This window comes from Pan troglodytes, chromosome 1 (assembly GCF_028858775.2).
Source record: "Pan troglodytes isolate AG18354 chromosome 1, NHGRI_mPanTro3-v2.0_pri, whole genome shotgun sequence".
In the NCBI taxonomy this organism is placed as follows: domain Eukaryota; kingdom Metazoa; phylum Chordata; class Mammalia; order Primates; family Hominidae; genus Pan; species Pan troglodytes.
Window position 1 is genome coordinate 43192057 of NC_072398.2, and position 60948 is coordinate 43253004.

At 42.5% G+C, this 60948-nt stretch overlaps 1 protein-coding gene across 1 annotated transcript; it reads left to right on the top strand.

The window, feature by feature from the left end:
• The first annotated feature begins 38301 nt into the window (after nt 1–38301).
• Nucleotides 38302–60391, top strand: PM20D1 (peptidase M20 domain containing 1). Its single transcript, XM_514142.7, has 13 exons — nt 38302–38599; nt 40532–40618; nt 42932–43164; nt 43593–43679; nt 44273–44403; nt 44704–44823; nt 45755–45830; nt 46291–46352; nt 46617–46695; nt 48183–48254; nt 55719–55887; nt 58037–58136; nt 59673–60391. The coding sequence occupies exons 1-13, from the start codon at nt 38431–38433 to the stop codon at nt 59794–59796; spliced, it is 1509 nt and encodes a 502-aa protein (XP_514142.2). The 5' UTR covers nt 38302–38430; the 3' UTR covers nt 59797–60391.
• The last annotated feature ends 557 nt before the right edge of the window (nt 60392–60948 follow it).

Consider the following 60948-nt stretch of genomic DNA (forward strand, 5'->3'; position numbering starts at 1 on the left):
CACGGATGCTGAGTTTTGGGTAACTTACAGTGGAGGGTAAGTCTGTCCCCTTCTTAATCAATACAGAGGCTACCAACTCCACACTACCTTCTTTTCAAGGGCCTGTTCCCTTGCCTCCATAACTGTTGTGGGTATTGATGGCCAGGCTTCTAAACATCTTAAAACTCCCCAACTCTGGTGCCAACTTGGACAATATTCTTTAATGCACTCCTTTTTAGTTATCCCCACCTGCCCAGCTCCCTTATTAGGTCAAGACATTTTAACTAAATTGTCTGCTTCCCTGACTATTCCTAGGCTACAGCCACACCTCATTGCTGCCCTTTTCCCCAGTTCAAAACCTCCTTCACATCCTCCCTTGTTATCTCCCCACCTTAATCCACAAGTGTGGGATACCTCTACTCCCTCACTGGCAACTGTTCACACACCCATTACTATCCCATTAAACATAATCACCCTTATCATGCCAATATCCCATCCCACAGCACACTTAAAGGATTAAAGCCTGTTATCACTCACCTGTTACAGCATGGCCTTTTAAAGCCTATAAACTCTCCTTACAATTCCCTAATTTTACCTGTCCAAAAACCAGACAAGCCTTACAGGTTAGTTCAGGATCTGCACCTTATCAACCAAATTGTCTTGCCTATCCACTCCATGGTGCCAAAACCATATACTCTCCTATCCTCAATGCCCTCTCCACAACTCCTCCATAACCCATTATTCTGTTCTAGATCTCAAATATGCTTTCTTTACTATTCCTTTGCACCTTTCATTCCAGCCTCTCTTCACTTTCACTTGGACTGACCCTGACACCCATCAGCCTCAGCAACTTACCAGGGCTGTACTGCCACAAGGCTTCATGGACAGCCCCCATTACTTCAGTCAAGCCCAAATTTCTTCCTCATCCATTACCTATCTCAGCATAATTCTTCATGAAAACAACGTGCTCCCCCAGCTGATCATGTCCAGCCAATCTCCCAAACCCCAACCCCTTCTACAAAATAACAACTTCTTCCCTTCCTAGGCATGGTTAGGTACTTCCACCTTTGGATACCTAGTTTTACCATCCTGACTAAACCATTATATAAACTCACAAAAGGAAACCTAGCTGACCCCATAGATCCTAAATCCTTTTGTCACTTCTCTTTCCATTCCTTAAAAACAGCCCTAGAAGCTGCCCCCACACTAGCTCTCTCTAACTCATCCCAACCCTTTTCGTTACACACAGCCAAAGTACAGGACTTTGCGGTCAAAATTCTTACACAAGAGCTAGGACCACACCCTGTAGGCTTTTTGTCCAAACAACCTGACCTTACTGTTTTAGGCTGGCCATCATGTCTCCATGCAGCGGCTGCTGGTGCCCTAATACTTTTAGAGACCCTCAAAATCACAAACTATGCTCAACTCACCCTCTACAGTTCTCATAACTTCCAAAATCTATTTTCTTCCTCATACCTGACACATATACTTTCTGCTCCCTGGCCCCTTCAGCTGTACTCACTCTTTGTTGAGTCCCCAACAGTTACCATTGTTCCTGGCCTGGACTTCAGTCTGGCCTCCCACATTATTCCTAATACCACACCTGTCCCCCATGACTGTATCTCTCTGATCCACCTGACATTCACTGCATTTCCCTGTATTTCCTTCTTTCGTGTTCCTCACCCTGATCACACTTGGTTTATTGATGGCAGTTCCACCAGGCCTAATCTCCACTCACCAGCAAAGGCAGGCTATGCTAGAGTATCTTCCACATCTATCACTGAGGCTACCGCTCTGCACCCCTCCACTACCTCTCAGCAAGCTGAACTCATTGCCTTAACTTGAGCCCTCACTCTTGCAAAGGAATTTTGCGTCAATATTTATAGTGACTCTGAATATGCCTTCCATATCCTGCACCACCATGCTGTTATATGGGCTGAAAGAGGTTTCCTCACTATGCAAGGGTCCTCCGTCATTAACGCCTCTTTAATAAAAACTCTTCTCCAGGCCACTTTACTTCCAAAGGAAGCTGGAGTCATTCACTGCAAGCACCATCAAAAGGCATCAGATCCCATCATTCAGGGATTATGCTGATAAGGTAGCTAAAAAAGCAGCTAGCATTCCAACTTCTATCCCTCACAGCAGCTTTTCTCCTTCTTATCTGGTCACTCCCACCTACTCCCCCACTGAAACTTCCACCTATCAATCTGTTCCCACACAAGGCAAATGGTTCTTGGACCAAGGAAAATATCTCCTTCCAGCCTCACAGGCCCATTCTATTCTGTCGTCATTTCATAGCTTCTCCCATGTAGGTTACAAGCCACTAGCCTGACTCTTAGAACCTCTCATTTCCTTTCCACCATGGAAATCTATCCTTAAGGAAATCACTTCTCAGTGTTCCATCTGCTATTCTACTACTCCTCAGGGATTGTTCAGGCCCCCTCCTTTCCCTACACATCAATCTCAGGGATTTGCCCCCAACCAGGACTGGCAAATTGACTTTACTCACACGCCTTGAGTCAGGAAACTAAAATGCCTCTTTGTCTGGGTAGACACTTTCACTGGATGGGTAGAGGCCTTTCCCACAGGGTCTGAGGAGGCCACCATGGTCATTTCTTCCCTTCTGTCAGACATAATTCCTCGGTTTGGCCTTCCCACCTCTATACAGTCCGATAACGGACCGGCCTTTACTAGTCCAATCACCCAAGCAGTTTCTCAGGCTCTTGGTATTCAGTGGTGCCTGGTTTTACCTCAAACTGCCACCCTTAAGTCTCTGTTTAAGTGGATAGAAGATCTTCATTGACAAAGTACACTCCAATACTTTCACCCTGATGAAGTCCTATTCTTTACTTTTATACTCACTCTTATTCTGGTTCCTATTCTTATGCCACCCTCTACCTCTCCCCAGCTATCTCCACCACACTATCAAACTCACTCTCTACTAGCCATTTCTAATCCTTCTTTAACAAACAATTGCTGGCTTTGCATTTCTCTTTCCTCCAAAATCACCAAGGCCCTGACTTACTCACTGCTAAAAAAAAGGGGAAGGGGGACTCTGTATATTTTTAAATGAAGAGCGTTGTTTTAATCTAAATCAATCTGGCATGGTATAAAAAAACTCAAGGATAGAGCCAAAAAACTCACCAATCAAGAAAACAATAACATTGAATCCCCTTAGACACTCTAATTGGACATCCTGGGTACTCCCAATTCCTAGTCCTTCAATACCTATTTTTCTCCTTCTTTTCTTCAGACCTTGTGTCTTTCATTTAGTTTCTCAATTCCTACAAAACCGCATCCAGGATATTACCAATAATTCTATACAACAAATCCTCCTTCTAACAACTCCACAATATCACCCCTTACCAGAAAATCTTCCTTCAGCTTAATCTCTCCCACTCTAGGTTCCCACGTTGCCCCTAATCCCGCTTGAAGCAGCCCTGAGAAACATCGCCTATTATCTCTCCATGCCACCCCCAAAATTTTTCACCACTCCAACACTTCACTATTTTGTTTTGTTTTTCTTATTAATATAAGAAGACAGGAATGTCAGGCCTCTGAGCCCAAGCAAAGCCATCATATCCCCTGTGACCTGCGTGTATACATCCAGATGGCCTAAAGCAACTGAAGATCCACAAAAGAAGTGAAAACAGCCTTAACTGATGACATTCCATCATTGTGATTTGTTTCTGCCCCACCCTAACTGATCAATGTACTTTGTAATTTCCCCCACCCTTAAGAAGATTCTTTGTAATCTCCCCTACCCTTAAGAAGGTTCTTTGTAATTCTCCTCACCCTTGAGAATGTACTTTGTGAAATCCACCCCCTGCCTGCAAAACATTGCTCCTAACTCCACCGCCTATCCCCAAACCAATAAGAACTAATGATAATCCCACCACCCTTGCTGACTGTCTTTTTGGACTTAGCCTGCTTGCACCCAGGTGAAATAAACAGCCTTGTTGCTCACTATATATATATATATATACATATATATATATATGTATATATATATGTGTGTGTGTGTATATATATATATATACACACACACACATATATATATACATATATATATATATATGTATACACATACACTGGCTGAATGGATAAAAACACAAGACCCAGTCATATGCTGCTTACCTTTAAAGACACACATAGACTGAAAGAGGACAGATAGAAAAAGATACTCCATGCAAAAGGAAACCATATTTGAGCAGGAGTAGCTATACTTATATCAGACAAAACAGACTTCAAGTTAAAAGCTGTAAAGAGCTAAAGAAGGACATTATATAACAGCAAAGGTGTCAATTCAATGAGAGAATATAACTGTTGTAAATATATGGGCACCCAACACTGGAGCACTCAAATACAAATAAAGCAAATATTATTAGATCTAAGGGAAGAGACAGGTCCTAATATAATAACAGTTGGGGACTGCAACACCCTACTCTTGTCCCTGGACAGATCATCTAGACAGAAAATCAACAAAGAAACATCAGATTTAAACTCCACCATAGACCTAGTGGACCTAAGAGATATTTACAGAACCTTTCACCCAATTGCTACAGAATACACATTATTTTCATCAGAACACAGAACATTCTCCAGGATGGACCAAATATTAGGCCACAAAACAGTCTCAACAAGTTTTAAAGAATCAAAATTATATTAAGTGTCTTCTCAGACCACAGTGGAATAAAACTAGTTATCAACACCAACAGGAACTTTGGAAACTATACAAATGAATGGAAATTAAACAACATGCTCCTGAATGACCAATCAGTGAAGAAATAAATTAAGAGTAAAATTTTTAAATTCCTGGAAAAAATGAAAATACAAATACACATACCAAAACCTGTAGGATACAGCAAAAGCAGTATTAAGAAGCAAGTATATAGCAATAAATGCCTACATCAAAAAACTAAAAAGGTCTCAAACAACCTAACAATGTTCCTCAAAAAACTAAAAAAGCAGGAACAAACCATACCCAAAATTAATAGAAAGAAATAAATAATAAGGGCAAAAATAAATGAAACTGAGACTAGAAAAACAATAACAATACAAAGGATCAATGAAGCAAAAGTTGATTTTTTGAAAAGATAAACAAAACTAACAAATCATTTAATAGACTAAGGGAAAAGAGAGAGAACCCAAATAAATGAAATCAGAAACAAAAAAGAAGACATTACAATGTATACCATAGAAATACAAAAGATCATTACAGAATATTGTGAACAATCATATGCTGACAAACTGGAAAATCTGAAGGAAATGGATAAATTCCTAGAAACATACAACTTACCAAGATTGAACCAAGAAGAAACAGAAAACACAAACAGATCAGTGACAAGCAACAAAATCAAATAGTAATAAAAATCCTTCCAACAGAGAAAAGTCCAGGACCAATTGCTCCATTGCTTAATTCTACTGAACCTTTAAAGAATTATTACCAATTATTCTCAAACTATTCCAAAATATTAGATCAGAAGGAATTCTTCCTAACTCATTCTATGAGGCCAGCATAATCCTGATACCAACACCAGACAAGGACACAACAGGGCAATACCTCTAGTGAACATAAATGCAAAAATCCTCAGCAAATACTAGAAAACCAAATCTAACAGCACATCAGAAACATAATACCCCATGATTGAGTGGGATTTATACCAGGAATGCAAAGATGATTCAAAATATGCATATCAATAAATGTCACCCATCACATCAATAGAATGGAGGATAAAAGACTATGATAATCTCAATAGATGCAGAAAAAGCTTTTTATAAAATTCAACATTTCTTTATTATAAAAACCCTTAATAAATTAGGTATAAAAGGAAAGTACCTCAACCTAATAAAGGCCTTATATGATAAATCCACAACTAATATCTTACTGAACTGAGAAAAGCTTAAAGATTTTCCTCTAAGAAGTATAACTGGGTAAAGATACCTACCTTCACCATTTGTAGTCAACATAGTGCTGGAAGTGCTAGTCAGAGCAGTCAGGCAAGAAAAAGAAATAAAAGGTATTGAAATTGGAAAGGAGGAAATCAAATTATTCCTGTTTGCAGATGACATAATCTTATATATAGGAAAACCTAAAGGGTTTTTTTTTTCTTAGAACCGATAAATGAATTCAGTAAAATTGCAGGATACAAACTTAATATACAAAAATCAGTAGCAGCTCTATACACAAACAGCAAACTAGCTGAAAAAGAAATCAAGAGGGCAATCCCATTTACAATAGCAAAAAATATATAAAATACCTAGGAATAAATTTAACCAAGAAGGTGAAAGACCTCCTCAAGAAAACTACAAAACACTGATTTAAAATAAAGAAAATGAAGATGATACAAACAAATGGAAAAACATCCCATCCTCATGGAATGGAATAATTCATATAATTAAAATGACAATCCTAACCAATGCAATCTGCAGATTCAATCCAATCCCTATGAAAATACCAATGACATTTTTCAGAGAAATAGAAAAAAAAAATCCTAAAATTTGTGTGGAACCACAAAAGACTCCAAATGGCCAAAGCAACCCTGAGCAAAAAGAACAATGCTAGAGATATCACAATACCAGACCTCAACATATACTACAGAGCTATAGTAACCAAAACACATGGTATTGCATAAAAACAGACACATAGACCAATAGAACAGAGTAGAGAACTCAGAAATTAATCCACATATTTACAGCCAACTGATTTTTGACAAAGATGTCAAGAACACTCACTAGGACACCTCTTCAATAAATGATGCTGGGGGCTGGGTCCAATGGCTCACATCTATAATCCCAGCACTTTGGGAGGCTGAGGTGACCTCTCACCTCTTCCCTTGCTTGAGCCTGGGAAGTCAAGGCTGCAGTGTGCTGTGACTACACCACTGCTCTCCAGCCTGGGCAACAGAGTGAGATTCTGTCTCAAAAAAATAAACGTGATGCTAGGAAAACTGGATACCAACATGCAGAATGAAACTAGGCTCCCACCACTCACCCTATACAAAAATTAACTGAAAATGGATCTAAGACCTAAATGTAAGACACACAACAATTAAACTACTGGAAGAAAACATAGGGGAAACACTTCAGGACATTGGTCTGGAAAAAGATTTTATGGATAATACCTTATAAGCACAGGCAACAAAAGCAAAAACAAGCAAATGGGATTACCAAACCAAAAAGCTTTTGCACAAGAACAGAAACCATCAACAAAGGGAAAAAACAACTTACAGAATGGGTGAAAATATTTTCAAACTACTTATCCAACAGGAAATTTATATCCAGAATATATAAAGAACTCAAACTTCTTAACAGTCAAAAAACAATCTGATTAAAAAATGGGCAAGTGACCTGAACAGACACTTCTCAAGAGAAGACATATAAATGGCCAACAGGTATAATTTTAAAATGCTAAACATCACTAATCATCCAGGAAATGCAAATCAAAACCACAGTGAGGTATCATCTCACCCCAGTTAGGATGGCTATTATCAAAAAGACAAAAAATAACAAATGCTGACAAGGATGTGGAGAAAAGGGAATTCCTATACACTGCTGGTGGAAATATAAACTAGTACAGCCACTATGAAGAGCACTATGGAGTTTCCTCAAAAAAAAAAAAAAACTACAAATAGAATTCCCATATGATCCAGCAATCTCACTAATAGGAATTTATCCAATAGAAAGGATATAATCATATCAGAGAGACATCTGCACCCTGATGTTTATTACAGCACTATTCACAATAGCCAAGATATAAAATCAACCTGGGTGTCCAACAAGATATAATTGGATGAAGAAAATGTAGTGTGTATACACAATGGTTTACTATTCAGCTATATAAAAGAATGAAATCCTGTCATTTGCAGCAACATGGATGAAACTGGCAAACATTACATTAAGTGAAATAAGCCAGAAACAGAAAGTTAAACCCTGCATGTTCTCATTCATATATAGAAGCTAAAAAAAAGTTGATCTCATAGAAATAAAAAGTAGAACAGAGGATACTAGAGATTAGGAAGGGTAGGGGGAAGGAAGGGATAGAGAGATTTGTTAAATGATACAAAATTACAGCAAGCAAGGGTTCAATTTAGCTGACTAGATGCAGCTAGAACACACCTCTTCTTTGGAGATGAGCCAAAATAACAAGTAGATATTCATACTTCAAATAGATTATCTATGAGAGAACAATGTAATTCAAAAGAGAAGTGACAGGAAGCACCAAAAGCAAAGAAAGAGAGGGAAGCAAGACAGCCTGCTCAGCCAGGATCAGCTAGGAGCTGAGATAAGCTCCCACACACTAGAGAAAGGGTGAGAGGCCCTCAGGGCTCCACATTCCTCTGAGAACTAGAGAAATGTTCGCAGCCACCACTGCCCCTACCTGAGGATTCTGCTGGTGGCCTGGAGATCACCCCGCCCTGTCTATCACAGCTGGCCCCTGAATGCAATACTCAGGGACTTGAGGACAAGTCTACTAGCCCAATCCAGTCCCCCCAGTACTCGAGCATGCCATTCAGGGGCCTGGAGATCTTCTGGCCCAGTCTACCATCATTGGCACTTGAACACTCCTCCCAGGATCTGAAGTCAGGCCAACCCAATCTGTCAATACTACCAAAGACAGTACCTACCTGTACATGCCACCAATGGGCTATGGAACTGGCCCACTTAACCTGTCACAGCCACCACCAACACCAGCACAGACTACTTGGGTTTCAGTGAGTTGTTCCTCTACTGCTACTGCCACCACCCACATTAGCCTCTCTGCCCAGGGGCCCAAAAACCTGTCAACATGCCCAGCCCACCACTGTCTCTACTGGCATCACAGCAAGCCACCTGGAGGCCCAGTAATCAGCCTCCCTGGACCCACTAACACTAATGCTAGCATAAGCTGCCTTGGGAACCAATGACAGCATGCTCAGCACCCTGCTGCCAAAACTGGGGCCCAAAGGCTAGCCCACCTGGCATCCTAGTCCCTAGCAAAAACTTCACCACAGCCTCCACTAATAACTGCACCCTAAGTCACTGAGGAAATCACAGATACCACTGATTGTATTTACAACTGAAAAAACCATAGAAATATTATACCAGTGCACTCACCCAAAATCAAAGCCAAAGTGCCCTACCCACCGAAAACACATATACATCCTGAATAAGTACTCCTCTATGAAAGCAAATGCAAAAAATTGGAATAAGCAACTGTTACACTAGGTGCACAGATGTCAATGTAAAGGCACAGGAAACATGAAAAAGTAAAGGAATCTAAATGTTTTCTTGGACTGTTTGTTTTTACATTAAAAAAAGAAAAAGTAAAGGAATCTGATACTTCCAAAGGAACACAATAAATCTCCAACAGCAGATCCCATAAAAGAAATTATGAAATCCCAGATAAATAATTCAAAATACAGAGTTTAAGAGAGCTCAGAGAGATGTGAGATAATTCTGAAAAACAATACACAGAAATAAAAAAACAATTCAGGATATGAATGAGACTTTACTGAAGAGATAGTTTTTTTAATTCTGGAACTGAATAATTCATTGAATTAAATACAAAATGCATTTGAAAGCTTCAATAGTCTAGATCAAACAGAAAAAAGAATTTCAGAACTTGAAGACAAGTCTTTTGAAATAATCCAGGCAGATTAAAATAAAGAAAAAATTAGAAAGAATAAGCAGAGCTTTTGTAACCTTTGGTACAACATAAAGTGAACAAATATCCAAATTACCACTGTCCCTGAGAGTGAAGAGAAAACAAAGGGTTAGAAAACCTATTTAACAAAATACTAGTTGAAAACTTCCCAAATCTAGCAAGAGATCTAGATATCCAGATAGAGGAGGCCCAAAGATTCCCTAACAAATATAATGGGAAAAGATCTTCTCCATGGCATATTGCAATCAAACTGTCTAAAGTCAAAGCAAAGTATAGAATACTAAAAACAGCAAGAGAAAAGCATCTAGTCACCTATAAAGAAACCCATATCAAAACCTTGCAGGCCAGGAGAGAATGGGATAACATATTGAAAGTGCTGGGAGAAAAAACCTGCCACCCAAGGACACTACATCCAGCAAAATTCATAAATGAAGGAGAAACAGTTTTTCCCAGACAAGTAAATTCTGAGGGAACACACCACAAGACCAGCCCTACAAGAAATGCCCAAGGGAGTCCTGAACTTGGAAGTGAAAGGACATTTACCATAATAAAAACACACAAAAGTATAAAACTCACTGGTAAACCAAATACATAAATGAGGAAGAGAAAGGACTTAAGTGGTACCACTACAGTAAACCACCAAACCACAATTACTATCAACAAGAGGGAAGAAAAGAACAAAGAATATACAAAACAACCAGAAAATAATTAACAATATGACAGTAATAAAACCTCCATATCAATAATAACTTTGAATGTGAATGAATTAAATTCTCCACTTAAAAAATATAGACTGGCTGAATGGATAAAGAAACAAAATCCAACAAAATAGTGCCTACAAGAAAGAAACATCTACACTCAAAGGAATGGAAAAAGATATTCCATGCAAATGGAAACCAAAAGCAAGCAGAAGTAGCTATACTTATATCAGATAAAATAAACTTTAAGTCAAAAGAGTAAAAAGGGCTGGGTGTGGTGGCTCACACCTGTAATCCCAGCACTTTGGGAGGCTGAGGTGGGCAGATCACGTGAGGTGAGGAGTTCAAGACAAGCCTGGCCAACATGGCAAAACCCCATCTTTACTAAAAATACAAAAAAAAAAAAAAAATGTGCCGGGCATAATGGCAGGCATTTGTAATCCCAGCTGCTTGGGAGGTTGAGGCACTGGTATAAAAACAGACACATAGACCAATGGAACAGAATAGACAGTCCAGAAATAAATCCACACATTCACAGCTAACTGATTTTCAATAAAAGCTTCAAGAACATACACTGGGGGAAAGATACCCTCTTCAATAAATGATGCTGGGAAAATTGGATATCTGTATCCAGAAGAATGAAACTGGACCCTTTTCTCTCCCCATACACAAAAATCACTGAAGATGGATTAAAACTGTAAACATAGACCCAAAACTATAAAACTGCTAGGAAAAAACATAGAGAAAATATTTTAAGACATGAGTCTAGGCAAAGATTTTATGGCTAAGACCTCAAAAGCACAGAAAGTATAACAAAAATAGACAAATGGGACTATATTGAATTAAAAAGCTTCTACACATCAAAGGAAACAATCAACAGAGTGAAGAGACAACTTACTGAATGGGAGAAAATATTTGCAAACTATTCATCTGACAAGGGACTAATAGCCAGAATATACAGGAATATCAAACACTCAGCAATAATAAAAAAACAAATAATCTCATTTAAAAGTGGGCAAATGACATGAATACATATTTCTCAAAAGAAGACATACAGTCTGGGCATGGTGGCTCACATCTGTAATCCCAGCATTTTGGGATGCCAAGGCAGGAGGATTACTTGAGGTCAGGAGTTTGAGACCAGTCTGAGAAATATACTGAGACCCTGTCCCCACAAAAATTTAAAAAATTAGCCAGGCATGGTGGTGCGCACCTGTAGTCCCAGCTACTCAGGAGGCTGAGACAGGAGGATCACTTGAGCACAGGAGTTTGAGGTTACAGTGAGCTATGATCCTGCCACTGCACTCCAGCCTGGGTTACAGAAAGAAACTCTGTCTCAAAAAAAAATTAAATTAAATTAAATTAAAAAATAAAAAGACTACAAATGGACAGCAGGTATATGAAAAAATGCTCAACATCACTAAGCATCAGGGAAATGCCAATCAAAGCCACAATGAAATATCATCTTACCCCCATGAGAATGGCTATTAATAAAATTACAAAAAATAACAGATGCTGGTGAGGATGTGGAGAAAAGGGAAATCTTATACACTGTTAGTGGGAATGTAAATTAGTACAACCACAATGGAAAACAGTATCAGGATTTCTCACAAAACTAAAAGTAGAACTACCATATGATCTGGCAATCCCACTACTGGATATTTGTCCAAAGGAAGTCTGTATATCAAAGGAATGCCTGCACTTGCATGTTTATGACTGTGCTATTCACAATAGCAAAGATATAGAATCAATCTGTGTCATCGATAGATGAATGAATATAGAAAATGTGACATACATGTATGCATATATATATATATACACACACACACACATACACACATATACAAGTCAAATGTGATTTGGACATAAGGAAGAATGAAATTATGTCATTTGCAGCAACATGGATGGAGCTAGAGGTCATTACTTTAAATGAAATAACTTAGACACAGAAAGACAGATACCTCATGTTCTCACTCATATATGGGAGTTAAAAAAAATTGATCTCCTGGAGACAGAGAAAAGAATGATAGATAACAAAGGCTAAGAAGAATGTGTGGGTGGGAGGGAGGATAAAGAGAGATTTGTTAACTGGTACAAACATATAGTTAGATAGAACAAATAAGCCCCAGTATTCTCTTGCACAGTAGGGTGCCTATAGTTGGCAACAATGCATTGTACATTTCAAAGTAGCTAGAAGAGAGGATTTGAAATGTTACCAACACATAGAAATGATAAATACTCAAGGTGATAGGTACCCCAAATACCCTGACTTGATCATTACACATTCTATGCATGTAAAAAATACATGTGCAGAACAAAGACCCACCCGTAACATTTGGTGGCAACCATACAGGGATTCTCCAAAGCAGTGAGTAATATTGTACCACTTTTGCTTGCTATTCTGTCCTATCCTTCCTTAGAACTGGAGGAAAATACTGGGCACCTGTTGGCCAGTTAAAAATGATTAGCGTGGCTGCTGGACTTAAGACTCAAGTGTGAGGCTTCCTGGGAAAAGGCTTTCTAACAACCCCCAACCCTTCTGGGTTGGGAGCACTGGTCTGCCTGGAACCAGCTTCTGCTTTCACAATTTCCTGGGGGAAGCCAAGGGCCGACTAGAGGCAGAAAGCTGTCATCCTGAACTCCTGGCATTGGCCGGTCAAGATCATGGCACAGCCAGAAGTCTCTACTCAACAGTTGCCCATGCGTGTGCCCCTACCTCTCCTTCTGACCCATACCTCCTGGGTCCTGACCACGACTTTCTTGAAAGTGTAGCCCCAAAATTCTCCTTACCTCTGAATCTACTTCCTCCGATCCCTGCCTCCTAGGTACTAATGCTTCAGACTTTCATTTCCTCTCCAAGTATTAGAGCAAGTTATATCTCCAAAGGGATCTAAGGAAGCTCTACACTGCATCCTTAGGCATGTAGACTATGAACCCAGGGAGTCTTACCCCTGGTGTCCCTCCCAATTTAGGCATACAGCTCTAGACATGGGCAGTTACGTGGGAACCATTCCCCACCACCCTTGCCAGAGCCCCAAGTTTGTAAATGGCTAGTGTCTCACATGTCCGTGTAAAGAGACCACCAAACAGGCTTTGTGTGAGCAACAAGGCTGTTTATTTCACCTGGGTGCAGGCAGACTGAGTCCGAAAAAGGAGTCAGTAAATGGTGGTGGGATTATCATTAGTTCTTACTGGTTTGGGATAGGTGTACAAAGTACCTTCTTAAGGGCAGGGGGAGAATATTACAAAGTACCTTCTTAAGGGTGGGGAAGAATATTACAAAGTACCTTCTTAAGGGTGGGGGAGAATATATCTTTTCAGTTAGGGTAGGGCAGGAACAAATCACAATGGTGGAATGTCATCAGTTAAGGCTATTTTCACTTCTTTTGTGGATCTTCAGTTGCTTCAAGCCATCTGGATGTATACATGCAGGTCACAGGGGATATGATGGCTTAGCTTGTGCTCAGAGGCCTGACATTTCTGTCTTCATATATTAATAAGAAAAACAAAACAAAATAGTGGTGAAGTGTTGGGGCAGCAAAAATTTGGGGGGGTGGTATGGAGAGATAATAGGTGATGTTTCTCAGGGCTGCTTCAAGTGGGATTAGGGGTGGTGTGGGAACCTAGAGTAGGAGAGATTAAACTGAAGAAAGATTTTGGGGTAAGGAGTGATATTGTGGAGTTGTCAGAAGAAGCATTTGTTGTATAGAATTATTGGTGATGGCCTGGATGCGGTTTTGTATGAATTGAGAAACTAAACGAAAGACACAAGGTCTGAATAGGAGAAGAAGAAAAACAGGTATTAAAAGACTAAGAATTGGGAGGACCCAGGACATCCAATTAGAGAGTGCCCAAGGGTGTTCAGCATAATTATTTGCTTGGTTGGTGAGTTTTGGGGGGTTTTTTGGTGAGTTTTTATATCCTTGAGTTTTTTTATGTTGTCATATGCCAGGCCAGATTGATTTAGGTGAAAACAACATTCTTAATTTAAAAATACACAGAATCCTCCTTTTTCAGCAGTGAGTAAATTGAGGCCTCAGTGATTTTGGAGGAGAGAGAAATGCAAAGCCAGCAATTGTTTGTTAAAGAAGGATTCGAAATGGCTAGGAGAGAGTGAGTGAGATTGATAGTGTGGTGGAGATAGCTGAGGAGAGGTAGAGGGTGGCATAAGAATGGGAATGAGAATAAGAGTGAGTATAAAAGTAAAGAATAGGACTTCATCAGGGTGAAAGTGTTGGAGTGTGTCCTGTCAGCAAAGATCATCTATCCACTCCAAGAGGGAGTCAAGAGTGGGGGACTGGGGATAGATATTCATGATGGAAAGGAAATGAGAGGTTTTAAGAGGGGAGCTAACAGTGTGTAACCTACATGGAAGAGGTTATGAAATGATGACAGAATAGAATGGGCCTGTGAGGCTGGAAGGAGATATTTTCCTTGGTCCAAGAACCATTTGCCTTGTGCGGGAAGAGATTGATAGGTGGAAACTTCAGTAGGAGAGTAAATAGGAATGACCAATTAGAAGGAGAAAAACTGGCCATGAGGGATGGAAGTTGGAATGCTGGCTGCTTCTTTAGCTACCTTATCAGCATAAGTGTTGCCCTCAGTGATAGGATCTGATGCCTTTTGGTGGCCCTTGCAGTGTATGACTCCAACTTCCTTTGGAAGTAAAGTGGCCTTCAGAAGAGTTTTTATTAAAGAGGCATTAATGATGGAGGACCCTTGCATAGTGAGGAAACCTCTTTCAGCCCATATAACAGCAAGGTGGTGCAGGATATGGAAGGCATATTTAGAGTCACTATAAATATTGACACAAAATTCCTTTGCAAGAGTGAGGGCTCAAGTTAAGGCAATGAGTTCAGCTTGCTGAGAGGTAATGGAGGGGGGCAGAGTGGTAGCCTCAATGATAGATGTGGAAGATACTCCAGCATAGCCTGCCTTTGCTGGTGAGTGGAGATTAGGCCTGGTGGAACTGCCATCAATAAACCAAGTGTGATCAGGGTGAGGAACATGAAAGAAGGAACTACAGGGAAATGGAGTGAATGTCAGGTGGATCAGAGAGATATAGTCACTGGGGTGGGGGCCAGCCTAAAACAGTAAGGTCAAGTTGTATGAACAGAAAGCCTACAGGGCATGGTCCTGGCTCTTGTGTAAGAATTTTGACCGCACAGCCCTGTACCTTGCCTGTGTGTAACGAAAAAGGTTGGGATGAGTTAGGGAAAGCCAGCATGGGGGCAGCTTCTGGGGCTGTTTTTAAGGAACAGAAAGAGGAGCGGCAAAAGGATTTAGGATCTATGGGGTCAGCTAGGTTTGCTTTTGTGAGTTTACATAATGGTTTAGTCAGGATGGTAAAACTAGGTATCCAACGGCGGAAGTACCTAACCATGCCTAGGAAGGAAAAGAGTTGTTGTTTTGTAGAAGGGGTTGGGTTTGGGAGATTAGCCAGACACAATCAACAGGGAGAGCACATGTGTTTTCATGAGGAATTATGCTGAGATAGGTAACAGATGAGGGAGAAATTTGGGTTTGACTGAAGTAATGGGGGCTGTCCGCGAAGCCTTGCAGCAGTACAGCCCAGGTAAGTTGCTGAGGCTGATGGGTGTCAGGGTCAGTGCAAGTGAAAGCAAAGAGAGGCTGGGATAAAAGGTGCAATGGAATAATAAAGAAAGCATGTTTGAGATCCAGAACAGAATAATGGGTTATGGAGGGGTTGTGGAAGGAGGCATTGAGGATAGGAGAGTATATGGTTTTGGCACCATGGAGTGGACAGGCAAGACAATTTGGTTGATAAGGCACAGATCCTGAACTAACCTATAAGGCTTGTCTGGTTTTTGGACAGGTAAAATGAGGGAATTGTAAGGAGAGTTTATTGGCTTTAAAAGGCCATGCTGTAACAGGCAAGTGCTTTAATACTTTTAAAGCATGCTGTGGGATGGGATGTTGGCATTGAGTGGGGTAAGAGTGATTAGGTTTTAATGGGATGGTAACGGGTGCATCATCCATTGCCAAGGAGGGAGTAGAGATATCCTATACTTGTGGATTAAGGTGGGGAGATACAAGGAGAGGATGTGAAGAAGGCTTTGAACTGGGACAAAAGGCAGCAATGAGTTGTGGCTATAGCCCAGGAATAGTCAGGGCAGCAGATAATTTAGTTAAAATGTCTCCACCTGATAAGGGAGCTGGGCAGGTGGGGATAACTAAAAAGGAGTGCATTAAAGAATGTAGTCCAAGTTGGCACCAGAGTTGGGGAGTTTTAAGAGATTTAGAAGCCTGGCCATCAATACCCACAACAGTTATGGAGGCAAGGGAAACAGGCCCTTGAAAAGAAGGTAATATGGAGTTGGTAGCCTCTGTATTGATTAAGAAGGGGATGGACTTACCCTCCATTGTAAGTTACCCAAAGCTATGAGTAACTTAGCTTTGAGTCACTATGTCACTATCAGAGGGGTCTTAGAACAGGCAATCTCCAGGCCTTGGCTCCTTGTCCAGGGCCTTAGAACTGATGACCCAGTACTTTAACAACTGGAACTGGGTCTATGACAACAGATCAGGATGAAAGCAAATGGAGTAAATAAAAGGGAGGCACATATTCCTATAGTGGCAAATGGGGGTAATGAGTGAACGTTCTTCTGCTGTGTTCCCAAAATCCATCTATAAAAAGAGAAAGAGAGAGAGAGGAAGAGACAGAGAGACAAAGAGGGAGTCAAAGAGAGGAGACAGAGAGAGACAGAGAGACAGAGACAAAGAGGGAGTCAGAGAGAGAAAGAGAGAGACAGAAAGTCAAAGAGAGAGAGAAAGAGATATACAAGTAAAGAAAAAACAGTGTACCCTATTGCTTTAAAAGCCAGGGTAAATTTAAAACCTATAATTGATCATTGAAGGTCTTCTCCAGGACCCTATAACACTCCAATACCAACTTGTCAGTGTAAACAAGGGTGTAGCCCGAAAACACTGAGACCACTGACAACCTGTAGTCTTCCTATCAAAAATCCTTTAACCCAGTAACCTGCGGATGGCCCAAATGCATTCAATCAGTAGCCGCTACTGCTTTGCTAACAGAAGAAAGCAGAAAAATGCTTTTAGAGGAAACCTCACTGTGAGCACACCTCACCAGTTCAGAACTATCCTAAGTAAAAAAAGCAGAAAGGTAGCTTACTAACTCAAAAATCTTAAAGTATGGGGCTATTCTGTTAGAAAAAGATGACTTAACATTAACCACTGAAAATTTCCTTAACCCAGCGGGTTTCCTAACGGGGGATTTAAATCTTAATTACCATACAAAGGTCCGACCAGACCTAGGAGGAACTCCCTTCAGGACAAGAGGATAGATGGTTCCTCCCGGGTGATTGAAAAAAAAATACACACGCACAGTGGGTATTCAGTAATTGATAGGGAAACTCTTGTAGAAGCAGAGTTAGGAAAATTGCCTAATAATTGGTCTGCTCAAACATGCGAGCTGTTTGAACTCAGCCAAGCCTTAAAGTACTTACAGAATCAAAAAATTCTATCTCAATCCTGACTCAAAAGGTTACCTACACCCGCTCTGAAACAAATTTGCATAAGAACTGTTGTTTATGGGAATGCCTCTTGATGGGGCAGCTGGGTTGTTAGGAAATAGGAACCCAGCCCAGCTCTAGAACTCACCCCTGAGCATAAAGGCAATGTTGGGCACACTGGTAAAGGGCCACTAGAATCCAGCAGCCCAGACCTCTTTCTTTGCGGTCAAGAAAGGCAGGAAAACAGGTGTAGGACTGCTACATCAGTGAGCATAACTAATCTGATAAGCAGAGGTCCACGGGTGGTTATGCACCCTGGAAAGGAATAAGCATTAGGGCCTTAGAGGATGCTCTCAGACTAATGCTCATTGGAAAATGACTAGGGGTGCTGGCATCCCTATGTTCTTTTTTCAGGTGGGAAATGTTCCCTACAAGGCAAAAATGCCCCTAAGATGTATTCTGGAGAATTTGGCCCAGTCAGAGTGTATGTACCTTTTTCCCTCTCAGACTTGAAGCAAATTAAAATAGACCTAGGTAAATTCTCAGATAACCCTGATGGCTATATTGATGTTTCACAAGGATTAAGACAACCCTTTGATCTGACATGGAGAGATATATATATAATGTTACTGCTAGATCAGACACTAGCCCCAAATGAGGGAATTGCCACCATAACTGCAACCCCAGAGTTTGGCAATCTCTGGTATCTCAGTCAGGTCAATAATAGGATGACAACAGAAGAAAGAGAACAATTCCCTACAGGCCAGCAGGCAGTTCCCAGTGTAGACCCTCATTGGAACGCAGAATCAGAACATGGAGATTGGTGCTGCAGACATTTGCTAACTTGTGTGCTAGAAAGACTAAGGAAAACTAGGAAGAAGACTATAAATTATTCAGTGATGTCCACTATAACACTGGGAAAGGAAGAAAATCCTACCGCCTTTCTGGAGAGACTCAGGAAGGTATTGAGGAATCATACCCTCTGTCACCTGACTCTATTGAAGGCCAGCTAATCTTAAAAGATAAGTTTATCACTCAGTCAGTTGCAGACATTAGAAAAAACTTCAAAAGTCCACTTTAGGCCTGGAGCAAAACTTAAAAACCCTAATGAACTTGGCAAACTCGGTTTTTTATAATAGAGATCAGGAGGAGCAGGTGGAATGGGACAAATGGGACAAAAAAAAAAAGGCCATGGCTTTAGTCAGGGCCCTCAGGCAAGCAGACTTTGGAGGCTCTGAAAAAGGGAAAGTCTGGGCAAATTGAATGCCTAATAGGGCTTGCTTCCAGTGCGGTCTACAAGGACACTTTTAAATAGATTGTCTGAATAGAAATAAGCCACCCATTTGTCCATGCCCCTTATGTCAAGGGAATCACTGGAAGACCCACTGCCCCAGGGGACCAAGGTCCTCTGAGTCAGAAGCCACTCACCAGATGATCCAGCAGCAGGACCGAGGGTGCCCAGGGCAAGCACCAGCCCATGCTATCACCATCACAGAGCCCTGGGTATACTTGAACATTGAGGGCCAGGGGGTTAACTGTCTCTTGGACACTGGTGCAGCCTTCTCAGTCTTACTCTTCTGTCCCAGACAACTGTCCTCCAGATCTGTCACTATCTGAGGGGTCCTAGAACAGGCAGTCACTAAATACTTCTCCCAGACACCAAGTCGTGACTGGGGAACTTTACTTTTTTCTTATGCCTTTCTAATTTTGCCTGAAAGCCCCACTCCTTTGTTAGGGAGAGATATCCTAGCAAAAGCAGTGGCCATTATACACTAGAATTAAGAGAAGGAAAAGGGGTAAATATATACATAGAGTCTAAGTATGCTTACCTAGTCCTCCATGCCCATGCAGCAATATGGAGACAAAGGGAATTCCTAACTTCCGAGGGAACACCCATCAAACACCAGGAAGTCATTAGGAGATTAGTATTGGCTGTACAGAAACCTAAAGAGGTGGCAGTCTTACACTGCCGGGGTCATCAGAAAGGAAAGGAAAGGGAAACAGAAGGGAACTGCCAAGCGGATATTGAAGCCAAAAGAGCCACAAGGTGGGATCCTCCATTAGAAATGCTTATAGAAGGACCCCTAGTATAGGGTAATCCCCTCCAGGAAACCAAGCCCCAGTACTCAGCAGAAGAAATAGAATGGGGAAACTCACGAAAACATAGTTTCCTCCCCTCAGGATGGCTAGCCACCGAAGAAGGAAAAATACTTTTGCCTGCAGCTAACCAATGGAAATTACTTAAAATGCTTCATGAGACCTTTCACTTAGGCATTGATAGCACCCATCAGATGGCCAAATCATTATTTACTGGACCAGGCCTTTTCAAAACTATCAAGCAGATAGTCAGGGCCTGTGAAGTGTTCCCTGCCTTATCACCAAGCTCCTTCAGGAGAGCAAATAGCAGGCCATTACCCAAGAGAAGACTGGCAACTAGATTTTACCCACATGCCCAAATCTCAGGGATTTCAGTATCTACTAGTCTGGGTAGACACTTTCACTGGTTGGGTGGACGCTTTTCCTTGTAGAACAGAAAAGACCCAAGAGGTAATGAAGGCACTAGTTCATGAAATAATTCCCAGATTCAGACTTCCCCGAGGCTTACAGAGTGACAATGGCCCTGCTTTCAAGGCTACAGTAACCCAGGGAGTATCCCAGGCGTTAGGCATACAATATCACTTACACTGTGACTGGAGGCCACGATCCTCAGGAAAAGTTGAGAAAATGAATGAAACCTAATGCTAAATGATGAGTTAATGGGTGCAGCACACCAGCATGGCACATGTATACATATGTAACTAACCTGCACATTATGCACATGTACCCTAAAACTTAAAGTATAATAATAATAAAATTTAAAAAAATAAAAATAAAACAAAAAAAATTAAAAAAAACAAACAGAAAAAAAAGAAAATGAATGAAACACTCAAATGACATCTAAAAACGCTAACCCAAGAAACCCACCTTGCATGGCCTGCTGTGTTGCCTATAGCCTTACTAAGAATCCGAAACTTTCCCCAGAAAGCAGGACTTAGCCCATACGAGATGCTGTATGGACAGCCCTTCCTAACCAATGACCTTGTGCTTTACCGAGAGACTGCCAACTTAGTTGCAGACATCACCTCCTTAGCCAAATATCAACAAGTTCTTAAAACACTACAGGGAACCTGTCCCCGAGAGGAGGGAAAGGAATTATTCCACCCCGGTGACATGGTATTAGTCAAGTCCCTTCCTTCTAATTCCCCATCCCTAGACACATCCTGGGATGGACACTACCCAGTCATTTTATCTACCCCAACTGCAGTTAAAGTGGTTGGAGTGGAGTCTTGGATACATCACACTTGAGTCAAACCCTGGATACTGCCAAAGGAACCTGAAAATCCAGGAGACAATGCTAGCTATTCTAGTGAACCTCTAGAGGATCTGCGTCTGCTCTTCAAGCAACAACCGTGAGGAAAGTAACTAGAATCATAGATCCCCATGACCCTCCCTTTTCATATTTTTCTTTTTACTGTTCTCTTACCCTCTTTCACACTCACTGCACCTCCTCTATGCCGCTGTACTACCAGTAGTTCCCCTTACCAAGAGCTTCTATGGAGAATGCGGCTTCCCGGAAATATTGATGCCCCATTGTATAGGAGTTTTTCTAAAGGAAACCCCACTTTCACCACCCACACCCATATGCCCCTGCACTTCGGGCCATACATTTCAATCCGTGTATCTTTAACCTCCTTGTTAAGTTTGTCTCTTCCAGAATCGAAGCTGTAAAACTACAAATGGTTCTTCAAATGGAGCCCCAGATACAGTCCATGACTAAGATCTACTGCAGACCCCTGGACAAGCCTGCTAGCCCATGCTCCGATGTTGACATCAAAGGCACCCCTCCTGAGGAACTCTCAACTGCACGACCCCTACTACACCCAAATTCAGCAGGAAGCAGAGCAGTCGTCAGCCAACCTCCCCAACAGCACTTGGGTTTTCCTGTTGAGAGGGGGACTGAGAGACAGGACTAGCTGGACTTCCTAGGCCAACTAAGAATTCCTAAGCCTAGCTGGAGAAGGTGATCGCACCCACCTTTAAGCACTGGGCTTGTAACTCAGCTCACACCTGACCAATCAGGTAGTAAAGAGGGCTCACTAAAATACAAATTAGACTAAAAGCAGGAGGTAAAGAAATAGTCAAATCATCTATCATCTGAGAGCACAGGGGGAGCAAAAATGATTTGGATATAAACCCCAGGTATTCGAGCCAGGAGTGGGCAACCCCCTTTGGGTCCCCTCCCTTTGTATGGGAGCTCTGTTTTCACTCTATTAAATCTTGCAACTGCAAAATAAAAAATTTTAAAAAGTGCACCAAAAATATGTAAAATATCATATCAATAAAAAATAAAATAAAATAAAAATTTTTGGAAAGCAAAATTATGGCTAGATAAGAGGAAAAAGTACTAGTATTCGATACCAAGGATCCCCAACCCCTGGGCCACAGACTGGTACTGGTATGTGGCCTGTTAGGAACCAGACCACACAGCAGGAAGTGAGCAGCAGGTGAGTGAGCAGCCCCCTGTCAGATCAGTGGGGTCATGAGATTCTCGTAGGAGTGCGAACCCTATAGTGAACTGTGCGTGCAAGAGATCTAGGTTGCATGCTGCTTGTAAGAATCTAACTGATGATCTAAGGTGAAACCGTTTCACCCTGAAACCATTCCCCCTCCCCCACCCATTTTTGTCTTCCACCAGACTGGTCCCTGGTGCCAACAAGGTTGGAGACCACTGTTCTATAGCACTGTAGGAAGACTATAGTTAACAATAACGCGTTATATAGTTTCAAGTAACTAAAAGGAAGCTATTGAACGTTCCCAACACTAAGAAATGACACATGTTTGAGATTATTGATATGCTAATATCCCTGATCTGATCACTATATATTATATGTATCAAAACATCACTATGTGGCCGGGCACGGTGGCTCACGCCTATAAACCCAGCACTTTGGGAGGCCAAGGCAGGCAGATCACTTGAGGTCAGGAGTTCAAGGCCAGCCTGGGCAACTTTGTGAAAATCTCTGCTGAAAACACAAAAGTTAGCCAGGTGTGGTGGTGTGTGCCTGTAGTCCCAGCCACTTGGGAGAATGAGGCAGGAGAATCGCTTGAACCTGGGAGGCAGAGGTTGCAGTGAGCTGAGATTGCACCACTGCACTCCAGCCTGGGTGACAGAGGGAGACTCTGTCTCAAAAAAAAAAAAAAAGAATAATACTCTCCAACTCCATCCAGGTTGCTGTTAATGCCATTATTTTGTTCCTTTTTATGCCTAAGTAGTATTCCATGGTGTGTGTGTGTGGGTACTATATATATATATATATATATATATATATATATATATATATATATTATATATATCATTTTCTTTATCCACTCATTGCTTGATGGGCATTTAGACTGGTTCCATATTTTTGCAATTGCGAATTGTGCCACTATAAACATGCGTGTGAAAATGCCTTTTTCATATAATGACTTATTTTCCTCTGGGTAGATACCCAGGAGTGGGATTGCTGGATAGAATGGTAGATCTACTTTTCATTCTTTAAGTAATCTCCATACTGATTTCCATAGTGGTTGAACTAGTTTACATTCCTACCAGCCATATAAAAGTGATCCCTTTTCACCACATCCATGCCAACATCTGTGTTTTTAAATTATGGCCATTCTTGCAAAAGTAAAATAGTATCTCCTTGTGGTTTAGATTTGCATTTCCCTAATAATTAGTGATGTTGAGCATTTTCTCATATGTTTGTTGGCCATTTGTATATCTTCTTATGAATTGTCTGTTCATGTCCTTTACTCACTTTTTAATGAAATTATGTGATTTTTTTCTTGCTGATTTACAGAACAAACACAATACAAGTGTTTTTTCTTGTTAATTTTTGAATTCCTTGTAGATTCTGGATATTAGTCCATTGTCAGATACATAGCTTGCAAATATTTTCTCCCACTCTGTGGGTTGTCTGTTTGCTCTGCTGATTATTTCTTTTGCTATGCAGAAGCTTTTCAGTTTAATTAGGTCCCATCTATTTATCTTCCTTTTTATTGCATTTGCTTTTGGGTTCTTGGTCATGAACTTTTTGCCTAAACCAATGTCTAGAAGAGTTTTTCCAATGTTATTTTCTAGAATTGTTATGGTTTCAGGTCTTAGAGTTAAGACTTTGACCCATTTTGAGTTGATTTTTGTATAAAGTGAGAGACGAGGATCCAGCTTCATTTTTCTACATGTGGCTTGCCAATTATCCCTGCACTATTTGTGGAATAGGGTGTCCTTTCCCCACTTTATGTTTTTGTTTGCTTTGTCAGAGATCAGTTGGCTGTAAATATTTGGCTTTGTTTCTGGGTTCTCTATTCTGTTCCATTGGAACAGAACACATGCCTATTTTAATACCAGTACCATGCTTTATTGGTAACTATAGCTGGGCGCTTGTCTCCCTTTTCTTTTTTGCAAAACTGCCACAGCTATCATTGCTTGCTCTCAGTGGTGGCTTTCTCTCCAGAGGTGGCTTCCGCATCTACGGACTATGTTTGTCTAAAGACAAACAACACAGATTAAAAGCACAATCATTGAAATCACAGAACCTCCAAGTGTCTTGATCCATTTTAGCAGGTTAATAGCTGCTAATCCGTCTGTAGCTCCTTCAAGCACTTCAGTTCCTGGCATTAGTGTCAGATGTATCTGAGAGGCTTGAAATACTTGTTCCTTTAGCTTTGCAATATCCAAAGATAAATTTCTAGTATGACCTTTTAAATATCTCTTAACTTTTTCCCACTCATGCTCTGTTTCATTACACAGATAAGGAGTAATGCAAAAATCAGAGGTATTTCAATCACATTGTAACTGCATTCTATATTCTAAACTAACTATACGATCTCCTAGCCACATTACAGTTTGTTGGAGATCATTAATTTGATCAGCTAGTTTCTGGTCTATATTATTTTGGTAATTCCACAGCAGAGTAGAATTTTTCTACCAATTATTTACATAGTCTGCTGTTTGTACTGCGGAATGCAAAGCAACTCCAGCTACTGCAGCAGTAGCTGTGACAGCAATCAATCCCATAATAATGAAAATTAAAGTAGCAATGAAATGCCGTGACTGCCTCAAAATCTTTTGAAGAATTTCAGTAATAATATGCACAGAAGGAGAGGCTTCCCAGGGATGGGAAAGCTTCTCAGGTATCCATACTCCTTCTTGGGCTCTTACCACTAAAATAGAATGATCAGTGTTATATAAGGAAGAATTCACACAAGAAGACAATCCACATTATTGACAAGTCACATGATGATTAAAGAGATCAAGTTTTAAATCACCCACTACAAACAGGAAAGGTGATGGACACAACTCTGTATCCAGACTGAATCATTGTGAGCCAATTCTAACATGTAATTAGGATTATATTGGGTCGGCTTAGTATATTTCCCTTTCCAAATCTTTATCATTTTTTAGTGCTGTTAATATTTTCCATAATTCCTTATGTTTTGCCCCTACAGCAGGCCATATCATTTGGGGCTGAGGTACCACTATACCACCACATGCCCAAATAATAGGATCTCTTGCTGTACTTCTTATAGCGTCCACCATCTGATTATTTTGTTTAGATGCAGGGTGACCATTACTTACAGATTGAGAGGTGAGCCTCATAAATGCCCCTTTAGGGGACCAATCAATAATGACTCCATATGAATCATTATGCAACACCTCTGCTTTCCATGTGACACAATCTTCCCAAGCAAATGCCTTCATTTTTTCTGACCATGTCCAGTCCACTTTACAGATAGGTTTTTGAGGGTGGCAAACTTCAGTTACAGAAGCATAATCATGGTGATAAATACTAAGACCAGAAAGCATATGTAATTGTGCTATGGAGATGTTACGTTCAGGCACTATTGCCAGCCAAGATTGATGACTGGGAGGTGAACACCCATTAGCTTTTCCTAAGCAAATAGGTAAATGCTTAAATCCCAATGAGACGTTCATAATTGTTCCTTCCTCTTGGGGGTGAGATGGGCCTCTATCATCAGTAGAACCAGGCATCCAAAAACTATCATTAGTGTATACCTCCACTGGTCTTCTCCTTTGTCTCTGAGATGTTCATTTGTACCATCACTCATATCAGGAGCTCTGGCTCTTCCCAGAGTCCTCTCTTCCTGGTGTGGCTCATGATAGATCTCCAGATGTTTGGTGGGCACCCACACAGGTGCCTGATTGTTACCTGGAGAGACACAAGCAAATCCTCTTCCCCATATAATTATCCACCCTTTGATTAAATTTAGTTAAAGGGCCAGGGAAGTTAGTATGTGCTCTCATATGAGTGCATAGAAAGGGGAATGCCTTTGTTGTACTGCTTGCTGTAAAGAATGAAATAAAACATTAAGTTGGTCTTTAGTCACATTTTGAATTAAGGCATGTTCAATATTTTGTGTGGCTTGCACTACATAGGCTGAATCAGATACAATGTTTACTGGCTATTTAAAAGTTTTTAACACTGTTATCACAGCCATAAGTTCAGCCCTTTGAGCAGAAGCAAAGTCAGTTTGAAAAACTTGTTGTTGAGGTCCCACAAATGAGGCCTTTCCATTACTAGATCCATCAGTAATAACAGTAATGGCCCTTTCAATAGGGGTTTTTTGAGTAATGGAAAGCAATATCCATGATGTCAATTTAAGAAATTGGAATATTTTGGATTTAGGATAATGATTATCAAGAACACCAGTAAAACCTGCCATATTAATTTGCCATTCCTGGGAATTAATATAAGCCTGCTGAATTTGTTGTTTGTCTAATGGAACTATAATTTTATTTGGATTATATCCCATTAACTTTGTTGTGCGCAGCCTTGCTTGTCCTACTAGTACAGCAATTTAAGTACAGAGTGAGCATTTTAGTTGTATTGTGAGGTAGAAAAAGCCACTCAACCAAAGCATCCTGTTGAACAATAACACCTGTTGGTGAATGTTTAGTAGGAAAAACTAAAAACTGTAATGGCTGCATAGGGTTAATTAGAGTCACTTATGCCTATTGAATTTTTTCTTCAATTAATTGAAGTTCTTCTAATGCCTCTTTGGACAGGGACCATTTGCTGTTAAGATCAGAATCACCTCGTAAGGTAGAAAAGAGGTGAGACATAGCATAAGTAGGAATGCCTAAAGTGGGATGAATCCAATTAATGTCTTCTAATAATTTTTGAAAAGCATTTAGAGTTTTTAAATTATCTCTTCTAATTTGAACTTTTTGAGGCTTAATAGTACTTTATTCTACTTTCATTCCTAAATATTGAAAGGGAGTAGAAGTTTGGATTTTATCGGGGGCTATGATTAACCCTGCTGCAGTCACAGCCTTTTCTAACTGTTTGTAACATAGCATTAACTCCTCTCTAGTTTCAGCTGCACATAAAATATTATCCATGTAATGTATGATATAACATTTTTTAAATTGTTCTCTAACTGGCTTAATAGCTTTTCCAACATAAGTTTGACAAATAGTCGGGCTATTTAACATGCCTTGTGGCAGTACTTTCCAATGGTATCTGTCCACTGGTTCTTTGTTATTTATAGCAGGAACAGTAAAAGCAAATTTTTCATAATCTTGGGCAACTAAAGGAATGGTAAAGAAGTGATCTTTTAAATCTGTCACTGTGAGAGGCCAGTATTTTGGGATCATTGTTGGAGAAGGCAGCCCTGGTTGCAGTGCACCCATGGGTTGAATTACAGCATTGACAGTCCTCAAATCTATCAACATTCTCCATTCCCCTGATTTTTTCTTAATAACAAACACAGGAGAATTCCAAGGGGAGAGAGCAGGCTCTATGTGTCCCTTTTGCAATTGTTCCTGTATCAATTCTTTTAAAGCCTCCAGTTTTTCCTGTTTCAGCAGCCATTGCTCCACCCAAACCAGTTTGGCAGTTAACCAAACAAGAGGAATGGGAGCTGGAGGCTCAGCAATGGCCACCCCTAAAAATGATACCCTAATCCAGTTGTATCTGTTTGCCCTTTTAGTTCTAAAGGTTCTGTTTGGCCATTTTCATTTTTTCCCAGTCCCTTCCCTGGGAGATATCCCATTTTTCTCATCATTTGATTACTGTTATTACTATACTGATCCATAGGAATAGATATTTCAGCACCCCATTGTTGTAATGTTTCTACCCCATAGATTGACAGGAATAGGTGTAATAATAGGTTGAATTGTCCCTTCTTGGCCATCTGGCCCCTGGCATGGCAAAATTAAAGAACTTTGAAAAATTTCTGAGGCAGCCCCTACTCCAACAATACCAATGGATGCCTTTTGTTTTGGTCAATGTTGGGGCCATTGATTTAAACCAATAATAGAAACATCAGCTCCAGTATGTACTAGCCCCTCAAAATCTTTTCCTTGAATGGTTACTGTACAAATAGGTCTTTTGTCAGACACTTGATTAACCCAATATATAGCTTTTCCTGCTGGGTTAGTACTACCAAAGCCTCCTGTTCCTTTTACTGTACTACTTCCTAGCTTTGTATAAGGTAACAGTAACAACTGAGCAATTCTTTCCCCTGGGGAAGCAGACCATGGAATTGAGGAACTAATAACTAACTGAATCTCTCAGGTATAATCAGAATCAATTATTCCTGTATGTACAATGACACTTCTTAAATTTAAACTAGACCTTCCAAGCAATAGACCAACTGTTCCTGAGGGTAAAGGGCCCCTAACTCCCATGAGGACCTTCTTTGGTGGCTCCCCAGGAAGTAAGGAAATGGGAACTGTGCTACAAAGATCTACACAGTACTGCCTGCTGTGGTGGGATACAATTGTTGTACTTTTGTAAGGGCACTGGCTGTGCCAGATATGCCTCAGTTTGTTGAGGGGCCCGAGGTGGGCCCCTCTTCCCGTTTCCCAAAAGAGGTTGCCCATCTTTGCTAAATTTAGGATGACACTGATTTGCCCAGTGATTGCCTTTCTTACACCAGGGGCATACACCGGAACTTTTCTGTTGACTGATGGTAATAGTTTTTGCCTTTTGATTTCCTTTTCTACATTCCTTTTTTTGTGTGTCCAAATTGCCCACAATTAAAACAAGAGCCTGAGAAATGGGGCATATTTTTTCCCACCTTTAATCCAGTCATAGCTTGAGCTAAAAGAGTAGCCTTATGTAAATTACCCGCAATGCCATCACAAGCCTTAATATATTCAGCCAAATGAGGCTTCCCTTGCATAGGTCTAATGGCAGCTTGACACTCTGCATTAGCATTATCATATGCAAGAAGTTGTATTACCATGTCTTGAGCTGTTTTATCAGTTACAGCTTTATGCACAGCCTCTTGGAGCTGAGCAATAAAGTCAGTATATGGTTCTTTAGGTCCTTGTCGGACAGAACATCCCGATGGCAACATCCTCCATTACTGCTTAATTGTCTAATCATCCCCAATTAGGGCCCAACTCCATTAACCATTCAAAGGAAACAGGCACAGGTGGCTGTGTTTGTGTGTTTTCTCTTGCCTGAGTTTGAGCTTCATCAGCCCACCAGGTTTTAAACTGCAGGTACTGAGATGGCATGAGAACAGACTTTGTTAAAGTATCCCAGTCATATGGTATTAATCTATTATCAAGAGCCACATTTTTTAGTAAAGTTTGTACAAAAGGAGAATTTGGCCCATATTGACTAATGGCTTGCTTGAATTCCTTTAACAACTTAAAAGGAAAGGTGGTCCAATTAGTTATATTCTGTCCTCCTTGCTGGATTATAGTAATGGGAAATTGCCATGCATCTAGGTCTCCTTCAGCTCTAACCTTCTGAATAGAATTTTGTATAGCATCACCAATTCCTCCAGGTTTTAATGTTGCAGCTACCAGAGCAGTAAGTTTTGCAGCTAATTCATTTTCTCGACCATTAGGGGGAGAGGAAGGAAGTGGCCATTCACTTAATTCAGCAGGTGGAACCAACGGGCTACTAAAATATATCTGTTTTAGTTTCCCTTTCTTTAATTTCCTCTGGTTGCTGTTCCCCACATTCAGAATCTGAGGTTAATTTTTTACACTCGTTTGCCTCTTCCTCATCTGAATCTGCCTCATCATTTGTTTGAAATGGCTCAAGACCTGCCTTTATCAATGCCCACACTGACCAAAAAGAAACTGGAATTTTGGCTCCTTCTTTATGCACCTTTTTTAGATCTCTGCCAATTCTTTCCCATTCATCTAACTCCATTGTCCCTTGTTCTAGGAACCACAGGCAAAACTGCTCCACTGTACTAAAGAGTGTTAATAAATTCTGAGTACTAACTTTCACTCCCCCTCTCCATAATAAATGCCTTAGTAAGTTTAAATAAGCAGAATGTTTACTTTCATTTTGTCCCATTGTTACCTTGGTTCTTCAGAGTGCCCAGCTTACCCACCAAGCTTCTTTCAGCCATCCTCGGGTGTCCTTTGATGATGTGTCCTTCACTTCCATATACTCTAGCATTTCTTTACCATGGTCTTCATAGCCCCACGTTGGGTGCCTGAAATTTTGGGGTGATCAGGCCCAACACCAGGCCATCAGGGCTACAAAGTCCGGTGGGGTGAAAGGAATGAGAAAAGACAAGTTAAAAGTGCATAAATTGGGTCCAGGGGGCCAACACTAGATTGGAGGCTGCGAAGGCCCCGAGCTCTGGGAGCCCACACTATTTATTGGAGAACAAACAAAGAAGCAGATGGTGAGGACGTGCAGATGTGGGGGTAAAGAGGTGAGGGCATGAGGACGTGGGGGTAGAAAGGTAGTGGTGCATTAAGCATAGCTGTGATGGTTTAGCATTTTCTTTGATGCATATAGAATATGCTCTGCTGCTTGAGATAATGGAGGACATGTTTACAAGTAAGAAGCAAGGAACCAACAAGTCTGTGCACATTCCAGAGGCTACGAGGGGGTTTATGCCCTGGGCCCCGGATTCCATACAAGCCACAAGGGGTTTTATGCCCTGGGCTTAGATTTTGGCATGTCAGGGCAGCCTTCCACCCTTTGGCATAGAGCTTGGTGTTCCAAAGGCCATGAAGGGTTTTAGATCCTGGACCCCGGACATCTTCCAAGACTCTTTTACATTATGACAGACAAGCTAGTCCTGCCTCAGCTCTTCTACCAGCATTGTTGTATAGTTTGAAGTCTGGTAATGTGATGCCTCCAGATTTCTTCTTTTTGTTTAGTCTTGCTTTGGCTATGCAGGCTCATTTTTGGTTCCATATGAATTTTAATATTTGTTTTAGTTCTGTGAAGAATGATGATGGTATTTTGATGGGAATTGCATTGAATTTGTAGATTGCTTTTGGTAGTATGCTCATTTTCACAATATTGTTTCTACCCATTTGTGAGCATAGGATATGTTTCCATTTGTTTGTATCATCTATGATTTCTTTCAGCAGTTTTTTGTAGTTTTCCTTGTAGAGATCTTCCACCTCCTTGGTTAGGTATATTCCTAAGTATTTAATTTTGTTGCAGCTGTTGTAAAAGGGGTTGAGTTCTTGATTTGATTATTAGTTTGGTTGTTGGTGTTGTATAGCCGTACTCCTGATTTGTGTACATTGTTTTTGTATCCTGAAACTTTACTGAATTCATTTATCACATCTAGGAGCTTTCTGGATGGGTCTTTAGGGTCTTCTAGGTATACAATTATGTCATCATATCATGTCATTATATCAGTGAATAGTGACAGTTTGACTTTCTCTTTTGCAATTTGGATGTCCTTTATTTCTTTCTCTTGTCTGATTTCTCTGGCTAGGACTTCCAGTACAATATTGAGTAGCAGTGGTGAAAGTAAGAATCCTTTTCTTGTTCCAGTTCTCAGAGGGAATGCTTTCAACTTTTCCCCATTCACTATAATGTCAGCTATGTGTTTGTCATAGATAGCTTTTATTACTTTGAGTTATGTCCCTTCTATGCTGACTTTGCTGGCGGCTTTCATCATAAAGTGATGCTGGATTTTGGCAAATGCTTTTTCTGCATCCATTGAGATGATCATATAATTTCTGTTCTTAATTCTGCTTATGTGATGTATTACATTTATTGACTTGTGTATGTTAAACCATCCATGTATTCCTGGCATGAAACCCACTTGATCATGGTGTATTATCTTTTTGATATGCTGTTGGGTTCAGTTAGCTAGTATTTTGTTGAGGATTTTCACATCTATGTTCACCAGGGATATTGGTCTGTAGTTTTCTTGTTTTATTATGTCCTTTTCTTGTTTTGCTATTAGGGTGATACTGGCTTCATAGAATGACTTAGGGAGGATTCTCTCTTTCTCTATCTTATGGAATAATTTCAGCAAGATTGGTACCAATTCTTCTTTGAATGCCTGATAGAATTCAGCTGTGTAACCATCTGATCCTGGGTTTTGTTTTGTTGGCAATCTTTTAATTACCATTTCAATCTCGCTACTTGTTATTGGTTTGTTCAGAGTTCCTATTTCTTCCTGATTTAATCTAGTAGGGTTGTATATTCCCAGGAATTTATCCATCTCCTCTAGATTTTCTAGTTTGTGTGCATAAAGGTGTTCATAGTAGCCTTGAATGATCTTTTGTATTTCTATGGTATCAGTTGTAATATCTTCTGTTTCATTTCTAATTGAGCTTATTTGGATCTTCTCTCTGTTCTTGGTTAATCTCACTAATGGTCTATCAATTTTGTTTATCTTTTCAAAGAACCATCTTTTTGTTTCATTTATCTTTTGTATTGTTTTTTATTTGTTTGTTTCAATTTCATTTAGTTCTGCTCTGACTTTTGTTATTTATTTTCTTCTGCTGGTTTTGGGTTTGGTTTGTTCTTGTTTCTCTAGTTCCTTGAGGTGGGATCTTAGTTTGTCTATTTGTGTTCTTTCAGACTTTTTGATGTAGGCATTTAATGCTATGAACTTTCCTCTTAGCACCACTTTTGCTGTATCCCAGAGGTTTTAACATGTTCTGTCACTATTATCATTCCGTTCAAAGAATTTTTTTAATTTCCATTTTTATTTCATTGTTGATCCAAAGATCATTCAGGAGCAGATTATTTAATTTCCACATATGTGTATAGTCTTGAGGGTTCCTTTTAGAGTTAATTTCCAATTTTATTCCACTGTAGTCTGAGAGAGTACTTGATATAATTTTGATTTTCTTAAATTTATTGAGATTTGTTCTGTGGCCGATTAAATGGCCTATCTTGGAGAATGTTCCATGTGCTGATGAAAAAATGTATATTCTGAATTGTTAGGTAGAATAGTCTGTAAATATCAGTTAAGTCCATTTGTTCTAGGGTATAGTTTAAGTTCATTGCACTCCAGCATGGGTGAAAAGAGCAAAACTCCATCTCAAAAAAAAAGACTCACTACTAAGATGGTCAATATCTCAAGCTCAGGCTTGGTCAGACCTATAACATGCTATCACAAGTATGTGTTAAAGGGCTATGCAGATGAGGGATGCATTAAATTTTGACCATAGGAGGCCTCATTAACCAAATTATATTAAATTATTATATTAAATTAGTAGGCCTCATTAACCAAATTATATTTAAATATTATATTAAAAAGTTCAGAGACATTTTTCTTTTTAAAAAGCCACACATCTAGTGTATGTGTTATGTGAACATAAAGATTATTCTGTTTAGCACAAGGTACTTCTGTGTGCAGGTGTAGATGTTCCTAGGGTCAATTATTCAAGTGACCTTAGCTACATAGGAGAAATAAATTTTATCTCTCTCTGGGCTTTTTGGAAGAATTCACATATACTCCTGTGGATACCCAAAAACTGAAGAAGAATATGGTTTTATCTTGTCACTTAGCTTATCTAGTTTACTGTCACTATACATTTCTTTTCCTATGTTTGTCTCCTATTTAGTAAAGACTTCCAGCCTTTTCAGCCTGGCCTCAGCTTGGCTACTGGGCATTAATCCCTGAGCCACTCGTTTTTGGTTTTTCCTTCCTTCCTTTCTTTTTTTTTTTTTTTTTTTTTTTTTCAGAGACAAGGTCTTGCTCTCTCACTTATGCTCGAGCACAGTGGCACATTCATAGCTTACTGCAGCCTTGAATTCCTGGAATCCAGCAATCCTCCCACCTCAGCCTCCTGTAACTAGAATTGCAGGTGCTCGCCACCATGCATGGCTAATCCCAGAGCCATTTGTCCCAGGGTGTTAGAGAGGGGGCTGCTTGCTCCTCCTAGGCCACCTTCTCCCACCTCTGACAACTTTGGAGGGGTTGTTTTTAATTAGATTTAGGAAGGTAATCTCATCACTCTCCATGAGATTTTCATAAGGGGAGGGAGGAGTTCCAAGAATCCTTTTATCCTCTGACCCATCCTTCCTCAGCTCTGTACTCAATGGGTGGTAGGGATGAGGGAAAAAGACTGATGTTACAGCTCAAAGTTGTTGACTGCCTAGAGGCCTAGAAATGTGTTAGTAATGAATCTGGGGTAGGCCTGAGTACGTGGAGTGTATATGTACCGGTGTGTTTGGGTGTGTAAGGAGGTAGGGGTGGGAGGAGCATGGAACATAGTTCTGGGCAGTTGCACAAGTAGAAGAAAATCCTAGTTCTACTTTTTGATGATTTAACATTTATTGAATGACACATACGTAGGGCAAAGTTTGAGAGAGTTTATACTCTAACGCAATGGCTGGATGAACTCTCAATCTTTGCCCTACATATGGTGGCTTAGTTTCCAAGAGCAAATCTACAGTCTCTACTCTGCCCATGGGAATTAGATTGTCCTCTGATCAGTCGCAAAATAAACTTCTTTATCACTTTGTAAAAGAACTGTGTCTCCATTGCTATTTCTACCACCCACCCCTTGCCCCTGATTTGCAGCTGACCTTTATGAATGTATTTTCCGAACTCAGCCAGGGCTGTGGTATTGGACTTCTCAGAGCTAAAAGTCACTGTTGGAATCTGGATGGCACCTGTCAGAGTCAAATAGAGATGAAAGATTGAAAATGAATTAGTCATTGTTTTTTTCTACAGTCCTCTGTGCACAAAAAGTTCTTTTGCATTCATTATCATATTGCAGAGGGCAAAACACTAATGTGAGGTAGGCGCTATTGTTTCCCCTAATTCGAAGATAAGGGAAAAAGCTTGAGTCCAGGAGTTCAAGAGCAGCCTGGGCAAAATAGTGAGACCCTATCTCTACAAAAATAATAATAAATTTAAAAATAATAAATACATAAAATAAAAAGTATCTTTTAAAAAAATTTTAAAGTTTGGTAGAGATTAAGCTATTTTTTACTAAAAATTCATATATATATATATATATTTATGACCTTGGACTAGATTTGTTAAGATTTTTTAAGCAAGCAAACATCACTAATTATAAAAGAATATAATAATAAATTTAACTATATCATTAAGACTTCAACCCATCAAAAGGCCATTAAAAAAGTAAAAACACAAGACACAAATGAAGAGAAATATTTATAATTTAAATAAAACTGACAAAATTTTAGACTCCACAATATATAGAAACCCTTAAAATTCAATAAGAAGACAGCTCTAAACAAAAATGGGCAATAGATATGAACAGTCATTTTACCAGAGAAACATGAATGGCAAATAAGCATATTTAAAGATGTTTAGGCCAGGCATGGTGGTTCAGCCTGTCATCTCAGCACTTTGTGAGACCAAGGCAGGAGGATCATTTGAGGCCAGGAGTTCAAGACCAGTCTGGGCAACATAGAGAGACACTGTCTCTATAAAAAAAACTTCTAAAAATTAGCTGAAGGTGTTGGTGTGCACTTGCAGTCTTAGCTACTCAGAAGGCTGAGGCAAGAGGATTCTTTGAGCTCAGGAGTTGGAGGCTGCAGTGAGCTATACTTGTGCCACTGAACTCCAGCCTGGGTGACAGAGTAAGACCCTATGAAAAATAAATAAATAAATAAAGCTTAAACTCTTAACAAACTAAGGAGTACAAAATAATACCACAAGGAGATATTTTCCAGGCACTAAATGGGCAAAATGAAGATATTGGAAATGCCAATGCCAAGAGCTAGTGAGAAAGTGAAGCAACAGGAACTTATATACTATGCACTACCTTGCTGATTAGTATAAATTGTTCCAATCACTTTGGAAAATAATTCAGCCTTCTCTTGTAAAATAGAACATAAAGTACAACACAGCATTTTCACTCCTAGATATATATTCCAGAGAATCTCTTTTACCTGTGGCCCAGAAGACATGTACAATAATGTCAATAGACTGTAGCAAGATATAACAGCATGCATAAATCCCACAAACAGTGTTGGGTAAAAAGAGCAAATTGCAGAAGACTACACACAACCTGATGTCATTTTTATAAGATATACACACACACACTATACATATATGTATATCATACATATGTTGTAGAACTATTTAAAACACAAAACATGGTCATACAATTACCTTGGGCAGGGAGTTGGAAAATAAAGGCAATAGAACACATGCACCTTCAATGCTATTGATAATTTTCCATGATTGGCTAGATCTGGGAACAGTGTGGGAATTAGACAGATTGCAAGAATTGGAGCAGTGACAGGAGAAAAAATGCAGTTTGACCAGTTAGGTCTAAACTCCAAATCACAGGTGTTCATGTTATTATTTACTTTACATACACGTTGTACGTACTCTTAATTATCAAATATTATGTGATAAGATAATTTAAAGAATATTTAAGGACCAGGAAGTGTTTATGACATAATGCTAAAGGAAAAAAAGCAGAACATAGAACTTTGGATGCAGTATATGCATCTGTTTCATTTTAAAACAGGGACATCCTTCATTTGTGGGTATTTGTGTGCAGAGAAAAAAGATTGGATAACATCAAAATATTATGAGTGAACGTCTCTGGATATTGGGATAGCATGTGATTTTTTTCTTTATACTTTTCTTAATGTTCCAAATATTTCACAAGGGCATAAATATACATGAATTTTACAATCATAAAAATTGTGCTGGGTGTGGTGGCTCGTTCCTGTAATACTAGCACTTTGGGAGGCTTAAATGGGAGGGTTGCTTGAGTCCAGGAGTTCAAGAGCAGCCTGGACAAAATAGTGAAACCCTATCTCTACAAAAATAATAATAATTTTAAAAAATAATAAATACATAAAATAAAGTCTCTTTTAAAAAAATTTTAAAGTTAGGTAGAAATTAAGCTACTTTTTACTAAAAATTATGTCAATGTTCATGTTTAAATTTCAACTCTATTTTTAACATTCTAAATCTTAAACTAGGTGGTGCATCCAGAAATGTTCATTATGTTATTTTTTATATCTTTATAATATGTGAAGTATTTCATGATACTGTTTTAAAGTTGCTATTAAAAAGTAACTAGGCAGGGTGTGGTGGCTCACGCCTGTAATCCCAGCACTTTGGGAGGTCGAGGTGGGCAGATCACCTGAGGTCGGGAGTTCGAGACCAGCCTGACCAACATGGAGAAACCCCATCTCTACTAAAAATACAAAATTAGCCAGGCGTGGTGGTGCATGCCTGTAATCCCAGCTACTCGGGAGGCTGAGGCCAGAGAATTGCTTGAAACTGGGAGGTGGAGGTTGCGGTGAGCCGAGATCGCCCCATTGCACTCCAGCCTGGGCACCGAGAGAGAAAAAAAAAGAAGAGAAAAGAAAAGTAACTACATGGCTGAAGTTTTTTTTTAAGCAAATCTTAAATGAAATGCAAACACCAGGACTGTGAATCTGTAGCTTTGGTCACAGGTAGCAATATGGCCTTACTGGTTGTATAGCACTTACTGAATTTTTCTTGAGAATTCTAACATTTGAGAGTGATGCCAGATAAAATTGCATCAAGAAATCTGAAAGGAACGATTTCTTCTGGCTTCAAGAAATCTAATTTTATATTTCTGTGACATAAGACAGGTCTTCTTTTTTCCAGAATGATCCTCTACTCTGAATAACCATAAAATTTCACTTGTGGAATACATCAAAATTATTTATACATCAAAATTCTCTTAAATATTTTATAGTAATCTTTCTAAAAATCCTTCAGTCTTACTGTACTTGTCTAGAGTTGCAAAAATGTAGTGTTAACATTAATATTAAAAGCACTTTCAAGGAAATTTCTAAACAGGAGCCAACCCTCTGAGCTGGTATTTCAAAGCAGTATCTATAAACAGAGCAATTTGTTCCAATTTCAGATGAAATCAAGCTGGGAACCTAGAGAGCTCCCCAGCCCCAGGATCTAGGGAATTGTAGTCAGGTCCTAAGCTTCGGAAAAAACGAGCAGCAGAGTATGGTCTGATAAGCTTCATGCATTTTATTTTGCTTTTCCTCCTTTATTTGATTTGTTGTCATACAGGAAAGGATTTATGGGTGAGAGATCAAGTGCGGACCAGACATGACTCTAGCCTGGAGCCCGACCTCACCTCTGCTCTGCAGGATCTGCTGGCCTCAGCACGAAAAACCACAACCCTCGAAAGGCCTTAAGGGTCCTGGGCGGGGTCATTCTGTCAATTGGTTGTTCCGCTGTCCTAGCGAAGCGATGATTGGTCAGATCTGGATATGGGGTGTGGCTAAGGCTGTTTGTCGGAATAAGAGCAGAGCTAGGGCCAAGAAACGCTAGTCTGGGCGTTTAGGTCAGAACTACCCCGGTAGCCTGACAGCAGGAGCTCGAGAGAAGCATGGCTCAGCGGTGCGTTTGCGTGCTGGCCCTGGTGGCTATGCTGCTCCTAGTTTTCCCCACCGTCTCCAGATCGATGGGCCTGAGGAGCGGGGAGCATCAAAGGGCGTCGCGAATCCCTTCTCAGTTCAGCAAAGAGGAACGCGTCGCGATGAAAGAGGCGCTGAAAGGTGAACCCGGGTCCCCTTCACCCACCTATGCTCAGATGTGGGTCCCTCCCTCCCCAGGTCAACCCGTGACTCCCCGCTTCCGCCGCAAAGCATCCGCTACTGCAGCTGGAGCGCCGACACGCACCCCAGCCCGGCCCCAACACCCTTCCTAGCACATCGTGCCCCTGTCTGGGGACGCCACACTTCCCCCATACCTGGCTCCTGGAACTCTGGTGTGCCCTGCCTAACCTGGAAGCTCCAACTTCACCCCTCTTGGCATGACCACCGTCCATTCTTTCCCCTGCTTGCCTCGAGTATTACACCAGCTTTCATTTGTACATCAATTTTAACCTTTGAAAGTTTGCATGCCTGATAAATTACTGCGGTGTCGTAAAATAAGACAAATGATATTAGTCTTATCTACAAAGGAGAGAAATTGAGGCTTAGGTCAGCTAAATGATCTTCCCCAGGGCCCCACAGCAAAGAGTGGGCAGTGGGTGACAGCATCTAGTGCCTGTCGGACTCGCTGGGATCAGATGGCTCTAAAGAAAGGGAGTGGAGTGTTCCCGGGGTGTGGGATGTTCCTAATTCTCAATCGTAATTGAAGAACATGTCTCCTCTAGATCTCTAATCCAGACCAAAAATTCATCCCTGTTCTGAATCTGCATTTTCCAGGAAACAGGAAAGTTTCTGTTGAGTGCTAGATCCTATGGGATGAAATCCTTCTTTACCATTCAGCTTAGCTCCAGTCTTTTCCCTTTCATTAAGTAATGGATTAAGAGAGACTGCCTGCATAAACATATAGAAGCAGATGCAGGGACCAAAAGCTAACCCCAATAGTTGGATATAGATTGTTCATATGCTAGAGTGACAAGCCTGGGAGGCAGAGCAGGGCTTTCCCAAAGCATAAATAATTCTCTAAAAGGCATTAGACAGCCACTCACAGTCTGCACAGAAGAGAACAAAAGCTACATAAGCTAGAATAGGGACCTCATAGCAACACAGCTTAGAACTCTGAGCAGGGGACAGAACACCTGAGATCAGATCCTTGGGTCTGCCCTTGAGTAGGCACTTGAATCTTTCTGAACCTCGGCTTCCCCATCTATCTGGTGGGCTATGCTATTGTAGGGTTAATCCTTAGCAAAACTGATGAAGTTTGTCTTTCAGAGACACCTCCTGCCTCAGGTGAATTTGTTTGCACTGTGTTCTTGGAGAGCAGTCTAATTCAATATTCTCATGATTCATGCTTTCCCTCCCAGTGGTTTTGTCTTTGACCATGGAACTCTTTAAAACTGTAAAGCCTTAAAGACTCAAAGGGATGAGCCCAGTGAAGGTTCAGGAACTGAGACAACTGAGTAAGGAGGATGAGATTATTTTAGGACTGAGGAGTTTGTTTGGGGGCTTCTAAATCCACCCCTTCCCAGGCATTATATACCCAAAAAGCTGGTCTTGGTTGACAGACTAGTGAGACTCTGCATGAGGAATAAGCCTTTACATACAAAAACACACAAGCCTTATTGATGTAGGGACCCAGGACAGTGGGTGCCTTGAGAATGATGAAGCTTGGATTCATCAAAGCAATTGGTGATTTCAGAGGTAGTGAGGCCTTAGGAAGCAATTTATAGTAGCTTCCCTTCAAGACCAGGGTCCAAAAATCCACTTCCCTCCAATCTTAGACTGTATTTGCCTTTAAGAACCATATCAGCCTAAACAAACCCAGAAGACATAGGTTTAAATCTATAGTCTGCCTGTTGCTTAGACAGCTCACCTAACCTCTCCAAGCATTTTCCCTCATCTTCGAATTAGAGGAAACAATAGCACCTACCTCACATTAGTGTTTTGCCCTCTGCAATATGATAATGAATGCAAAAGAACTTTTTGTGCACAGAGGACTGTAGAAAAAAACAATGACTAATTCATTTTCAATCTTTCATCTCTATTTGACTCTGACAGGTGCCATCCAGATTCCAACAGTGACTTTTAGCTCTGAGAAGTCCAATACCACAGCCCTGGCTGAGTTCGGAAAATACATTCATAAAGGTCAGCTGCAAATCAGGGGCAAGGGGTGGGTGGTAGAAATAGCAATGGAGACACAGTTCTTTTACAAAGTGATAAAGAAGTTTATTTTGCGACTGATCAGAGGACAATCTAATTCCCATGGGCAGAGTAGAGACTGTAGATTTGCTCTTGGAAACTAAGCCACCATATGTAGGGCAAAGATTGAGAGTTCATCCAGCCATTGCGTTAGAGTATAAACTCTCTCAAACTTTGCCCTACGTATGTGTCATTCAATAAATGTTAAATCATCAAAAAGTAGAACTAGGATTTTCTTCTACTTGTGCAACTGCCCAGAACTATGTTCCATGCTCCTCCCACCCCTACCTCCTTACACACCCAAACACACCGGTACATATACACTCCACGTACTCAGGCCTACCCCAGATTCATTACTAACACATTTCTAGGCCTCTAGGCAGTCAACAACTTTGAGCTATAACATCAGTCTTTTTCCCTCATCCCTACCACCCATTGAGTACAGAGCTGAGGAAGGATGGGTCAGAGGATAAAAGGATTCTTGGAACTCCTCCCTCCCCTTATGAAAATCTCATGGAGAGTGATGAGATTACCTTCCTAAATCTAATTAAAAACAACCCCTCCAAAGTTGTCAGAGGTGGGAGAAGGTGGCCTAGGAGGAGCAAGCAGCCCCCTCTCTAACACCCTGGGACAAATGGCTCTGGGATTAGCCATGCATGGTGGCGAGCACCTGCAATTCTAGTTACAGGAGGCTGAGGTGGGAGGATTGCTGGATTCCAGGAATTCAAGGCTGCAGTAAGCTATGAATGTGCCACTGTGCTCGAGCATAAGTGAGAGAGCAAGACCTTGTCTCTGAAAAAAAAAAAAAAAAGAAAGGAAGGAAGGAAAAAACAAAAATGAGTGGCTCAGGGATTAATGCCCAGTAGCCAAGCTGAGGCCAGGCTGAAAAGGCTGGAAGTCTTTACTAAATAGGAGACAAACATAGGAAAAGAAATGTATAGTGACAGTAAACTAGATAAGCTAAGTGACAAGATAAAACCATATTCTTCTTCAGTTTTTGGGTATCCACAGAAGTATATGTGAATTCTTCCAAAAAGCCCAGAGAGAGATAAAATTTATTTCTCCTATGTAGCTAAGGTCACTTGAATAATTGACCCTAGGAACATCTACACCTGCATGCAGAAGTACGACCTTGTGCTAAACAGAATAATCTTTATGTTCACATAACACATACACTAGATGTGTGGCTTTTTAAAAAGAAAAATGTCTCTGAACTTTTTAATATAATATTTAAATATAATTTGGTTAATGAGGCCTACTAATTTAATATAATAATTTAATATAATTTGGTTAATGAGGCCTCCTATGGTCAAAATTTAATGCATCCCTCATCTGCATAGCCCTTTAACACGTACTTGTGATAGCATGTTATAGGTCTGACCAAGCCTGAGCTTGAGATATTGACCATCTTAATAGTGAGTCTTTTTTTTTTTGAGTTGGAGTCTTGCTGTGTCAGCCAGGCTGGAGTGCAGTGGTGTGATCTCGGCTCACTGCAACCTCCACCTCCTGAGTTCAAGCAGTTCTCCTGCCTCAGCCTCCCAAGTTGCTGGGATTACAAGCAAGTGCCACCACGCCCGGCTGTTTTTTGTATTTTTAGTAGAGACGGGGTTTCACCATGTGGGCCAGGATGGTTTCGAACACCTGACCTCAAGTGATCTGCCCGCCTCGGCCTCCCAAAGTGCTGGGTTACAGGCATGAGCCACCACGCCCGGCAGAGTCTTTTTTTTTATTTTGAGATGGAGTTTTGCTCTTGTCACCCACACTGGAGTGCAATGGCGCAACCTCAGCTCACTGCAAACTCTGCCTCCCAGGTTCAAGTGATTCTCCTGTCTCAGCCTCCTGAGTAGCAGGGATTACAGGCATGAGCCACCACACCTGACTGATTTTTGTATTTTTAGTAGAGACGGGGTTTCGCCATGTTGGCCAGGCCGATCTGGAACTCCTGACCTCAGGTGATCCACCTGCCTCGGCCTCCCAAAGTGCTGGGATTACAGGCATGAGCCCCCACGCCTGGCCTTAATGGTGGCTCTTGATTTGCATTTATTACATAGTAATAGCACATTGAAATATGGGGACGACCAATTTCAAAGATTGTCCAGGTAGATCAGGAATCAGACTAGCTTTGTCCTAGAAGGCTTCCTAAAGGAGGATGCATGTTTAAAAAAATAAATAAATAAAGGAACAGGAAGCACAACATGGTAGGAAAACCTAAGGAAACTGTTAACCCTGGTTCTCTCTTCCTGCCCTTTTTGCTTCTAGTCTTTCCTACAGTGGTCAGCACCAGCTTTATCCAGCATGAAGTTGTGGAAGAGTATAGCCACCTGTTCACTATCCAAGGCTCGGACCCCAGCTTGCAGCCCTACTTGCTGATGGCTCACTTTGATGTGGTGCCTGCCCCTGAAGAAGGCTGGGAGGTGCCCCCATTCTCTGGGTTGGAGCGTGATGGCGTCATCTATGGTCGGGGCACACTAGACGACAAGAACTCTGTGATGGTCTGAGATGCAATGTTCTCTCTGCCTTGGGGCCCTAAAGATCAATTCAGGATGGGGGTGCTTGGCTGACCCTGGGAGGCGGGAAATAATGGTAAAAAGAATCTTGGCTCCAGGAGACCTGGGTTCCAGCCATCAGTTTGTCACTTCCCTTCTCTGGGCCTTGATTTCTCAGCTGTAAATGGGATTGAATGGTCCCCAGGGACCCTTTCAGTCCTGACACTGATATGTTTATGCTCTTCTGCAGGTGGTAAACGTTCTGTTTCTCCACATCAGTTCCCCTGTACCATTTGAATCTGTTCTCTTTCAAGAGAATCTATCACATCCTCATCCCACCAGCCCTGATAACAGGCAACTGAATGTCTCTGATACCCTGGTACTCCCACCTAAATAACATCTTTTTCCTCTTCCATTGTGCTTCTGAACCCCAGGCATTACTGCAGGCCTTGGAGCTCCTGCTGATCAGGAAGTACATCCCCCAAAGATCTTTCTTCATTTCTCTGGGCCATGATGAGGAGGTAGAGCCTCCTCACCTTATACCTATCTCTGTCCTCTGTTGAGGGTAGGGGAGTGGGTGCTTAACCCTAGTCCAGTTTGCCCACAGCAGCAAGGTCTCCATGATACGGTAGTTTGCCAACTTCTCCATGTGTCTGTATGCCAGGACTATCTAAGGACCTTGACCAAAATTCAGATTCCTGGGCCCTGTGCCCTAGATCTGAATTTTTAACAAACTCCTTCATAATATCTGAGGCAAGCAGTGGGTCCATCACCTATACCCTGAGAAACATACGTGTGATGGAAAAAGAACTGAAAAGGGAGAGTGATGACTGCGTTTTATTTCCAATGATGCTACTTACTTAGACCCTGGGCAAGTCACTTCACTCTTTTGGCTCCAGTTTCTTCATTTGTGAAATAAGGGAGGGTGAGCCCTGCCAGCTCTGACATTCCAGAATTCTGTAAGGCAGGATTCTCTAGGGCCCTGGCTCCCAGGAAGGAGACTAGGTAGAAAGGTTCTGGAGCCCCTAGCTAGGCTGAATGGGTCCCCATTAGCTATGTCTGGAGGTCTGTCTCTGGCTGAGAAGGACTATAGCTCTATGTTCCATGTCTGCAGTCGTCAGGGACAGGGGCTCAGAGGATCTCAGCCCTGCTACAGTCAAGGGGCGTCCAGCTAGCCTTCATTGTGGACGAGGGGGGCTTCATCTTGGATGATTTCATTCCTAACTTCAAGAAGCCCATCGCCTTGTGAGTAAAGCATCCCACCCCACACCTTGGAGGGAATTCTCACCCCATTTGAGATGACCCCAGCCTGGTATCTGTGAGCCATGCTGAGACAACTCTTTGTGTACACCTCTCGCATTAATCGCCCCAATCTTTAACCTCTCCTAGGCTTCCCCTTCCATTCTTCCTCCAGTATAAAATTTTTAAAGCAGCATGAAGCTACCTCCTTGCCCACTAGACTATTGCACAGATGGACCTATGGGCCTATGGGAGAATTCAGAGAGGCAAGAAGTCAGGAGAGTGGTTTCTGATCCTCTTCTACAGGATTGCAGTCTCAGAGAAGGGTTCCATGAACCTCATGCTGCAAGTAAACATGACTTCAGGCCACTCTTCAGCTCCTCCAAAGGAGACGAGCATTGGCATCCTTGCAGCTGCTGTCAGCCGGTAAGCAACTCCTGGCCCTTTTCCCATGCCAGACTTGAGATGGAAGCCCTGGCACTTTCCTACTTTAAATTTGAGGAGGCTAAGCTTCCTGCCCTAAAGTTGGGCTGGGAAACTATGCTATAAAAAATTGACACTAGAGGAAGAACAGAAGGGGAAGCCCAGGACAGACTAAAGATCCAGGTGATTAATACAACAGGTGTAAATAAAGAGTTATCTCAGCATGGCTCACAGATACCAGGCTGGGGTCATCTCAAATGGAGTGAGAATTCCTTCCAAGGTGGGGGTTGGGGGAGCCACAGGAGAGACAGAGCCACCAGTATCCTGCAAGGGCTGGAGTCAGAAGAGGATCTATCAGTATATCCATATGGAAAGCAAGGACCTACAGGCAGAAGCTAGGTCAGGCAGCAGCTAGGTCAGGCAGCTAGAGTAGTCCAGAGTCCAGACATTTAGAATCACAAATTGGCAATGACTGGTAGAGCTGCCGAAATTCTCCACCTGTCCTGGCAGGAGGACAAAAATAAATAAGAGTTGCTGGCTATGAATGAGGACAGCAGAATCTGTAACAGCAGAGCTTACTCCTGGCTGGGTTTTCTTAGCAAAGTGGGAAGGAGCGCTATATTCATTCAAATTGTCAGGAGACTGACAATTCTGCTGTAGTATGGGATGGGCTATGAGAGTGGACACACAGGATTCTAGAGAACAGCAGAGGGAGGAAAGAAGGACCCTAATGCAGACTTGGTAGACAGGGAAAGCTCCTGGGGGTGTTTTGAGATCTTCAGAATGTTGAGTTGGTGGAGGTGGGAGGGAGGTGAATGAGAGACCTCTTGGCCAGGAGCGTTGAAACTTCCTCCTATCTCCCTTCTTCTCCTCTTCAAGCCACTGATCTTTGGCTGGGGTTCGCTAAGTCTTGAGGACTCTGTTTCTCTTCCAGATTGGAGCAGACACCAATGCCTATCATATTTGGAAGCGGGACATTGGTGACGGTATTGCAGCAACTGGCAAATGAGGTATGGGAAGAAGTATCACATACTCCTAATCAGCTAGGAACAAAAGACGGACAGAAAAGTAACCTTTAGAGTAAGAAAAGGACCCTAGTACTGTCCAGCACTCTGCCTATTCTCACCTATTCCCAGCCAGTGGCTGAGCCAAGACACAGGGATCTGGCTTGTTCTCTACGGCTGTTAGTGTGTTTCTGAGACCCTAAGACCTAATCTACCCTTTGGGAGCTGGTTCCCACTTATCCTTGAGGTTGCTAAGCAATTGTTCTAACCAATCAGATAAGCCCAGCCAGACAGTAATTGCCTCCCTATTCCTGATCCTCTAGCAGGGATTGAGCTAACTGAATTTAGCAGCACTCCTGACTGCTAAGGGCCCCTGAGGCAGCTCTAAAGTAGAGAGAGACTCAGGTCTCAGAGACCCAGGCTAAACTAGAGGTGACCCTGTGGTGCTGACCTTGTTCTTTCCCAGTTTCCCTTCCCTGTCAATATAATCCTGAGCAACCCATGGCTATTTGAACCACTTATAAGCAGGTAAAGTATTATCTTTCCTTTTTTCACATCCCTCACCTCAAACCTACCCACCCCCCAGGCCCCTCTCCTTGGCTTAACTGGGCCTGACTAATCATCCCTCAGCCACCAGATACTGCATCTCTAAGTGTGTATATTTAAGACATCTCTAAGACGTCTCTCTCAGTCTTAAAGATCCCCAAGGTTCAGGAAAGTGGGTAATGTTTCTGCCCTTTCCTTCACCCCATTGGTTCTTTCTAACATCTGACCTTGGTCCTTTTGTTTTAGGTTTATGGAGAGAAATCCCTTAACCAATGCAATAATCAGGACCACCACGGCACTCACCATATTCAAAGCAGGGGTCAAGGTAACATCCCTGGTTCCTCCCCATATAGCTTTTCCCTACCGCCCTCCACTCCTCCCTTCCTTGAATCTATCTACTGGCTATTCCTTCCTTCTGTGTGTGTCAGCTGGATCCAAGCCTAGCCACGCAAAGACATAGGCCTTTCTGAAATCTTGAAGGGAGTTAGACCATTCTTGTAACTGCCAGTACCACCAGCACAACTTCAGGGGGCACCATTCACCTAGAGTACAATGTGACCTTGAAGCACTCTAGTAATCGGGTATATAAGTGAATGATGCCTCTGAATTAATTCCTGGCATAACTCACTGGACTGTCCAGTGTGTCAGCTGTAGTGTTCATCAGAATAATAGCACTGTGTCCTGACATTTGAATGGTGTTTTCATCTCCCCAGGATACTTTGTTACTCCATCTGAGCCTTCTAAGAGTCCTATGAGTATTGCCCCAATACCCAGTTGAGAAAACAGAGGCACAAAGAGGTTGCAACAGCTAATTTGCAACAGCCCAGTTCTGTCCCTGACCACTTAGTGCTTTTTTGCACCATACGAGTTCAAAGAAAGATATGCACTTGGGGAGTCTCCCGGCCTCCAAGGAACAATCCCTCCATAGCCTAACTCTTTTCTCCAGTTAGTCCTGGATTCCTCCTGGTCAGGCAAAAAAGTCAGATTTTACAGCTGGACCTGGGAAACCACCAATCCCTGCTAGAAGGTCGGGAATGGGGAGGCAATTACTGCCTGACTGGCTTATCTGATTGGTTAGAACAATTGCTCAGCAGCCTCAAGGATAAGAGGGAACCAGCTCCCAAAGGTTATGTTAGGTCTTAGGGTCTCAGAAACATACTAACAGCCCTAGAGAACAAGCCAGATCCCTCTGTCTTGGCTCAGTCACTGGCTGGGAATAGGTGAGAATAGGCAGAGCACTGGCCAGCACTAGGGTCCTTTTCTTACTCTGAAGGTTACTTTTCTGTCACTCTTTTGTTCCTGCCTGACCAGGAATATGTGAGGAGTATGTGTTCTTCTCATCCCCCTCAAGGATCAAACCTGATGTAAGCCCCGTGCTATGCCATGATGGGGGTCAACAGAGGCTCTGGCTGCCCCATCGTGAGTAAGCACTAATGTTAACAGCTGCAGAAATGTCCTGGGTGTGCTGGGAAAGAAAGTGCACACAGAAGGCTTCTAATAGCACAGCATGGGGCCAAAACAGAGATATCTGGGTGATCAGAGAAAGCAGCCTTGCTCTGAACATCTCTGTGACCCCCTGCAGCACCAAGAAGCAGGAAGGTCTGGCTTAAAGCAGAGACACCCCTTCAGCTCTGAATATAACATGTCATTTAGTTCAGAGAAGACAAGAGGCAGACTAGAAAAGCTAAGCCTTGGGTCCTTAAGTCAAATCAGCCAACTCTGCCTGAGCTGAGGAAATTAGCATTTCCTGGGCAGGCAGATGTAGAAGATTTGAGGTTGACTCAAGCCAGGGTTTTGTGCTTCTCTCTCTAGTTCAATGTCATCCCCCCGGTGGCCCAGGCCACAGTCAACTTCCGGATTCACCCTGGACAGACAGTCCAAGAGGTATGTACCATATGTTCCAGACAACAACTCATGCAGCATCAGGGAGATGTGGCCCTCAGGGCCTGGGTTTAACTACAGTCCTAGGGCTGGTCCAGTGTCCCATTTATTCAACCAACATTTTTCAAAGACAACCTATGCACCAGATACTTCATTAGGATTGGAGATCCTGGGTTTGGGTAAACATGGGGTCTGAAATGGAAGATGAGTATGAATAAATGATAGCAATACCTGTAGTAACAAACATTATATATAACATTATATATATGTAGTAGTGTAGTAGGCTTGCTGTGTATTTGGCACCTTTCTTCCTTTCTTTTTTTTTTTTTTTGAGTCAGAGTCTTGCTCTGTCGCCCAGGCTGGAGTGCAGTGGCGCGATCTTGGCTCACTACAACCTCCGCCTCCCGGGTTCAAGCGATTCTCCTGCCTCAGACTCCCAAGTAGCTGGGACTATAGGCACGTGCCACTATGCCCGGCTAATTTTTAGTATTTTTAGTATTTTGTATTTTTTGTACTTTGTATTTTTGTAATTTTTTGTATTTTGTATTTTTAGTAGAGACGGGGTTTCACCGTGTTAGCCAGAGTGGTCTTGATCTCCTGACCTTGTGAGCCACTCACCTCGGCCTTCCAAAGGGTTGGGATTACAGACATGAGCCACCACACCCAGCCATATTTGGCACCTTTCTAAGGTATAGCCATACATTTTAATCCTCACAACTACCCACCCTAAATCTGCATTTAACTGGTGAAAATTGAGGTACAGAGTACCAGAGCAATCAAACAGCATACCCAAGATTATATATCTAGCAGTCTAGTTCCAGAGTTTGTGCTTTTAGCCACAACCCTAAACTATGATTATAAAAATTAGAGGTGAACAAATTGCCATAGGACCACTGCAAAGAAAGAAATTCATGCTACTTCTTAGGGTCAAAAAAGTCTTTTCTGACTACTAAAATGTTGAACTGGGCCTTAGAGGAAAAACAGAACTTGGCTAGAAGTAAGACATTCATTGTGGCTTAACGAATAGAATAAATTGGGGACAAGTAATAGGAGATGAAAACTGATAGGAAATGGAGTTGTAGTTTAGGGATCTAGGCCTTGTATGCTATGCTGAGGAGTTTGGGCCCTAATCTGTGAAATCTGTGACAGGAGAGAACTTTTAGAGGTCTTCAACCAAATACTCAGATTTGCTTTTAGAGAGGTCATGCTAGCAGCATTGCAGAGGGAGTGCTGGAAGAGAAGGAGACAGAGAGCTATTTCAGCATCTTAGGTAGTGCATGTGAAGGTCTGGACTGAGGCCATGCTCATGGGGTGGAGAAGAGAGCAACCACCAGAGGTGGGAGAGAGGTGGGTTCAATAGGATGTGGTATGTATATGGGTATGGAGCGAGAGAAAAGCAGGATGGCTCCAAGGTTTTTAACCTGCGTAGTTGACCAAGTAGTTAATGCCTTTGACTAAGATTGGGAATTCAGAAATTAAAACAAGTTCAAGAATATCATAATTTGGAAGTTTGAGAAGCTTATAACATATGAAATAGGCAATTATAAATACCTCAGGTCTGGAGAGAGATATGAACTAGAGATATAGGCTGGAGTGTCATTAACATCATGGGAACCTCTAGATTCAATAAAAAGCCCATGGGAAGAAGGTGCAGAGAGCTAGGAGAGAAAAGAGTTGAGGCCAGAGCCTTGCAATGGTCTGCTACAAACATCAATTTAAAAATGAATGTATAATTGCAAACCACGATGAGTGCTATAATGAAGAGGAACCTGGTGCTTGTTAGAGAATATAACAAGGAACCAGACCCCATCTGGGAATCAGGCAGGGCTTCCTAAGGCAGTAATGTTTAAGCTGAAAGCTGAAGGGTGAGTAGAAGTTACACAGAATGTCTGACATCCACAGTAAATGCCAGCTTATTTAAACATCAGGCTGAGCTAAAAGGAATTCAAAAGGTAAACCCGATGCTTCAAAAAAAAAAAAAGATCCAAAAAGACAACCCAGTGACTATCAGATGAGTAATACATTCCAGAATATACCAGGGTTAGGGGCAGTTCTGTGGCACAGATCATCAAGGGTCAGTGGCACTTGGACTTCTATGGTCCTTTCTCCTAAGTTCTTCCCCAGAGAGGACTTTAATTGTCCTCATGCAAGGAGAGAGGCACACTCCTCATTGTAGAGCGGGGAGAAGGTTGACATCCTGCCCAGAGCCACCCAGCATTGAGGGGGTTGGGGGAGTGGGGGGTAGTTAGGACCAATGTGAGCCCTGGGTTCTCCTGCCTTTCATCAGGTGCCAACCTTTGTCCTCTCCCTGGGGTCTCATGGGGCCAGGAAATCACTGAATTCCCCTCATTGAGCTTCTTTCCACTAGTTTTTTTCCAGCCTCATTCCAACTCCATGCCCTTTCCAAGGGCTGTTTTCCACCCAGCTGGGGCTTTCATCTCCCCAGGTCCTGGCACTCTTCCCTCCTCTCTACTCCCTTGCCACAGTGACCTTCCTTCCGGTCTCTCTGATGAAACCCCTGGAATCCCTAGGTCCATCCTGCCCACGTGCCGCAGTGAGGAATGGAAAGCCTCCATATTCAGAAAGCTTGTGGGCGCATTTGTCCTGATTACTCCTCTCCCTCCAGCCCCAGTTCCATGCGTCAGGAACACTCCCTGCTGCACTCCCTGTGCACAGAGCCTCAGGCTGGATCCAGCAGGAACACAGGCCGCCCCCAGAGTTCTCTTGCTCCATATTCAACTTCAGTTGTAGATAGGTCTCCAGCACCTATCTGTGAGGAACAGAACCTTCAGAAATCCAAGAGGCTGCCATGTGGAAAGGAAGGTGTGTCCTGAATGGGCTTGAAGGAGTAGAGAGAAGGCCAGTGGGAGATGTTTGAGGGAGTCTCCACTTGAGGGAGAGTTTTGGAATGTGCTATCTTGGACAATGATTGTGCTCCTCATCACTAAAAGGGCTCAATAAGAGTGTTGTAGAGAAGATTCTTTCCTTTCTTCCTTCATTTATTCATTCAAGTGTCTATTGGTAGCTACTGTGGACTAGACATTCTTCTAAGCATTTGGGAGAATGGTGAACAAGACAGACAAGATTCCCATTCTAATGGTGCTTACGTTCTAGTGAAGAGACAGCAGTAAGCAAGGAAATTTTTTTTAAGTGGTAAATACAAAGAAAGTAATAGGATGCTGTGTCACAGAGTAATTGTGGGGCAGAAGTACAACAGTGAGGTCCTTTAAATGTGTTGGTCACTGAAGCCAAGCCCTCTCTGAGGAGGAGCAAAGACCTGGCAATAGCATCCAGGCAGCAAGAGCACAAAGTGGGGAGCAGTACAGATGCCCTCTAATTTTGACAGGTAAGATTCTGCTAAGTGTTTATGATGCGTCTAGTACTATATTACATCCTGTGGAGTATATTCATTGTCAAAAAAAGGAGAGGCAGGGCCAGGCATAGTGGCTCATACCTATAATCCCAGTGCTTTGGGAGGCTGAGGCCAGAGGATTGCTTGAGGCCAGGAGTTCAAGACCAGCCTGGACAACACAGTGAGACCCTATCTCTACAAATAAAAATAAATATTAAGCAGGCACACTCCTATACTCCCAGCTACTCACAGGAGGCTGAGGCAGGAGGATCTCTTGATCCCAGAAGTTGGAAGTTACAGTGAGCTATGATCACACCACTGCACTCCAGCCTGGGTGACAGAGCAAGACACTGTCTCAAAAAAGAAGGAGAGGGATTAGATATTATGGGACACCATATCTGAGTTATAAGCAAGATATTTATAACTGAACTACTTAAAAATGGAATGGCATACAGCATGCAGTGACAAGCTTTCTGCCACTGGAAATATTGCAGCAGATGGGATGACAACCTGTTGTGAGTTTTCTGATGAGCAGCCTTACAGCAGGACAGATGCTGGACTTGCTAACTCTAAAGACCTTACCTGTTTTTAAGTATCCATTGTCCTTGCCTTCAACAGCTGTACCGTTCACTTAGAGGAAAATATCTCTACACATAAAACAGAGAACAACATAAGGTTGTGGGAATGCACTGCAAGAACTACAGGAGATCTGGGCCCAGTGCAGTGGCTCACACCTGTAATCCCAGCACTTTGGGAGGCCAAGCTGGGCAGATCACAAGGTCAGGAGTTCAAGACCAGGCTGACCAACATGGTGAAACCCCGTCTCCACTAAAAATACAAAAATTAGCCGGGCATGGTGGTGGGCACCTGTAATCCCAGCTACTCAGGAGGCTGAGGCAGGAGAATCACTCGAACCCAGGAGGCAGAGGTTGCAGTGAGCCAAGATCACACCATTGCACTCCAGTCTGGGTGACAGAGCGAGACTCTGTCTCAAAAAAAAAAGAACAGGAGATCAGAGAAATGAGAGATTCGTGTGCTCTAAAGTCACCTTTGAGGTCTCTCACCATTGACAAGTCTCTCCTCCTAGTTCCATTCTTGTACCTCCGATTCTTGCCCAAGGTGGTCCCTCTATTCTAAATAAGCAAATAACAGCTAGCATTTTTTGAGTGCTTACCATGTGCCAGGCACTGCCCTACGCACATTACACCTTTTTTTTTTTTTTTTTTTTTGAGTCAGAGTCTTGCTCTGTCACCCAGGCTGGAGTGCAGTGGCACGATCTTGGCTCACTGCAAGCTCCGCCTCCCGGGTTCATGCCATTCTCCTGCCTCAGCCTCCCGAGCAGCCAGGACTCCAGGCACCCACCACCACGCCCAGCTAATTTTTTGTATTTTTAGTAGAGACGGGGTTTCACTGTGTTAGCCAGGATGGTCTCGATCTCCTGACCTCAGCACATTACACATATTAACTCCAGTAATGGCCACCACCACTTATGAGGTAGGTGCTACCATCATCTACATGTTAACAGATAGGCAGGCTGAGGCACAGAGAGGTTAAGAAGCTTGTCCAAGGTCATACAACTGTGAGTGACTGAGGCACAAAGTTGGTTGTCACATCTCAATTTTTGTGCCTGCCCTTCTCCATGCTCAGACGATCTGTTACCTTGTCTCTGTCAGTTTCATATCCTTCCTTGAAACTTGAACTAAACATTCATACCACTAAGGAGTCCATCTCAGATGAACACCTCCTCTCAGGTTATACTCCACACCACCTCTAACTGTACGTACTTAGGAAGCAGTAAAGCATTATTCCTGTAAAGTCAGACAGATACCCGACCTGACAATACTGACTGTATAACCCATGGCAAGTTATTTAATGAATCAACGCCTATTCTTATTTTTATTGGTTCACATCTTTTAAATTTTATGTATCCAAGATTTATTGCATGACTTTTATGTGCTTGCTACTGGAAATGCAGAAATGAGATAGACACAGTCCCTGCCCTTGAGTCAGACACAGTCCCTGCCTGGCCCAGCAGCTAGTGGGAAACCTGAGCTCCTGCAGCCTCTTACTGAAGGGATCCATTCTGCATGCCTTCTTCGATTTCTGGAGGGACTTCTAAGGAATTTGGGGCAGTGGGCACAGTCCCAACCCACCTCATGGAGGCTGACTTCAGAAACTTGCCAATGGGCTGAGAATATGTCAAGACCGTGCATTAATTCTTGTATTAGGATATTTGTATTATAAGTGCTAGAGTGAAAATATGCTCTGAGAAGTGAGAATACACTTTGATGACCCCTTTGCCCATCCAATAGCAGGATATTTGTTTTGATTCAAATGGTGGTTTCTAAGCCAGAAGTGGGAACCTTCACTTCCTCTCCAGACTCAACTCCTAACATTCTTCTGGCATAAAAGAGGTACTCTTGGGGCCGGGCACAGTGGCTCACGCCTGTAATCCTAGCACTTTGGGAGGGCAAGGCAGACAGATCACCTGAGGTCAAGAGTTTCAAGACTAGCCTAGCCAACATGGCAAAACCCCGTCTCTACTAAAAATACAAAAATTAGCCACACATGGTGGTGCATGCCTGTAGTCCCAGCTACTTGGGAGGCTAAGGCAGGAGAATTGCTTGAATCCAGGAGGCAGAGATCGCAGTGAGCCGAGATGGTGCCACTGCACTCCAGCCTGGGCGACACAGCGAGATTCTGTCTCAAAAAAAAAAAAAAAGGTACTCTTGGCCAGGCATGATGGCTCACACCTGTAATCCCAACAGTTTGGGAGGCCAAGGCGGGCAGATCACTTGAGGTCAGGAGTTTGAGACCAGCCTGACCAACATGGTGAAACCCAGTCTCTACTAAAAATACAAAAATTAGTCAGGCATAGTGGTGCATGCCTGTAATCCCAGCTACTCGGGAGGCTGAGGCAGGAGAATTGCTTGAACCTGGGAGGCAGAGGTTGCAGTAAGCCGAGATCGCACCACTGCACTCCAGCCTGGGCGACAGAGTGAGATTCTGTCTCAAAAAAAAAAAAAAAGAGGTACTCTTAAGATAATGTCCCCCATTCAGGTGATCTGCAGCTATGGGACAACCCTGCCTTTCTAGAGCAGAGGCAGTTTTAAAGCAACTACTGAACAAATGGGTTGGGACTAGTGCTGGAGCTTTGGAGAGCAAGGGTCCCTCTAAGCCAGTCTCCTGGTCCATTCCCACGTGGCTCTATGTGACCTAATCCTCAGGGTCTGGTCTACTTCCTGACCGCAGCCAGGAATTTTTCTGGATTCACTCTAGTCGTTTCAGACAGAATTTTCTAGGAGTTTCCTTAGGTTCTTTCCCAAGGAAACGAAGCAAAGAGAGAAAACTTGAATACAAGTATCATAACTTCTGACTTTTTGTCTGTGTTGAGCTCATCTTCCTGGCTCCAGTGCAGCTGGTTACAAACAGGAAGCAGGAATGCCCAGAGAGGGGGAAAAAAGTGTGTGACCCTTTTATTACCTGTCTGAGGTTCTCCGAGGCTGAAGCCAGGTCATCACATCTATTCCCCAGCCTCGAGATGATTGACATTCTGCTGTGTCTTCGACACTTTCATCCAGCCTGTGGCTCACCACCCAAGGGGAAAGATACATAACTTCCTGATTTTCCAATTCCCATCCAACTTTCCATCGAAGGGATGTCTCACCAATGCCCTTGGAAGGAGATTCCATGTTCCTGGCTGAAATGGTGCTTTTCGTAAGAATAGCTATAGGCTTTCAAGAGAGCCCAGGCATTGCTCTGTAGTGACCCAGTAGTCAATTTTCCAGCCAGGCCATCCCCTTGCCACTTCGTTGGTTTGATTGCTCATGTAAATTTGTTCCAATTCAAGATCTGATTCATGACTGTAAGACAAGTCTCCCAAAACATTTAACCTAAATCTATCATGCTGTAGGTTGCTTTCCAGGAAGACCCAGCTCTTACATCACCTATAGCCAGTCAGCTGAAATTGAAGTCCCAGTACTTAAAAAAAAATAAGTCCTGTCTGTAAACCCTCAGGCTCTGCCTTGCTGGAAAGAAATCAGGATATTTAAGCTCATATTGTACATGTATAGAAATCAATAAGAAATCGAACCCCCTTTGTTTCTACCCTGGAGGTCCTAGAACTCACGAAGAACATTGTGGCTGATAACAGAGTCCAGTTCCATGTGTTGAGTGCCTTTGACCCCCTCCCCGTCAGCCCTTCTGATGACAAGGCCTTGGGCTACCAGCTGCTCCGCCAGACCGTACAGTCCGTCTTCCCGGAAGTCAATATTACTGCCCCAGGTAATGACTTCATCAGCTGTGGCTGGAGGGAGGAGGGGGCTGGAACTGTTTCCTATCCAATGTCTACTTCCCCACCCCCACCCTAGATGTTCAGCCTGTAAACAGCTGGCTGCTCCCCCTCCTGATGAGACTAGAACTGTATTTTCCCTTCAGAGTGGAAGTGAGAACGCAAACAGGAAAGGAACAGAAACAATAAATTAGGTCAGTCAAGCCTGGGTCCTTGCTTAACCTAGGCCAGCCACTCTGGCATAGAGGGGAGAATTGCTTTAGACTACTCCCTCCTCTCTAGGAGCCATAGAAGGGGCCAAGATCTTCCCAGAGTCTGGTTCTGATCCATTCTAGGATAACAGCTCAGCAGCAGAGCTCAGAATCCTCAGCTCAGAAAAGCCTCCCAGCCCATACCATTTGCCTTAACCTAATTTATGTTTCCCAGCCCAGACCAATCCCAGCAGCACCCCTCTGTTCCCCTTCTGCAGCCTTCTAGCACCCCATCCAAATCTGTGCTTTGCAGACAGTGGTTCTCCAATCTAAGAGTGGAATAGGTCTCCCCAGTGAACTATTAAAATGCAGATTACCTGGACCCACTACAAAGATTTGGGTTAACCAAATCTGGAAGGGACCCTGGAATTTGCCTTTTTCACAAATATCCCCAGGAGATTCTGACACAAGGTGATGACTAACTATAGTTTGAGAATCTCTGGTCAATGGTTATTGCTCTAATATTAAGACATTGCTCAGCCGGGCACAGTGGCTCACGCCTGTAATCCCAGCACTTTGGGAGGCAGAGGCGGGTGGATCACGAGGTCAGGAGTTCAAGACCAGCCTGACCAATATGGTGAAACCTCGTCTCTACTAAAAATACAAAAATTAGCTGGGCGTGGTAGCTCACGCCTGTAGTCCCAGCTACTCAGGAGGATGAGGCAGGAGAATCGCTTGAACCCAGGAGGCAGAGGTTGCAGTGAGCCGAGACAGCCCCACTGCAGTCCAGCCTGGGTGACAGAGCAAGACTCTGTCAAAAAAAAAAAAGGAGAGAGACGTTGCTCAATAATAATGATATTGCTCAATTATTAATGCTCTAATATTAAGGCCTGTGTCTAGTTTTCTTTTCTCTTGGTTTAATCAGAGATTCCTCCAAACATCCAGGAACCCAGCCCTCACAATCCCAGATTCTCCTCTCTTGGCCCTCAAAGGCTACCTACTCTATTCTCTTTCTTCTGGAGCACTTACTGTAATCCACCAATGGGGCCAGGCTTTTGCAGAAAAAAGATAGGCAGCAATCAACCACAAAGCAAGGAACTTGAAGGGCCTGGATGTCCATTTGAAACCAGGAGTGGAAGATGGAACAAAACACAAATTACCATCTCAAATCACCGCACACACTTGAATTGATCCTCCAGGGTGTCTTTTCCCAAAGAACACACCTATGGGCACAAGTCCCAGCCTCTGCTAGGTGACCTGCTACCACCTTCAGGAGAGTGGGAAACTGGAAAGAGAGTATCCTGGCACTTTCCAGACCTAAGGTTTGACTCTAGGAAGACTTCAGAGGATGAGAATAACAGGAAATTTTGTTCCAATTCAAGAGGGTGATATTTTATAGTAGTAAAGTTCTCCCAGAGGGTATTTATTTCTGACCTAGAGTGATACAGAATAAAGGTCAGGTGATAAAGAAGTGCTATCTAGATTCTGGTTTCTTAAATAGCAAATGGCCATGGCCTTGGGTATGAAATGAAGATACTGGCCACCCTGGGCGTCACGGGGAACAGCAAACAGCCATGGCCTTGGGTATGAAATGAAGATACTGGCCACCCTGGGCGTCATGGGGAATAGCAAATGGCCATGGCCTTGGGTATGAAATGAAGATATTGGCCTCCCTGGTCGTCATGGGGAGAGGACACTTCCAAGGGCATTGGTGAGACATCCCTTGAATGGTCCATCCAAGGGATGTCTCACCAATGCCCTTGGAAGGAGATTCCATGTTCCTGGCTGAAATGGTGCTTTTTGTAAGGATAGCTATACGCTTTCAGGAGAGCCCAGGCATTGCCCTGTAGTGATCCAGTAGTCCTGATTTTCCAGCCAGGCCACACCCCAGCCACTTCGCTGGTTTGATTGCTCATGTAAAGCCCCTTTCCTGTTGATCTTCCCTCTCTAGTTACTTCTATTGGCAACACAGACAGCCGATTCTTTACAAACCTCACCACTGGCATCTACAGGTTCTACCCCATCTACATACAGCCTGAAGACTTCAAACGGTGAGTGGAACAGGTTTGAGCAGCAAGTGGGAGAAAAGAAATACACTTGATGTGTCCTTTTCCTACCCCATGCTCCTGGCAGTCCACAGAATCAGGGGGAAAGCCAGGATTTGGCAAAATGAAATGGAGACATTGTAGAACCTAACCCATCTACTGTCCTTATTGCCAGAGTCTCATTGTCACCCCCTAGAATTTATGGAAATTGGCCCCTCTTTTACAAAGATGGAGATAATTGGGTGATTGGGGAGAACCTGGTGGAATCGGTACCCTTGGGTGCTAATCCCAGCTCTTCCTCTCTTTGGGAGAGGGCTTATCCTCTGGACCCCGTTTTCTCCACTTACAAAATGGGGAGACTCTTCAGCATTTTCTGAAATGCAGACACATATGAGGTCAAAGGTGGATGCGTGTTTTGACTTCTCAGAAGAAAGCACTATGGAAATCCAAGATGTGAGCACCAATTTTAACTGCTCTGTGTGAATTACTATTTTTGTGGGTTCTTCAGCACATTTTCAATCCTGGGGTTTGGGAGGATGATTTCCATTTACCTCTCTGCTACTTATCACGTCCAGACTTGATTTCCCCATCCTAAATCCTCTGGAGACAGAGTGAAAATATTTGAAAAGGAGCTTAAGAACAGCTTTCATGTTTTTGTTTTTTAAATGGGAGATGGGTAGGTACTCTGTTTCCTTTCATCTTTGAGATTACATATGTAGTTTGGTTGTTGTTTGTTTTGTTTTGCTCTGTTTTGTTTCACTGTGGGGAGGCAGGTTGGTGGATGTGAGGTCTGATAGTAAAGTTCCTAGGTGCCACAGAAAACTGGGTAGGCACCCTGGGCAGTTGCCTTCCCTACCCTCTCTTAGCCCTAGTAAGTGGGAGAGTAGGAGACTGGCTTAGAGATAGTCTAGCTAGGCATTCTGTCCTAAGAGAAAGACAACTGGAAAGATAGTTCTTGGCCAAGTGTGGTGACTCACACCTATAATCCCAATACTTTGGGAGGCTGAGGCAGGAGGCTCACTTGAGCCCAGAAGTTTGAGACCAGCCTGGGCAACATAATGAGACTCCATCTCTTCAAAAAAAAATTTAAAAATAAAAAAATTAGCCACACACCTGGGGTCCCAGCAACTCAGGAGCTGAGGTGGGAGGATCACTGAAACCCAGAAGGTTGAGGCTGCAGTGAGCTGTGATTGTACCACTACAGTCTAGCCTGGGCTACAGAGTGAGAACCTATCTCAAGAAAAAAGATAATTCTCCCGGAGGACAAATTATTGAATGGATTTCAGAGCAGGAGATTATTTTGGACTCCCCAGGAGTTTATTCCGCACTGTTCTTTGTCATGAGCATAGATGGATCCCTGAGAAACGACCAATGTGCATCTGAAATCTCAGATGGCCCCTCCCTTGCCCCTCTCTTTCCTAGCCCTGGAGGGCCAGTAGTTTCCGGGTTGGTGAGGGAAGTAAGGGAAGTGCTCTGTGATAACACTTGTGCTGTGGCACTTGGCCCTCCCCTCCTTCCCTAAATGCACCTTACTTTCCTCAGCATCCATGGAGTCAACGAGAAAATCTCAGTCCAAGCCTATGAGACCCAAGTGAAATTCATCTTTGAGTTGATTCAGAATGCTGACACAGACCAGGAGCCAGTTTCTCACCTGCACAAACTGTGAGGTCAAGGGGCCTGCTGGGTTAGGCATGCCCGACCCCGGGACAGGACTAACCCAAGGGGGAAAGCTAGTGTTGATGAAACTTTTGATCAAAACCACATTGTAAAACACTGCCCACCTGTCTTGCTCACTCTTAAACTCTCCCAAGAACAAGGCCGGGGTAAGGTAAAGTCAGCAGAAATCTGGCTTCTCCCTTCCTCCCGACATCTGCATCCCTTGATCCACTGGCATTTGCTGCCCTCTTGTCCCTTATCTGTCTTATGCTGGTTATTTCACTGCTTCACCTTCCAGGCTTGACTTAACAAATGTAGATTTGAGAAATCTCAACCAGTTGTTACCTGATAGGAGTCTTTAATTTAGGGCACTCTTGCTGGGATGCTTTCTCCAGAGCTTATATATTTCTTCTTACTAGAACTTTCTTCCCCCTTTTATTCCCCTCTCTTCTTGGACTCATGAGCTGTCTCTTCATCTCTCCTCTCTCTCCTGCATCTCTCCCCTTACTCTCCAATTTATTCTACTTCTGGACCTGGACTTACCCAAACTGTGATACTACCATAATTGTCACCATAATCAGTCAAATAAAGTGATCTGTGCATCACCAGCTGGTCACTGAGAGGTGAAACTGAGGCAGGGACTTTGGAGGAACCCCAAACCTCCTGGTTCTGGAGGCCAGAGACTGGAAAAGAAAGCCTCTGTCCTTGGGCTCCTCCCAAGGGCTCCCTGGGCTTTGTTCCCTCCCTGCCCTGTTCCTGACACCTGCTGCTACTGTCTCACCACAGGAGGCACTAATCTGTGGAAACATTTCCCTGGCACATCTGATGGGCTGAGCTCCCAAGGGAAGGGCTCTCGGAGCTCAGGACCAGCAGGTCCATGGCCCTGGCATCATGTCCTGGTTCAGGCAGATCAAGGGAAAGTGGAGGAGGAGGGGGAGGCTGGCTTGAGGGGCTCTGCCCTGTCTGGTGGGGTATGAGGAGGACAAACCAGCCTCCACTGGGGACAGCAGAATTCCTGTCTTTTTTCTCTGGGCTCCAACCCTGAGCATATTTGAATCTGCTCAGTAGCTGCCAGGTGGGGGGCACTGGAAGACAGCATTTCTTGGCTCAAAGCTGGAAGCTGTGCTTTGTGGATCACAAGAGAGTCTGGATCACGGAGGAA

What these genes read in the sequence shown, in the direction of transcription:
- PM20D1 (XM_514142.7), top strand. Translation starts at nt 38,431, where the DNA reads ATGGCTCAGCGGTGCGTTTGCGTGCTGGCCCTGGTGGCTATGCTGCTC. An exon ending in CGGAAAATACATTCATAAAG is followed by an intron (nt 40,619 to 42,931) that starts GTCAGCTGCAAA and finishes TTTTGCTTCTAG; the next exon opens with TCTTTCCTACAGTGGTCAGC. An exon ending in TTCAAGAAGCCCATCGCCTT is followed by an intron (nt 44,404 to 44,703) that starts GTGAGTAAAGCA and finishes CCTCTTCTACAG; the next exon opens with GATTGCAGTCTCAGAGAAGG.